A 72,089-nucleotide genomic window follows, 5' to 3' on the forward strand; every position below is an offset into this window, starting at 1 on the left:
ATGCGTCACATAGTTCAGATATTGGAGCTTTGCACCAGCTCAAGAACATGCCACACTTTAACCCCCTGCTTACACTAGAAAGTCCTTGTGCAATTTGCAGTGCTGGAAGCTTTGAGACATAGTGAGTACAGCTGGTTGTGGCTTGATTGTTATGGAACCACATGGACACCTTTGGTTTGGTGTTAGACAGCTCAGGCAAAAGCTTCTGTCATCCAAGTGGAAGTGAAAAGGTCTGCTGAGTTGGCCCGTGGTGTAACAAAATTCAACCTTCTTGAAATGCCATTTTCTGAAGTTACAATGATGTAATGCTGTGAATGCTGGCATGTCTGGAACCTCTGAACTTTGTGATTTAACAATGAAGATGAATGAATGTGAGAAAACAAATCTATTCAGGGAAATTACCAAATAATATTTTGGAGGAACCTTCTCACTTTGTTCTGTTTGCAATTACCGTCAAATTAAGTGCATAAAAAGTACCTTTAATACTTCTTTTGTCATCTAGAAGGCGAGCTGTGTCTCATACACCAGTGTGATGAACATGTCAGTATGAAATGCAGAGAGAGGTATTTTAAGAAATTACTGTACTTAACCAGGACGATGGTTAATATTGTTTTATTTGAAAACCGGACAATCCCCAAAAATGCTTTGAGCCAAGACTTAGCATGTATTTTCAGCAAAATCAGGGAGTGTAAATTTGTCAAGCACAGCTTTAGCCTTCTTATGTCATAAACCCAAAACCATTGATTTGGCTCGAGTCATGAAAGATCAGATCCTTTCTTTAGATGCACTTTTAATTTGGCCCTTCTTGACCAGTTTCCTCATTATAATCCAAAAGTATCTGTATAAACATTGTTTGATGTTTAAATCACACTTGATGAAATAAATATCTTGGTTGTGGCAATCTCAATGATTACTTTTCATAAACAAAAAATACAAATTGTGTGGTGCTTTTCTGGCTGACTGGTTAAGTGATGCGCCCCATGTACAGAGACACTCGTCAAGAAGACGGTTCCAGCCCAAGCGGCAACCTCCGGTCTAAAAATATGAGTCCAATGCGGAAGTCCTAAAAACTGCAGTTCATTGAGGATCCTCTTGAGGCTGGCTCCGGAAGTACCGGAAGTCACATACACATGAATGGGAAAAAGAAGATCTTTACAGAAGAAATAAACATGTTTATAGCCTGGTACAAAAGATGAGTGTAGTCTGGATAGCTCAGGGGGGTGAATTTTTTTCTTACGCGGCAATTTCCAAGATATTGAGATTCCAATGAGAGGCACAGCTGACTGTGGGAACACTGTAGCTGTTTGCTAGGAGGCTCAAACTCCGCCTCATTACGTCACACTGGCTCGACAGAAGCAATATGGCTGCCGCAGACGATTGGCCTCAAACAGCTCTTCAGAAACAGATGGGTGACGTCACGGATCCTACGTCCATATTTCATACAGTCTATGCTCCAGCCTCACTCCCTACTCTCTCTCCAGGCTTCCTGCTGTATCCACAGTCATATCCTCTGAATAAAAGCATAAATGCCCATAAACATTACTTTAAAACGTAACTGTTAGCTTCTGATTGGGACTGTTGTTGCTGCACACCAACCGGTTGAACATGAGAGAAGATTGTTCCCTTCAGCTCCTGAATTCCTGCTCTGTTACGTAACATATTAAGTGTTAATCCTGCAATTCGAACAATTCCAACATGAAAACAAACAAGCAAAGCAGACTTGACAAAAGCCTACAGACCAGCCCTCCCTCTGATCTCTCCATAAGCTGGTTTCCATAACCCTGTTGGCACTTTTTTTCTCTGCGTTGATAGAAATGTCTCTTCACTCGAGTTAATTGGTTTTAACCTGTTCGCTGTGGTTGGGGAAGGCCTCTACGTGGAAGATGGCCATGGTGATAAGTGACTGCACCCACCACAGCTTTAGAAGGTCACAACAGAGGTTCAATTGTAAAGCACTTCTGGGAAGAGTGGAGGATTAACTCAAAAAGAGCTCTTTTTGAGTGGTCTTTTCTGGTAATTTGCATTGTAAAAGCTGTGAAACCATTTCACCATTGTGGGCTGAGGCCAGGGCCACAGGTCAGTGGGTAAAGGGTTATCAGTGCAGCAACCTGTCAAAAGTAATTAGACACAATTGATCACAAAGTTGAGTGGATGAAAGAAGCTAAATGATGCAATCAAGTTGCTTATTTTAGCATTTCCTTGCAGTGGTCGGTTGTTGTGTCCAAGATGAACTTTTATGAAAAAAGACTTGACAATCATAACGTGCTTCAATAAAACCAGAATTAAAAAAGGAGGGGTCAGAGTTTCATTCATGTTACCCCTGAATGTTCATTCATTATTTCCATTGTAAGCTATGCTAACACAGCATGGCTCCAGGCATATCTGAGAAACCATACAATGGATTAAATTTGGTACAGATGGTTCATGAGCCACAAAGGATAAAGCCTCTGACTTACTTTATTGTCTCGTTTCACAATCATCATCCTTACCTGACCCTGACCCACAACGTTCACAGTTCTCCAGGAACTTAGTTGCTTCCCAGTCACCCCTTTGGTTAGCGGAAGGAGTGCAACGTCAGTATGCTGCACCAGCCAGCCAGCTCGCTTCTGAACATGCGTTGCACCTGAGCACCAGACCACAAGTCAACACCCTATTCCTCAAGACCACACAATAGGAGAAGCACAGTTAGGGTTGCAAACTTTCTCACTACTAAATAGGGGACAGGTGAATGGTGCCATGGTGGTATGAGAATGATGTGTGAATTCAGCGTATATTCATATTCTGATTGCAGAATCAGAATGCAGAAAGTGTTTATATTCCCTTTAATCATTACTGTATCATCATGTAACCTCATATGAATGAACCTCAAAGAAACCACAATTTGGCTCTTTAACATAAAAAAAACAGGCAAAATAAAAATTGTATGCAAAAGAGGAGTATGGGGGCGCTGGTGGCCTAATGGTCCAAGCGCCCCACATACAGAGGTTACAGTCCTCGTCGCAGGGGTTGCCGGCTCGATTCCCGGCCAGTCAATCATTTCCTGCATGTCTTCCCCTGCTCCTTGCTCCCCACATCTCCTGTCTCTCTTTAGCTGTGCTATCTAATAAAGCTAAAAAGGCCAAAAACATAACTTTAAAAAAAAAAAAAAAAGGAGTATGTCTCACCAAATATACTTTTCCCTTGGATACTTTTTGCTACTCTTGACTGACTCAAGCAGTCTTTTATCCTTTTGCACAGACAGAGAGAAGTCCTGACATGACAAGTCACAGTTTACAGATATTTGAAGTTCATTTTTGATCAGCTCTGTGCTGCATCTGTTCATTGAGTCTGACCATTTAATGGCCATCAGAGAGAAAATCCTCTCAGCACTTTTTTGTGGGACATGGCGCATTTGCGCTGAATATAACTGATGCGTGTGAGGTGGCCTGTGATTGGATGACAGGTGGTGTGATTGGCACATAATCTGCCACTGCTGTTTTATCTGATCTAGGATCTGTAGAGTGCAGTCTGCTGTATTTACAAGAGTTATTAGTCAATATACGGGACAATTGACGTCCTGTATGAAACAAACCAATTTCGTCCCGGCTAATACGGGACAGTTGGCAACCCTAAGCACAGTGTCCATATTAGTATACAGTCAATTGCAGGGAACAAGGGCGTATTTCCTTTTAATATATCAAAGTCCCATTAGCTACAACTAGCATTTGACTGATCCCAAGTGAACTAGCTAAATCAACAGTTAGTTAGAAATTATGCATTTCCTATTACTTCGATTAACACAGTGAATTGATAATGTCAGCAAAGAGGTGGTTTACTCCATGTTAACCTTGTCACTATAAGTATGTTAGCCTGCTGATGGTAGCATTTAGCACAGATGTGCTGCAGACAGTAAGTCAGTACATTCATTGTCCTGCATCAGAGACTGTGGTGAAATATGCTGCAAATCTAGCAGGACATTATTGTTCATACCCTGTTGACTGTAGATACAGCTTATCCTGTTGCTTAAGAGGTTTGTGACAACACAGTGGAAAGGGTGGCAGATATTGCACGTTTCAATGGTAAAAAGTAAGAGTCTGTGCATAACACGGCAGGTTATTGTTCCCTGCTGATAGATTTGTGACAAAAGAGTTTATTCCAATAGATGTCCCAATTTCAGACATGTTGGCATTGTACAGCAGCTGCTAGAGTTTCACTGTGGGCCAGCCAACGTCATGCTGCCCAGAGCTATGCTACTACGTTGCTTTACATAGTTGTCTAAATTACTGAAGTCCTCTTTGTTTTACCTCTTTTCTTTGGATTTGCTGTATCCATGGTTTTAAAAGAAATGTTCCCGAGAGAACTCGTAACCCAGCCCGACACTATGCAGAGCATGGGCATTTCTCACTTAGTAACAGCCAACAGTAGCAGACCTGCCATGAGTTTGTACAACCCAAATGCCTTGATAGATGAATGACAGGTCAGCCTATGGCCATGGCCTTACAGATATGTTGGTGATGAGCCAAGGGAAACCTTTAAACCAAGAGTCCAAGTCCATAACTCTCGACCTGTGACAGAAAACAAGGTCCACAGGAAGGTCACCGCTCCTGCACAAGGCTCCTGAGTCTGCTGCAGGAAGCTGTGACAAAGGCCCGAAATGAAATCATAGTTACCCCCTGGTGATATGTTGTTGATGCAGGATTAGAAGTTTCTAAAATCAAAATCTTTAAAAAAAAAAACTTTTATGTGAAAGGGGTCACTCTTTGAGATTAGCCTTCGTATAATATCAATGCGGCTTCACTTTTGCTATTGTGCCTTATTTAAGCATCTCTAAATTCATTGTTTTGCTTCAATGCATCATATAAGACTTGCTTACTGCTGTGATTGACTCATAGTGCTGTCATTAGCGTCAGTTTCAGTTTTAGTACAAGCTAATGGACTTTGCTTAAAAGGACATAGTTAGCCACTAGCCAGCTAACAATGCTGGATTTAACTTTTTGAAAGGTAGATCTTTGTAACTCGAATCTGTGAGCAAAACAAAACCAAAGAAGAATATGTTTTGGACTTGGCATGGCTTCACATTCATGTTAAAATTGTTCTGAGTATGCTATATATGTAAACAGTGAACTGTTAGCTAAAAGGTTTCATGTCTGACTACTTGAAAGTAATTTGCCTGTGTTGTGTGAAGCTTGTTCTGCAGTATTAGACTATTTCGCTATAATTCTTATCAATTAAGCAAGAAAATGTCATAACTTATATTGAAGTTTGTATTATTATGTGTGAAATTGCGGATTTAAGTATCACAGGTCACAAAAAATATACAGACTTCTTGGGTTGAGATTTTGGTAAACAGCAGCCTCAGGAACAAGAGGAACCTCTTAAGCACTGTTTTGACCCCATGATAAAAAAAAAAGGCCTTTGATGCGTTTGTGTTTTGCAGGAGCACAGCCCAGGCTTTACAGAACAGGAAACAAATCTGTTTTTTGATAGACCCAAGCCCAGGCCCTTGGGAATGAGCGTACTCTGTCTAGATTTTTGGTTTACAGAAAGGCTCCAGCAAAGAAGCAAAGTGGGGACAACAGGTGGATGACGTAACACGCGTCCTGTTGTCGCATTTCTGTTCATAGACTGAAATCCTTATCTTTGAATATGATCATTACTAGGTTTGAATGGTTTGATCTAATGAGGTCAGCCGAAGGATCAAGGGAGGCAGGAATAGGCTTGAACTTTATTGACGTAGGTATCAAAAAACAATATAAGCGACTGTACGAGGACGTGGCATGGAGTGATTTTTTTCTGTTAATTGGTCTAAAAGCGTATTGAAGCCCTCTGCAAAGATGTCTGTTGTCTTTACCGCTATATACTAAGCTGTTTCTTTAGGATGAATAGATGTTCCTTTGCATGCCTATGCTGTAAATCATCCAACACTTCGTCCCAACCCACAACAGTGTTCCGCCTGTTCAGATACCAACAGGATGACATGAAAATGTAGGTTCTCTGAGGACACGTGATAATGTCACACAATGTTTGACTTATCTTCTGTGACCTGGTTCCACGTCAGTTTAGTAAATAAGAAAGATAAACTGGGGTTTTGGGCCGTCATTCCTGATACAATGCGGACTGTTTGTTTTTTACATTTAAAAATAATTCTAAACAGAAGCACGTGTGAACAATTCCTCTAGCACTCATTACCTGATGTGTCATTATGTTGCTCACCAGGTGAGTCGCTTAATGATGTTTATGTCACAAAGACACTCATTGGAGCATACGCCCCAAATTAAAACCTGTATCAGGACTGATTATGTAATGTTCATTCAAAGTTTGAAATTGTGAGATGAAGATTCTCACAGATTATCTGTTTTAAAAGTCAGAGAATGGGTGTGGATAACTGGTCTTACAGGAGGTACATGCACAGGATTCATTTTATAAAGGGACTGAGATAGAACTGAGCTTCAATGGCATGGCCAACTTGTTCTGAGAAGAGTATTAACGACACAAAGGTTGTTGACGGACACCGGCTTGTGGGAATAACATAGCAGGGGAGTCTACGTGCATGAGGGAACAGACCATGGCCTGGGCTCTCATTGTTATCAGGAGAATTTGAGCTGCCAGTTGATTCAAGTGAAATTTAGCACATGGTTTTAGGAGAGGTGCTGTCAGGTGCATGCGAGGTCACATCAGCCTGCAGGAGGCTTTCAGCAAATTATTTCCAAGGACTAAATGACCAACAACATAAATCCAAACATATATTACATTCAAAGCAGCTCCAGTCAAAAAAAAATGTAACAGTGGATTGTTTAACAACTGCTATTTATTGACTGTTCAGCTCTGGAATAAATGTTGCTTCATATCCAACAATACACAAAATGTAGTTACTAAAGCTAGTTTAATGCCAAATGCTACTCCAGTATTTGGCAAACAAGCATCTGATGAGCCAAATAGTTCCCTCTAATTTAATTTCAGACTAAATATAGCCCAGATTTCCATGACACAGCTTGGCATAGAGGTGACATTTGGCAGAAGAAATAAAATATCTATAATGTTTCAATGGCAAAAGCTTGAAGAAAAACTTCAAATAAATGCCACAAATATACAGTAAAATCACTCATACTCTTTGTCTCGAAGTCTTATTCCAGCAAATTAACCCCTGAGCTGTGAACCGTCTTCCCTGCACAGAATAATTTCCATTTTCATCGACCCGAACCACACAAACTGTCCAAAGGTTCAGACTTTATTTCAGCTCTATATCAGCTGGATTAGTCAAGAGGCTGACTTGTTTGCTAACCAGTTAACAACTGAGGTTTGCTAAAGGCTTGACCTGAGATAACCTTTGTAAGGTTATAATTACATCTACACTGCCAAGGATCAGCACAATAAGGCCCTTGCCTTAGCCTGCCACACGGTTTGTAGTGGACCAGACCAAAAAGGTGGTCGCTCCATAGAAATTTTTTGTGCCCAAAGGATGCCAGCCTCCCCACCAGACACTTACCCATAGGCAATCCCCCAGGTCTGGCTCATGAGGGTAACCATGATCTCCCTATTCTGGGTATGGTAACTTAATTGTTATAAATTTTGATTCATTGTTCTTTTGGAAGTTTTATGGGGGTTATCCAACTAGGAAAAGACTTTGGGGTCCAGAAGAGCTTGAAGGATAATATATACCATATGGTATGGGAACACCTTTTGGGAATCCCCCAGTAGGGGATGGAAAGTGTTAATGGGGAGAAGGATGATTGGGGGAACTTGCTTAGCCCACTGAGTGTGGCACCATATAAGAAGAAAAAAATGGATGGAATAGTGAGAGGATGGATGGATGGATGGATGGATGGATGGATGGATGGATGGATGGATGGATGGATGGATGGATGGATGGATGGATGGATGGAGGATCTAATTTTTATAATCCATGCACTGATTTTGAAAATCTGGACCAACACTAATAACATTGTTTGAAATAACAATTTGACCAATAATCAATAGCCTGTACCAATGTTTTATTTTTTAACCTCTTCATAAATCTTTTGAAATTGCTAATAATTGTCCCTTGTCCTTAGATGTCACTGGAACATGTCTTACAAACTGCATATCTCTGATGTCTCTCGGAGGCTGTGTAACACTCCCAAAATGCCAACATTTTCTTCAACCTTTGATTATGGGGGGCAGTATCATATCTAACGTAGGCTGTGCTAAACTACCGTACAGGTGGCTGGCAGCTTCATATCTGCATAGAAACTGCACGTTGCTGAGGGCAATGTAAGTCTTCACAAAGGAACACATTAACACCTTTTTCTCTCTTGGTTCCCCCCCAGATTAGGAGGTGAGGAGTTGATTTCCTCTCCCAATATGACAGAACCAGGCTGTAGCCCATGTTATTCAGACTTTATGCTAAACTAAGAGGTTCAACTGTGGTCTTTGGCTTCGTATTCACCATGCAGACATGACAAAACTATTCATCTTATTTTCGACCTCCCAACATTAAAGGGAATAAGCACATTTCCCAGGATACAAATGATGCAAACCATGTCCCTTTACAGTTAATTTTGGCTCAAGTCCTGGAAATGTGTGAATCAAAAAAAGGATTCCTCTGTTGACAAGGAAAACAGTTTTCCAAGCAACAAGACAGGATGTATTGGAAAGTGCATAAAGTTTCCTAGAGTTGATTAGTTCTGAGTTCTTTGTGCATTGGCTTTGTCCAAACAGGACAAAAACTTTGACTTTTTTCGACTGGCATCCTGAGCGTTTGATTTAGTGCACAATACCATCCTTCAGAACCTTCGCCCAAGTCTTTGTTCCTCCAAAAATGTCTGTTATTGTTATCGTTGAGCTTTCAAAGGTTTTTCGTGTTAAAAGCAAACAAAAACAAACTGTCCCATAATGTGTCATTTTCCCCCTCGATGTCCCCTCTCTGCTGCCGTCGGATGAATGCTGCCTTTCTTCCTCCTCTACTATTATGATTATTTTCTTCCCATTTCAATATCCTTCAACCGGATACCACCCAAACACCTGTAACAAAAGACATGTGCATCATCTGTAACGTCATGACGTAAATGGTAAGTGGACTGAACTTATATAACGCCTTTCTAGTCTTCTGTCTACTCAAGGCCCTTTTAAATAGCATAGTGACTGTACTCCTCCCAATCTGCTCTGAAGAAGATCGTGGCCACACCGATTTAAAACCATGAATATTAAAACCTCTGTAATCTCTACGACCACAACTCTTGTTGTGTGGGGGGAGCCTAGAGGACAGCCAAGCCTGCACTCTTGATTGTCACGTGGAAGAAAACGATAGCCAATCATGCCATGGTGAGGATAGTAAATGCAAAGCATGAAGTTAGATGGATTTTAGAAGTGGAGGATGGCAACAATAGAAGTGTTTACACACAGTGTCCTGTAAAACATTCCACAACCAGTAAAAAGGAGAGAAGTTGAATTGAAATTGCTACCGCAATGGTTGCACAAGTTAGCTATGCAGCTAGCAACATTTACCCCCATTGTCTGCTACGTTTGTTTGCTCTCAAGTCACGTTTGATCTCATGAGATTTTGCAAGAATTTACAGTTTTGAGAATCAAGACTCTGGTTGTTGGTAAATTAAATCTGTTAGTGTGTGGCTTTATCATTGTTCTCCACACACTATAAGAATAAAACTGTTAAATTTTGTATTATTAGATGTCATGTGTGTGGTCTCTCAAATAAGCCCAATTTGCATGTGATTAGTATTACCTGCTGATCTCTGTTAATTTGTAAAATTTCCAGAGAACGCCTGTGTTTTTATTTGCCAAATTCCAAGGCGAACCGACGTCCATATTTCAGGATATACAGAAGTCCTCTCATAATATTAAGTTTGAATGGGAATCTTAGAAATTTGAAGGGATACATTTTTAAAGATCTCTGCAGCTTCCTCCACCTTTTTTTCTTATCAGAAATGATGGAGGCTTCGTTGGACATTGTATATGAAGGTTTTTATATCATTTTGGGTGCAGTTTGTAGCTCTGTCACTTCGCTACAAAGTATCAAGATTTGTTTGCAGATAAAATCCACAAAAAGATCCACATATGGAAGACTGATGTGACAGATGAAAGGCTTTGCAGTATACGGTAAGTAACATTTTCAATCATTTACATTTAAACGGGTTAATTGTATTTGTAGAGCTAACAGTACAGCACTTTATTTAATGTTGGCAAATGTGCAGCTAATTGTTTGTTTATTCACGTTCTGAATTCACTTTATGGAAGTTTTAGAAGTTTATATGAATTTCCGGAAGGCCGTACACTGTAGAGTGTGATGCTTCAACAAGAAACTAGGTAGATGTTGAACAGAGCCCCGGCATTTTCAATCGGAAACCTCAGTATATTTGAGGAAATTCACCCAGGTGATACTAATCGTGTTCGAATAGTGCTTAAGTCTGCTTTTATGTAACTGTTTCTTATGAATGTCTGTCAAAATATTCTGGATTGGCCTTTTAATTTCTTATTCTGAAGCACTTTGTGACGTCTGTTCTTGAAATGTGCTATTTTAATCAACTTTACTTACTACTTACTCTTCTTGTGTGTTTGATTTAGGTCTTTGGTGGTCCTGGACTGGAAGACGATTGGACAGAAGTGCATAATTCAGTCTTAGTGAACCATCACATCAGCTTTGGCACATGTATTTGAATTAATTTTGCATCTTGGTGCTTTACTAAGAAATATGCAAACGTTTGATTGTCATGAAGAGAACAGCTGATACTGTTGACTGTGTGAACATCTATGTTTTAGAACAAACAGAAACTTGTTGCTATGGGGTTTTTTTGTTTTGAGTTTATCAAAATAAAAACAAGGCAGTTCATTTCGGATCACGCTAGACTTTTCCGAAATGTTTCCCTGTAATTGTTTTCCGAAACTTTCAAAGGCAGAAGGTAAAATATGAAGGGAACAAATTTGACTAATTCTACCCGTCACCCTCCCTCCCTCCTCTCTGAGCTTTCAGCACTGTGCAAACACATGCATTTCCCTTTGGTTGCTCCTAATTATTTTCTTTATGTTTTTGCATGCAGTAAGACCGGACACCTCCCCTCAATCCCACACAAAAGGTAGTGCGCAGTTTCATTTGGTGGATTTATTTTTTCAAGCCTTTGCTAACAAACATCCCAGATCACAGCGACGGGGTTGAGCAGAGGGCAGACGTCGCATCACCGTCATGGTGAAAGATCACTAGATCACACGTGTGGATGGATTCAATAACTCATTGTTAGCGGGCTTATGACTGAAGCCAGACAGACATGCAATCAAACCAACTGGAGGGAAACAAATACAGAGATCAATATAAAATATGATTTAATATTCCTTTAATTACTTATTTTATTTTTTCAAACTGTTATTTCAAAAGGGACCCTTCCATTGAGATATCAAATCTCTTTTTCAAGAGAGTCCCGACAAGACAGCAGCACAAAAAAGCGTCACATACAAGAAATAACACAATCAAAAACCTGAACATTGCAGAAGTCATGACAGAACTTTGAGAAGTCGGCAGCTGTTCTTTGTTTACAGGACAAACCATTTATTTCATTCTAGCTGCAATTGGGTGCAGGGCAACACAAACCAGAGACAAACCCCAGTGCAGCATGGTTCCCTGAGAAGCTACAATAAATATAACCACAGTGTTTACTTGGAAAAACTTGACTTGAATGTTTTTTTTTTTTTCCATGCACCACAAAGAAATCTGCACTTTTTTTTCAATATGGGAAACCGAAATCCATTCTATGCTCCTCTAAGAAGATATTCAATAAATTAGAAAAATAAAAAAACATGAAGGTAAAAAAGCAGGTATTCAGAGGTAGAGACACATTTAACCACTTGTAGTATTAAGTAACAATCCAATGAACATGTTTAACTGACTCTCATAATAAACTGAGACAAATTTATTATGAGTCTCAGTTTGTAAAGATTTCTCCAAACAACACTAAAAGCATTTTTGGATTTGTGTGTGCTATAGTTAGCGATGTTACTGAAAAATACAATAAGGTGTCATCTGCATACAACCCCAATCTTGTATCAGAATTATTGCAATTTCTGAACCCAATAGTCATGATCTTACAAGAATCTAGCCTCTGGGATTATGACTTTTCCAACACTGCTGGTGTAATCTGCAGTTAGCAATTATTGATTTCTGCCCTGACATCCTTTTATTGGTCCAACTAGCAACAGCCTGGCGACAAAGCATTTTAAATGGCATTGGACAAAAGCTAGCTTACGCTGTATGTTGATTAGTATAAAACAAACAGACAAAAAGAAAGCAAAGAAGCTTTACTTATACCTACACATTATGGGTGACCGTACTACTTTAAGTTTTAACAGGGTTATCTTTTGTTAATAAATCAATTACTTACTTTTTAAAAATCAGGAATAAACAAGTGGTTTGTGGCTAGGCTGCAAGAAATCCCCATAGCTTAGCATTTAGAGTAGGTTGAATTCAAGTGTAATCCTTTATAAGTTAATAATGCATTTCAGAATTGCAGTTCTCAAAAATAATTTCATAATAAGGATTTAATCAATCGATTTCTGGGGGAAACTTGTGAAATAATGGTTGATGAAACAGAATCTGTTTTAAATTTGAATGACAAAAGTTTGACTGTTTGAACACATAAGCTGATTTTTTTTAACACTTAAATACAAAAATAAAACAGATACAGGACTTTCTCTTAAGTCTGCAGTGGTGGGTTGTAACTATAAGTAAACTGACTCTAGCAGGCCTTTGTGTTTATTTTGAACTGTAATAGTGTTGTTATAAAAAAATAAAAAACATATCCACTTGTTCTATCATCCCATGTGTCAACTGGGTTCTAATATTGTCATGTAAGTAAACTATGTTTTAAGTTTAGACCATTGCTGTAATTTGACTGTTATAATTGAGATACCTTATTAATCCTGCTTAAATGTTTAATAGATGAATGTAAAATATATCAAGAATATTGACAGATAATTTTATCAACAGGATAAAGATAGAACTACAAGAATGTCTTTACCACATACATTTTAAAATCATCAATCTTTTTCAAATTGAATGCTGCTAACAACTTAAGAAATAACCTGTACTTAAACTAAATGCATAAAATGCGTCTTTTTATTTGATTTACTCTGTTTTCTTTGATAACAACTCAAGTTCAGTTGTTCTGCCAAGACTCGACTTAACATCCGATGATCATAACCATTGACTGCACATTAATATGGACATTGCATCTTCATCATTCTCCTCTTACAAGATAATGTTGCCTCAATGGATGCTACCATTTTGAGCTAGTGCAGCCAAGACATGTGCAGACGAGATCTGGCTGGTAGAGCTGTAGGACTGAGAGCACATCTGTTCAGCTCACCGAAACGCGCATTTAACTTACCAACAAAACGTCAAAGATCCCTCAGGTCATTTAACAGATTCTTGTGTTGAAGCAGACAATGGAGAGTTGAATGACTCTTGTATTGGTATTTGTTAAATTTCATCTCGACATTCTTTCTCTACTCTGCTAATCCAGTAAAGAACGCTGCGGGAGCGTTTGTGAACAGAGCTGTCAATCAGTCATCTTTTTAAAATCAAGTAACTAATTAAAACTGAACTTCTCAGAAAAATTAGCACTAATACACAAATGTGCACTATAAGAACTAACTAATGACAGATATGTCTTTAAAAAATGTTTTGATGTGTAATTTAATTTTACTATTTGGCAGATGTTCCATCTGTTTACATGAAGAAGGTGGGGTTTATGACATATAATGCACTTAGTTAGTAGGGGGAGCACCAAATGTTTTGCCTTCACAGTCTATGAACAATTGTGAAGTTTTATTTTATTATACAGCTTATGATCATAACCCATAAACAAGATATAGAATAAACAACAAGAATAAACCTTTGACAGACAGAGAGGAGTGTAGGAATTCTAACAATGCAAAAACCAAATATAATGCATAATATTTAAAAGAATAAACGCAAATTAAACGGAATAAAGTGGTGAGACAGTAGAACAATTAATCATTGTTGTAGAGGGTTTTTTTCCCTAATAAATACAAATAGATAAATAAATAACTTACCTGGTTAATATGGACAATCACAGCCTGGCATGGCATGGCATGATCTAGTCTGTCACAGTAACCAGCCAATTGTTTTGTTTTGTAGATCACCAGAGTTAGAGACAACAGGCTTATATTTTTATCGAAAGGAAATTGAGTAAATATCTTGTATGGATATTTTGGGCTTTCATATAAAACACAGACAGGTGTTACAGTGCTTGATAATAGGGTATTTCAGCAGTCTCACATTAATTATTTACACTTTAATAGGTCCATATCAGCATTAAAAGGGTATACAAAACTAGAAATAAATAACAAAAAATACATTAAAGTGTCAGCAATAACTTCATTTTACATGTTCATTATGATTAAAACATAAAAATACTTTTTTGAGAAGAAAATTACCTTGTGTCACTTAATGTGGTCTGAACGAGATCCCTTAAAATCATATAGATGACAAAAAAATGTATACATAACATTTCTTTGCACAGCATGACATGTAGGGGCATTACTGGAAACAATCATAAAGCTTGCACTCGTCCATCTTGAATTTCAGGATAACTTTTTGTGTTTTAATATATTTTGAAAGTCCAACTTGAAGATCAGACTCCTTTTTTTATTTATTTATTTATTTATTTTTATTTATTAAAAAAAAAAACCTCTATAACAATGATTCATTGTTGAACTGTCTCATCACTTTAATCTGTTTGATTTGTGTTTATTCTTTTAAATCTTTTGCTTTTTACTAGTTTTTTGCATTGTTAATAATACAATGACAAACACTACGGACATGAGCTCAAATAAATCCAAATATTCTAATAAATAAAACAAAAACATGGATGGGACGTGGCTCATGTTAATATATTTAAATGAAAATATATGCAAAATTTCAGATGCTAAGATGAAAATCCTCTTTAAGAAACTCATTAGAGAGGTCTGCTGTTTTATTACTTTAAAAAAAAAAAAAAAAAAGTCTTTCTTGAAGATGAGACTCCTCCACAGTCTGCATCATCACAATGACAGCCTCCCTGCTTCATGTGAAAGACTGCGCTTTGTCATTGGCTCTCCTCGGAGGTTGGGCCTTCAGCGCGGGTACAACCCATATATTGCGTCAGCTCTAATATATGAACCGTAACACTCCGGTTGAAGTCCCGAAGAAGCTTTTCCTGAAAGCTGTAAAGGAGGCATTACGAACCCAGCAGCTAAACACCCACATCCGGAAAGACTTTACGCATCCAAGACGCTGGGACGCAAAACTGCTGGAGCTGTGACATAAAGCGACTCAGGAGAAAGAGAGAGACAGTACCAGACCTCCAACCTCCAAGTCAAGCTCTTAAAGAGAGAAAGCCACTCTATCTTCAACAAAACATTGAAAGTTGACGTTCTTTTGACCGATCAAGACCCTCAAAATGACTGACTTTTAAGCGAAGGCACCGGGAGACCTCGAGGAAGTTCGTCACCGCTTTCAACTTTGACAAAAAGAAGCGCACAGAGACAAAGAATCTGAATATTTCCCTGACCTCGCAGCCATGGACTCGGGAAAGGTATTTACATATCTTTGACTCATTTCGCCAAAAGCTTTGTAGTCCTGTCAGACCTGTTAGGGCAGTCTGTGCTGGTCTCCTTGTCGTAGCTCGGTGCTGTCAGTGGGTCTTGGAGCTAAAGAGTTCAGCGGGTTCACAATACATTTAACCATGAGGCACTGACACGTGCGTTGACGGAGACTCAGCAGAGAGGATGCAGTCAGTTTTTAAGTTACCTACATCATTGTTACCCTCCTGTCTTTGTAACACATGGTGCTTTAGACCTCAATGGTTCTTTATCAGTATATAAATTAAAGCATTAGTCGGGTTTCTTTGTAGAATTTACTTCTGCAGCTTCTTTGACGTCATATGAGGACGCGGTCTGTCACGTATCGCGCCTTGTTGGTGCTGTGTCAACGCAGTTAAGGAGGTATGTCTGCAAACAGGCTACGTGACTGAAGTTTGACAGGGTTAATAATAGTTTTTAAGAGCTGCTTAAAAGAGGCCTGGTGATACCAATACAACAACAGTCCCCACAACAAATAATGGTTCTGCATTACATTAAAAAAATTCCTTTTATTTCATAATTTTCAAGAAATAAAGGAGAGAATAAACTAAACAAGACCCAAAAAAAAGTTGTTACAGGGTCCGTGTACCTTCATTCTATTTCCAATTCTGAAACGCAAATCGGAAAACAAAAGAACAGGCATTTTTCTTTTTTCAATATATGCAGGGTGCGATTTGTGAAAAAAATAGAGGGGGGGATTTCTCCCAAAAAAAAATCATGAATTCTGGTAAGCTTGCGAATAATAATGATAATGAATATTCCTTTTTCTGAAACAACCTACACATCTCTCCAACACATTAATATTTAGCCATTATGTATTTTAATTAGTTAATGTATTCACATCAGGTAATCAGTTATCACAAAATTACAATAGATGTCAGAACACCCAGGGTAAAATGTACTATTTTTAGATAAAAAAAACCCAAAACATTCTAGAAGACATCTCACAACCCCCCTGGGGGTCCTGACCCACACTTTTGGAACCCCGGATTTAGTTTATTCGCAGTTTATGTTCTTCACCATCTGTTTCTAGCTCAAATCCTCAGCTCACATCTACATGTAACTCATCTTTCTTCATGTTACATCAATGTTAGTTATCCTTTTCCATCGTGTCTCAAAAGCATAGCTTACATTCCTTATCCTAAGTGTTATTCTTTCCATGTTATAGTTGTCATTAATAGTTGGTTCTGCATTTAATGTTCGATAAGTTAGTGTATCAGAAGCCTGAGAGAGGCAGCATCAACTGAATGGTCTTTAATTATTGCCAGTGCTATTATCAATTTCAAAAGTTTAATCATTTCAGGAAAATTGTCATCACAATTTCTGCCGTTTTAGTCTGAGTGAAATAAGATTCAAGATTCTTTATTGTCATTGTAGAAAACATGCAACGGAGTTACTGTGCACTCAAGACCGGGCTCAATTGTAAATATAAAAATAGATAATAAACAGGTAATGAATAAAGACACATTCACACACACACACACACACACACACACACACACACACACACACACACACACACACACACACACACACAACATGCCATCATTAAATCATACACTCATTGCCAAAATATGCAGTTAAAAAAAGCATATTAAGATAAGAGAGTCCATATTGCACATGGTTATTCACATAGTTATTGAACATTGTTGCTGTATTTTATTTAGAGGGTGTGTTTTCAGTTCAGAGGTCAGTGTGATGACGCTTTTGGATAGAAACTGTTCATAAATCTTTGATCCATGTTTGGATGGACCTGTAGTGTTCTTTGGAGTGCAGAAACACAAAATAAGACAGTTTATTCAAGTATTTTATTGCAATTTAAGCAGCAAAGTCTGACAGACATATCCTATTTTAATATATAAGAAACACAATTGCACTTAAAAAGCATTTTGGAGGAGTAGTTTTTGGAGTTGTAGGACATTTTAACCACATTAAATTCCACATTCAGACATCATAAACTCATCACATGTGAAGTACAAAGTATTTACAGCTGTTAGGTTTACATTTAGCTGGAAACCCTAGAAAATACTCATGTAGTCTTCAAATACAGCTGGGTTTGACCCAATTTAGTTTGTTTAATTATATTCCCCTAATAGAGAAGACCCTGATGATACTAAATATTGTTTTTTAGGTTATAAATGATTCTCCATCAATTTAAATTACGATCTGGGTCAGAAAAACCCACTTAAAATCATTGTCTTAGTGCTCCTGAACCTGTAATGAGTACATTCTCAAGGCTTTCAGTGAACACGTTTTTGTGTCCCCAGAGATTGATCCGTCAATCTGCGTAAGCATTCACACCAGTCTTCTGCTATCTAATCAATAACTGATCGTTTGTACACAAGACATCATCAGACTTTACATTGTGTCTCAGTTTCAGACTGTGATGCTTCTTGCTCTGTAAGTAAACATGACTTATCTGGTGTCTGATACTGCTGTCTCCATGCTGCGGCTTGTGACCACATTTACATCTGCAGATGTGCAGCGAAGTGAAGCACGTACGCCACTCGCCTGCTCCCTCCTTTTCTTTTATTGATGTCCCCCAGTTAAACCCAGCGGGGGAGAACGGAGGCTCGATCTGGCATAGTGATGAAATAATGTTTCCCTACAGTTGTTTTTGTTATTGTTTCCTCTCCCTACATTATCTTGGACCATCCTCGCTGCACTGTGGTGGACCTTCAGCTGGATGGGTTCGCTGTGGACGTGATGGGAATGGGTTCCTCTGTTCCCAGTGACACAGACACAGCAGATTTCCAGAGAGAGTGAAACCCTACCAAGGGAATACAGAGTCGCCAACACAGGGGTGTTAAAGCCTCTCTTCCCAGGCTGCTTGCTTGCTCCCTGCAGTGTTCAGCTAGTTTTTTGGGTGTTTGTGGTTAAACGGTTGTTTGGGATAAGCTAATTAACTTGTGGTCTGGATTCTTACATGAAAAGTGCATTAAACATGTATTCTAGGAAGTGGTTGCACTGTTGTTAGATTTCCAGTGAAGTGACAGATTCAGAGAAGTGTGTCATCTCCTCAGATGACTTTTGTTTCAGTAGAGATTGTCTGTGTTGAAGTCATGCAGCAGTCTCTGTGGAGAGTTCTTGATCAAATATTCAGATATTACATTTTTAGTTGTTGCGATGGGTATTTGTTTCACATTTCAAGGAGTTAGGTAAAACTTTTACTTGTTTCTGTTTCGTAAATCTAAGATTTTGCTGCTTTTCTTTGTCATTCATTGTCTCATTTATGACATGAAATGAAGATCCCTTCGTTTTTTTCCAAAATAAGATATTACTTTATTGATCGGGGGGGTTCTGTTGTTGCAGCGACCCAGACATAAGTACAATCAAAAATACCTTTAAATAAGTAGAAAAAAATATATAAATAGAATGAAGAGAATACAAATTTAAGATATATACAAATGTTACATATAATATGAATGTAAGTTTCAGTAAACAATAACAATGTAGTATGACATAATATAATAAAATATAAAAAAGTGGCAACCTCCGGCTGCGAGAATTGAATCCAATGGGAAGGGTTAAAAACTGCAGTTCATTGAGTGTCCACTAGAGGCTGGCTCCGGAAGTACCAGATACCACATACACACAAATTCAAAAAAGACAATCTTTACAGCAGAAATAAACACGTTACAGCCTGGTACAAAAAACGAGTGTAGTCTAGATAGCTCATTTCTCGATCGGCACACACTGGACAGGGTGAATTTTTTCATAACGTTGCAATTTTGAAGACATTAAGATTACAAGTTTTTCCATTACAAAGGCACAGGAGACTTGATTGACAGGGAGGAACACTGTAGCTGTTGGCTCGGAGGCTCAAAGCCTGCCTCTTTACATCACACATGTTGAGTTCAACATTTCCAATATGGCTGCCGCCGCCGATTGGCCTCAAAACAGCGCTTCAGACACAGATGGGTGGCGTCACGGATACTACATCCATTATTTATACAGGCTATGGTTTTTTCAGACTGTAAGTAGAAAAATTGAAGCATTATGATGTGGTTCTTTCACTTTTTGGCATTTTAAAGACTAGAACATTGATTGTTAATTCTGAAAATAAGCGTCAGATTATTAGTTGATGCCCTTCGGCTCTTTACAAATTTGTTGGAGAAAGAAACACCCCTCTAAAACCTCAAGCATTTGCCTTCCCCTCCATTTTACTCCTTTGTTGCAGCTATAATCTAATTATGATGCAGTTATCCCCCCCCAATCTCAAAGCTCCTCCATCAAAATATGCGACGCTAATGCCGTCAAACTTCACATTGTTAGCCTTCTAAAGAGCTTTACTCCCAACAACAAGAAGCTTTGTTTGGGTCTGAAAACTCGACTCATTCTCCTTAATTTCTTCAACACAAATAGATTAGGTAATTGGGGTCAAGCATACAGTTGAACTGCTCTGTTTTGAACACAACAGCCCTAAACATTCTCCTCCTGACACTCCTGACAGCACAGGTATTTTGATTGGGACTCCAGCACCCAACAACCTTAGCAACATTGTACAGACATTTAATTGCAGGAGCTTAATTCCTCTCCATGCACTGCCTTTCAGTCCTCCGCCAACTTCTGCTTTCCTTAAGACAGTCCACTAGGTTTCCTTTCATGTGCATGACTAGCTCCCTTCATAATGTCTCATAATGTAAGTGTCAGCCATGTCTTAATGAGGATTAATGAGGCTTTTGCAGTAAAAGTTGGGATTAAGAGATCTGGAGGGATTTTAATTAAGATGAAGCAAGAGTGTACGTTTAATTCACATTCTTGAGAAACCTGATGGCTTTGTGCATAAAATGGCTCATGCCGGGCTGAGCTGGGTTTCTCTGGGTTTGAAATTAGCTCGGTTTAATAAATCAGCAGTGACGCTTTAAGGGTATTAACCTATGTCGTCACCTTTAAACCTTTGGTCTGACCTCTGGTCTTTTTATGTCAGTTTCTTGTGATTGAACATGCTACAGAAACAGAAGTTCCTCGTCTGTTCCTCGTCTGTTCCTCGTCTGTTCCTCGTCTGTTCCTCGTCTGTTCCTTTGTGATTTTCATCTGAGTGAAATATTTACAGCTTCTAAAATAGCATTTATCTATTATTTACGCTGCCTTCATACAAGATTCGTGAGATTTACTACACGAGAATGTACTTTCTGTCATCCCTAAAGTTCATCACTCCCCAGATCTCTGTTATTATCTTTACTTGCACCATGGCTCTATCTGAACCCTCCCTGTATTACAAACTTCTGATATAAGCCGTCATAATGATTGTCATGGGGGATTTAGAGTCTCATTGGTTTTGGCCGTAAACAACCTTTCAAGGAAATTGGCAACTGATTCTCAGCTTTTGGTTTCCATCAGTAACTATCGCATTTTAACCATAGACTGTATAAATAATGGATGTAGTATCAGTGACGTCACCCATCTGTTCCTGAGCGCTGTTTTGAAGCCAATCTTCGGCGGGAGCCATATTGGAAATGTTGAACTAAACCAAACTTAGTGTGAGGTAAAGAGGTTTGAGCCTCCTGGCCATAACATTTTTATAACATGTGTTCTGGTTGTCCCTAGCGTAGCTTTTGCCTTTGAGAACTGTAGTAATGGAGTTTGGACCAATCAGAATCAAGTAGGAGGAAAACAACAGCTACACAAGTGGTGAGGTGAAATTTAACATTTTAACTTAAAGCACACAAGAATGACAAAAACAAACAACAACGACAAATCTAAAGCTAAGGTATGGCTGAAGCACTTCATTCCATTATGCATTACAAATGGCTGCCATTTTTCCTCTACAGCAGCAGAAAGTTGATACTTCATTCCCGGTCTGGCAGCCATTTCTTAAAGTTTGCTTTGAGTCCAGCATTTTTATCTCATCTCTCTGTGCCGGCTTGAGTCTTCTGGCCCTCATAGATAACTATTAGAAACCCTTTCAGCTTGAGTTTACTAACAGTATGTGTAGCACACACAGATAGATAAGCAGCTCTAGAACATGAATCATTTTAAAGGTGAAGTGTCTCGTGGACGTCTTATGTATCTACCATGTGTAAATAAAGGTTAATAATAACCAGGTAGCATTTAGGCCCATCCCTGTTACATAATGACGTTATTCAAATGGGTTTCTTCCCAACCTTCTTCCTCACGCAAGCTCTTATTTAAAAAGAAGCTCATGCTGCACGTGTATCTGAGTTTGTTAATACTCAGTGTTCATTACTCATAAAGACTTTAGGGACCTCAAATGTAGCTTTAATGTACAAGAGGATCAACCACATTAGAAAAGGAGGAACTACTAAGCAATTTTGTGGAGACTTCTGCATTAATAACAAAGAAACCACAAGGACAGAAACGTCTAAAGTGACTTAAATATAAAGACTGTTTTAAGATATTGAAAGAAGTTTTAAAATATTCCACTTAAGCACACATAAGCCATTTTAGGCCTTGAAGAAATTACATGTAAATAGTATTCAGTGTGTTGTGTTAAAGCATAGAGTATCATCCACCTTTTAGATGTCAGAATATCACATAATAAAGATGTCTGTGTATCTAAAGTCGTCCTGCAGAGTGTGGAGGTTTTAAGAGAGGGCAGAGCTGAGAGGAGTTGAGATGAGGACGGGAGACATATTGGATTCCCCACAGCTGTGTAAGCTGACACTGTCGGTTGTGGCATGAGGAGGGACGTGACAGTAGCAGCGTAGGCCATCACCATGAATCTGGCACAGTCTGGCACTTTCCTGTTTGGTATTTAAATGTCTGACCTGATTCAGAGGAACTTCTCTTTAGTCCAATGTCCTGATTCCGAGGAACTTCTCCGTAAGTCCAGCTGTGATGAGTCAAACTGAGCAGCAGCCAGAAATACACTTGAGATGACAGTGGCTACTCCCAGTGAGAGATCCATAAACTTGTGTAATGTTAAGAAATATACTCAAAAGCAAAACAAAACCTTTCTCTGTAACTAAGAGAAGAAAGGTTCGAATGACCTTCAGGATATTTGTGAATATTTCCCTTTTGTCGGCTGCTCTGTTGACTTTACTTTAAACTAAAGAGACACAGCTGGAGAGGAGAAGACATGAGGCTAAACATGTGAAGTTACACATACATCTACTCGAGAATGCACTTATATAATCTATGAAGTGAATCAATCAATCTTTATCTATATAGCACCAAATCACAACAAACGTTATCTAAAGACTCTTTTACAAACATAGCAGGTCTAGACCGTTCTCTATGTTAGAGATGAGATAGGATCCCACTGTGTCAGTTCACCAGTTCCCCCTGCAGTCTAAGCCTATAGCAGCATAACTAAGAGCTGGTCCAAGCCTGAGCCAGCTCTAACCATAAGTTTTATCAAAATTTTTAAGCCTACTCTTAAAGTAGAGAGGGTGTCTGCCTCCCGGACCCTGACTGGTATATGATTCCAAAGGAGAGGGGCCTGGCAGGTCATAGAACAAGAAACTAACAAGATCCTACATATTGATACAGAAGGTGGACCATTGTCATTACTTCTAGGTATACCTAATGTTATTGTTACTGATAAATATAAGAGGAAACTTTATAAGATGTTAACTTTCTGTGCCAGAAAATGTATTCTTTTAAACTGGATCACAGATAGGGTCCCTTCTAAAGTACAATGGCACAGAGTTATACTTGAATATGTCCAGCTGGACTACCTAACATGTGAATTACATTCCAGAGACGATTTTTTCCGTAGAACATCCCTTCCTGATATATATTTGGCTAAATGTTTCCACTATTCTTACAAGAGGCTTTGTGCTATAGACAAAACTTTTTAATATCATCACTATTATTATTATTATTTTTATTCTATTTATTCCCTTATTATTATTATATTTCTTTTTCCTCTATCTTTGCACTTCTGCAATGTACATTGTGAACCCTGTTTCTGATGCCTGTATTAACTTAACCTGAATGCTAACCATGATATATATATGTGAGCCAAATGTATATGTTTTGTTTGTTTAAAAAAATCTAATAAATATATTTATTAAAAAAAAGGAGAGGGGCCTGATAACTAGGGATTGGTATTTCAAGCCAAAATGCTATTTGATAATCATTGGCATGTATTTGACGATTAACCGAAATAATCCCCCCCCCCCCAAAAAACAAATTTAAAAACAACACATTCACACCCACCTGTCCCGTTAACGGCCCATTTTATAGTGGCAGTCACGCTAACCAGCAGCAGGACGAGGTGCTGCTAGTAGCGGGCACTGAGCGATTCAGAAACGGAGAAGATCGCTGTGAGTGTTGCTAATGTTTTCTTCTTCTTTTGCTATGTAATGCAGTTAGCATTCTTCTTGTTCTGTTACTTAATGGGGTTAGCAAAAATATTTAAGACACTCTATAGCCACCGTCTGGTGGGAATACCGTATTACAACCAGCTACCAGTAAAAACAATGAATTATTTTACTCTAAAAGTGACTCTTCTCTTCTATTCGAAAAAATCCTTGCCCATCCCTACTGATAACTGAAGGTTCTACCTCCCATACTACTTTTAGAGAAAAGTACATGTACCTGACTCGAGTATTTATATTCAATGAGATGACTCTCTTATATTTCAGAGGGATAATATTGTACTTTTTACCTTACAACTCTTATATTATCATCAAAGTTACTTTTTGATTTATTTAACAGAACAATCTCAATTTTTCACGCTCAGTTGTATCAAAAAGCATCAAAAGCTAATGGAAAACTACATTGACGTCCATGTTTTTAGTATAAAGCTGCCGGCAGCTATGGAGATCAACATAGAAAGAAGGAATTAGAGAGAGAGAGTCTGTGTCAAAATAGACGCCATTGTCTATTTGAAGGTACATAAAAAGATCAGCTGGCTCAACTTGGCAAACTGATTTATTACAGTTGGTGAGCTGACAAAAGGTGACAAGATGTACTGGTTTAACGTTACCTGTCACAGCCCTGATGGCACGATGTGAGCTCTGGTGTCCCAATTAATGTCAGTGTTATGTAAATATAAACACAGTTTAACTCTTTAGGACTCCTATCCATTGCATTCATAGCCATTTTGCACATTGCTGAACTTCCCTAATGGAGACCTAGACAAAGACACTTCCAGGTGAGTGCTGAATATATCGACTTGGCTTTATTCATAGAAAATCCAGACATCAAAGTCATTTAACCAAAACCTCCTCACTGCGCCTTTAAAGGTGACATATCATGCAAAATCGACTTTTTAATGGTTCTCTACCTGAAATATGTTTCCCTAGCATGTCTACAAACCCCTCGAAAATGAAAAAAATCCATTCTGCCCCTGTTCTGATTTCTCCACTTTTCTGTAAATGTGTGAAACGAGCCGTTTCAGACTTCCGTGTTTTTGTTACGTCGCAACAATATGTGGTCTGTCACGGAGTCAGAGCTCGGAGCTTGTTCAGCCCATAGACTGTATAAAATACAACTCAACTCCTCCTCCGTTTTTCATTACCTGCACACATGTGTGCTAACAAGAAGCTTAGGAGGGAGGCATGCTAGTTGCAGGCTGTCTTAATAAACACAAAAGTCGTTTTTACTCTCCATGTCTGCAGATTTGAAGATCTCGTGGATGATTTTTATTTGTCATGGAAAAGTGCTAGCGCTAGTTAGCATAGCCACATAGCTATATGTTAGTAGCTGTGTACCAAGACACACGTCTACATACTGATAAATTAAACAACAAGAAACACTATATCTGTGACCAATCCTTCAGAAAGGTCCTGCTGCAGGCGCCTCTCCGTCAGGATCAGATTCTGGATCAGATTTAGAGGGTTGAAGTAACGCGATCTGTGAGCAGCCGTGTATATTCAGCCAACATGTAAACATTAGATCAACGTGCTGGAGAGCCGAGGCCACATCCACTTCCTGAGGGGGCGTGGTCAGAGAGAAAACAGACTGTTCTGAGGAGGGCTGAAGAAGAGGGCTTTTCAGGCATGCCAAAATCTGATTTTAAAGTGTTTTTTTGAACATAAACTTTAAAGACATGTTTTGGGGGCCTCTTAGACCAATATATATTGATGAAAAAAGCGTGATATGTCACCTTTTAAAGTCACATTCACATTAAGGATACCAACTTTACACTTCCTCCATTACCAGATATGATAACCCACATTTTACAGATTTACATAACATCATCCTCTCTGATCTCAGCTGTGAACAACCACATGTCAATATTTGTACCTGGTGCATATCCGGCTGACATATAAATGTAGGTAATCTGTCTCGCTGCACTTTGAAGAGCATACAGTAGATTGAATTTCTTGTTGTCATTCTTGGTTGTGTTTAACCCTTTAATGGTCTCAGAGGAAAAGCTTAACCATGACATCCTCATGTCTTACAAAATGTGTCACCAGGCCCTGTCAGCTGACTTTGCTTATCAGAGTTTGACTTACTGTTTCCTGGTTTGGCTCCCTGTGTATTAAACATTAGTTGATGTATTACACTGTTAAATAAATTAGCACTATAATATCAAAGAGTGTGCTTTTAGGGCTTGTAAAAGAAGAATTCATGGGTATGTTGGAAGAGGTTTTAGATGAAGGATGAGGCTTGGCTCAAGAATCAGGGTTTATGTTGGCTGTTGAAGCTCTTACACATCCTTTTTTGGATAAAACATTTCCTCATTAATATAATCAAACTGTCTGATATATGATTGGTCTACGTGACTAAGAAAAGGGGGACAGAAAAATGGAGTGTGATGTGTTTAGTAAATGTTGGCACATATCTTCATGTCCTCTCTAATAACATACCTGCACAATGTGCTTTAATAATACACAACAGGGGTTGTTGTGTTTACTGATAAAGAGCAGAACGTTGTAATTGTATCCTGCAGCACAGATCAGACTGAACAGATGACTTTTTATTTGTCACATGCAAAAGAGAAGGACACATTTGCATGGATGTTATTTGGCTGTGAGGTGCATACAGTGAAGGCACAGGCGTCCTCTATCTCAATATACCAGTGCTGGTCTGGTGTTTAGATAAAAAGGTACTGAAATTACGAATGCCCATTCAACCATCGGCACTATTCTGGTGATATTGTTTTCCTTTTTACGAGTTAAACTCCCTTTAGAGAACTACTGTATGGTCATCTTATGGCAAAGTCAAATCATGTTTTCTTCCTGTGAAATAAGAAGCATCAAATCCATTTAATAATATCATGAAATCCACCCAACAGTCGGTCTTTAAATTCTAGAAACACTTGTAAGATTTATTCGTTCATAATAGATCGCACTTTCAGCGTTATCGTAATATGAACACTCCGTCAACACATCAGAGAAGTCTCACTTTATCGTAATGGAAAGCCAAATTATTTTATGTAAACAAGTAATGCTTTAACTTTCAACATGTTTATATTTTACCCTGATGCAGTCAGATTAAGCTATTTTTTATTCATTTCGGGTTCTGGAGGGACATGTCAAACACAGGTATCCTGTAAAACATAGAGAATAGCAGATGGACATATAGACTGTGAGTTAGAGCTAATATATATACTCTTAGACCTTTGTTTATTTAACACAGGAGCACTATATTTCCGACTGACTTAAACCTGACTCTCACAATTGATTGTGTTTGGTTTGGAAAATGCAGAAAAATAACCGCTGTGCATTGATTCAACCTTGGAAAAAACCTAAATTGTCTGTTTCACGTTGTTAAATTGGAAATGAACACCAACCATGACATCATGTTGGGTTTGTATTGCATTGAGAAAAGCCTTTCGGTTGTTCCAGTCGGTGTTTGAAGCGACTGATTACGTCGTCATTTAAACAGAAATGTAATATAGACAAACCAAAATCTAAAGGTTAGAATAGACAACAGTCAGAATTAAGCACAGTTTATTCAAAAACACAGCCAAACATGGAATCACAAAGTCAGATTTGTTCACTAAGCGTGTCTAACATTAGCACCACTAGCCTTCAGTCCTCCTTGCCTGTGCTGGTTACACATTGCTCTGGTCGAGTGGTTATATCCCAGTTTAACTAGTCATGGTCTACATACAACTTTATCTCCAAAATACGGACCAACCACGGCATGTTATGAGATACCATCTGTTATCTGTGTATGTTTACATCTGATTAGTGGAGCATAGAGCTCAGCTACAGTCCCAGCTAGTGGCAGGTGTTCAGGCCTGCAATTACATCAACTTAACTTATCGCTGACAGTCTTCATACATTTTTCCAAACTCTTGTGAAGTACAGACATATTCTGCCAATACTTTGTGTTTATTACAAATACAATAAACAAGCCTTGTTACCAATTCTACTTTTTGTTCTGTAGAACACAACCTGTGTTTTGGAAATGTCCCTTTGTTGAGAACCCTTTAAGGAAACTGGTAACCGTTGTTTTGACTCTTTAGGGTGTTAATCATGGTCTAAAATACTATTCCTCCAGCAGAGTGTTTTTTCCTGTAATGGGATTTGAGGCTGTGCTGCATGAATAGCAAGCTTAGTCATCATGTGTAAGCAAACAAGCACCAGACTCTGTTTAGAAACACAACCCAAAGTGTGAGTGAAATGTGCCCACAGGTAGAGAGCGACGGCCGGAGAGGAGGGCCGGTCATCAGAGGTGGCTTCAAGGCTATCATCAGAACATATTTTGAATGGGTGTGTCTTTTATTGTTTCATTGTTTCCCTTGAGGAAGTTATGCATTGTGCCGCTGCGTCTGGTTCCTGCTATCAAACTCACCTCGTTCCTCAGTATGACAGGTGAAGAGAGGAGCAGGGGCTGATACTTGTGTTGTGATTTCCTTTTTAAAGAGACGGTGTGGAAGAAAGTCACAAGAAGTTACGTAACCAAACTGTATTGACTTTTGTAAACAGTACGAGTACACTCGGGGCTGAGAGAGGTCTTGTGTATTTAGGTTAAAGGTAAAGATGTAATGGAGGAGTGTTTCATTTCACTTGAACACACAGCCATCCTCACATTCGACAACAATTTGCAGCTGGTTTCAAACATCCACATGTTTGCTTGTCTCTCCAAATAATTCCAGCTAATCCAAAGAGGGGGTCCGGATTTAAACAGTCCCCTGGATTGACTTTTCCCAGATGACACAGACAAGATTGTTCTGTGTGTGTTTCACTCACTGTTTCTAATCAACAGAGGAGATTTGGCTGTACACACAGAGCTCTGGTTGGTGTCCACTTTGGTGGCGTGGCTCCTTTAAGAGCCCGTCCCATTACATCGAGAAGTGAGTGCATACATTCTGTACCTAAACACTCCTGTCATGGACTTGACAACCCTTGCAACAAGTACAACCATTGGCTCAAAAGTGCAGGCGTGTCCAAATTTGTCTGAAGACACACTGAACACTCAGAAACACAGTTTTCTTTTCCCCCGCAGCTCTTGTCGCTCTTCATCATGCAGGGGAGGTATTCAAGACCCCACAATCAGAAAACTGTTGACTTGTGTTACCCAGACTACCTCTGTCACCAGGCGGACTGCAATTTCAAAGTAGCCTTCAGCACTTTGTTGATATTACAGGGAACAGCCAGAAATCCTTTCATGAAACCCTGTGGGGCCGGTTTTGTTGTTCTCTTGCCTCTGATCCAGTTTGCACTCACAGGAGCCTCTTTTAATTTTGTTGAAATGAAGTATTAAATCAGATATTAGTATTTTTTTATTAAAAGATCTTCAACTGAAAACAAAAAACAACTCTTTAACTCCTGTCAGCTTTATTTGGCAGTTTAGAGTCTGTCAGCGCCGTGTTTTGGTTTTACAGCCTGCAATTTAACTGCTCTGTTTAACTCTCACTGCTCTCATTGCATCAACATGTGAGAACAATCCCATAATCTCCTCATAGACTAACAGCAGACAGGGAAAGTAAGCGACTATTTGGTAAATATATTTGAGGATTTAGCCGGCACAAATTTCCCTCAGGGGTCAGAGAGGGCTAAAAACCAGAGCTAAAGGAGCGCAAATATCAGGCTATATCTACACACATGGCCAGAGGCACACATTTGAGGAATTATAATGTTGCTTTTGTTTCTTCTTCTTTGGCAAAAGGTTAACTTTCCCACATCAATTATAAAGATCTTAATCTTAAACTGTATGAAACATGGACGTAGTCTTGGTGACATCACTCATCAGCCGTGTAGAAGAAGCAAGAGGATGGAGGCCACAATGTTGGAAGTGGCGACTCCAACAAACTTTGGAGGAAGCTGAGCTCATGGAGATATTTTTTTTGAATGTAGTTTAAAAGTTTATTCTGTGTTTTAGACTCACGTCAGTGCCTTCAAAGGTGTTTTTATTCTGCAGCGGAAGAAAGTTCCTGGAAATGCTGATGTCATTACCTGAACCTGCACATGGCAATTGTTGTTTCTGTGTATTGTGCATGTGCCAAGATGGCAGGCTACTGGTTTACGTCAGTTCAGTGCTGTTCAGTGTAATTGTATGTTTACAAAGAAACCTAACAGGGGGCAGAGATATGTTCAAAACAAGCGTCAACCTCCAGTCGAGAGAAACGAAGCCAATACGGAATTGTTAAAAACTGCAGTTCATCGAGGATCTGCTTGAGGCTGGCTCCGGAAATACCAGAAACCACATACAGACAAATTCAAGAAAGCCGATCTTTACAGCAGAAATAAACATGTTTACAGCCTGGTACAAAAGACGAGTGTAGTCTGGATAGCTAATTTCTCGATCGGCAATTTAGAAGATATTAAGATTACGAGTTATCCATTACGAGAGGCACAGCTGACTTTATTGACAGGCAGGAACACTGTAGCTGTTGGCGAGGAGGCTCAAAACCCGCCTCTTTATCTCACACTCTCTCGACAGCAGTTATGTTGAGTTCAACATTTCCTATATGGCTGCCGCCAACGATTTGCCTCAAAGCAGCGCTTCAGAAACGGGTGGGTGACGTCACACGTACTATGTCCATTATTTATACAGTCTATGGTTCAAAGCACCTCAAGTGTGGAAAGGACAAGTAAAGAATCAGCTTCTTAAAATATCTGTAAACGTGGGGTAACCTTAGTCTTTAATATAATAAAACGCTGTACAGTTTGCAAATTCAGACATGAGCTAAATAGAACAGAAGTATGTAACAGGCTGTAAATGCATGGCCACTGGAGACAACCTCAAGTGGACACTCAAGGAACTGCAGTTTATCCCACTACTGCATTGGCCTCATTTTTCAACAGGTTGCTGTTGGTCTTAATATGTCAGTTTCGTGTTCACGATTAGTTTCTGCTGCCCCAAACTGACCAGAAATATAAAACATATAGTTCACATCAGCCTCCAGTGGGATCACAAGTGTCCCTTCTCTCTCTGGTTTTGTGGCTTGAATAAAAAATGTCCTTTTCGAATCTGTGTTTAATTCGTGTGACCAAAAACACACCGTACTGTCAGTGTTTGAGATGAACATGTTTAATTTCTACTTGTTCTGTTCGCATATGATAAAAGCGGGAGATTCTGAGGCGTTATCTACCCTTGTTAAGGTCAAGTCTTCTGTTGCCATAATAACAGAAGGAACTTATCTGGCTGTGAATCACTCTGTCAAAGGATTGGTGTGAATCACAGGCCTAAAGTCTAAACATGAATCATGCAGTCATGGTGGCGGACGGAGAGATGTAAAAGATGGAAACAGTAAGCAGCTCCTCTGATGTTTGTGTTCTAAATTTAAGCTGAAATACGTGCAGCAACTTTTCTCTGTTCTGTTTCTGGATGTTTCTCATGAAGTTCTCTTTAAACTCTGTACAGTAAATGTGGTCGTATTGTAGCTTAAGGCTGTTTTTTCTCTTCTCAGATGAGGAAATAGACAGCGACGTGACTCTGCTCTGCTTTATTAACTTTATGGTATGAGGAAAATCTCTGCTGATCTGCGGGGCTCTGCTGAGATCAAGCAACAAGAGGAGTCTGTAATAACAGCAACAGGAACACAGACAATGACATTTAGTAGACCTGGGTCAGACCTGGGCCTCTTCCAGGAAGCAGATTTATTAAATTACCTGGATAAAACCTGGAGGCTCCTCAGACGTGACCCCAAAGGACAAAAGTTAACCACAGAACCCAGTTTGAAAACACATTTCTCCATCTCTTCCCTGTTTGTCACTTAAATCATCCTGTAGCATCTTTTCTCGGCAGGCCTCGGTTGCTAAATCTGGCGTCTTACCAAGCACCGTCATGATGTTTACGATATTCAGACACTGCTATCATTATACCTGTTGTGAACCGCCGGGAGGATGAAATTAGAAACTGACCAGCTTGGACATTTTGTTTATGTCAGATTATTTTAAGGATCCTGAATCAAACCGCAGAGATACAGCAAGGCAGTAATGCTTCATCTGAAAAACAGGCAACATTTTCTTTCTGTAAACTGATTCGTCCGGGACTCTGTGAGTAAATGCAGCTTATTGTCCGGCGGGGAAGATGATATATGTGCTAATCGTACTTCTTTCACTCGTCCCAGGTTGTCATAATGAATAACTGGTCAGACTGGTCTTTTTGCTGACAGCCCTTCCTCTTCTTCTTCTCTGTTGTCTTGCAGAAAATAACGTTCCCGCTGATGATGAGCGTCGGAACAGCCGTGATTGGTTCGCTGCAGTTCGGCTACAACACCGGTGTCATCAACGCCCCTCAGAATGTGAGTACTGTGTCCAAAAACATCTACAGGACCGAGCTACAACTTCTTTTAACCTGACAAGACACATAAGTACAGAGTTTATTTGTGTTACACCTTTGTAAGCATACTCAACTCATTTTATTTATATAGCATTTTTCATGCATTCAGGCATGCCGCCCAAAGTGCTTCACAATGTCAAACCAAGAGAGACAGAAAACAACAGCAGTAGGTCAAATGATACAAGGCTAAAAGAAAGATAGAGAAAAGTTATATGAAATACCAAAAAATCAAATAAAATCATTACAACAGAATACATAGATATCAGAAAAATCAAATAAAAGCATTACAATAAATCAATAAAATCTAATCAGATAAATACCAGAAAGATAAAATACAATCATAACAATAAAAACAATAGAATAAAAAATGATAAATAACAGAAAAAATAAAATCAATAAAATAAAATTAATTAAATCCGAGAAAAATAAAATAAAATATTACAGTCAATCAATAGAATAAAATAAAATCATAACAATAAAATCAAAAGAATAAAATCAAAAGAATAAAATCAGATACATATCAGAAAATAATAAAATCATTACGGTAAAATAAATAAAATGAAATTATATGAATATCAGATAAATCAAATCAAATTATTACAATAAAATCAATAGAATACAATCAGATAATTACCAGTAAAATAAATAAAATACAGTAAGATAAGATATAATATAAATGAATAAGATACAACTTAAACAGTGGTAAGGATTTAAACATTCTTAACAGAAGAATATTGGAAGAATAGAATAAATTCAAGTTCATGATTTGATTAGAAAATGATCATTCGTGCACTTTTAATCAAATATTGTAATTTGAGAGAGAGAGAGAGAGAGAGAGAGAGAGAGAGAGAGAGAGAGAGAGAGAGAGAGAGAGAGAGAGAGAGAGAGAGAGAGAGAGAGAGAGAGAGAGAGAGAGAGAGAGAGAGAGAGAGAGAGAGAGAGAGAGAGAGAGAGAGTCATGAGAAAGCTAGAGTAACTAATGAACACAGTGCAGTGAATCAAAGGAATAAGACTTGTGTTTGGGTTTTGGGTTCTCTTTTTGCAGTGGATGGGCTCTGAAGAACAAATAAGCAAACTACATCAAAGTCTGTTAAACACAAAAAATAGAGTAAAAAGAAGAGAAAGGGACACGTGTTTATCTATTCTCCCTGATAACTGAGAATGTGTGCTTGTTGATCTCTCACTTTGTGCATTAAAGAACAGGACTGAGCGTGCAGGGCGGCTGGGTTAAGGGTTGAGATAATAATAGCTGCATTCAGGCCTATCATGTCCAAGGACATCTGTATGAACACACTCTGAGTGATCCCTGTGTAAAAGACTGTGTCTATGCCCAAAAATGGGCCTCTTCTGACTGGTAAGGGACTGGGAGAAACCAGACGGAGGAAATGAAAGAAAAAGGTAGACGGTCACCTCTTCCTGGAACTGTGAGATCTAATAGAAAATATGCTGTCGTGACCCCCTGTGGACCAAATCCTCGGCAGGTTTCATGAGCAGACAGGTACACCAAAGACACTCATTTCCTGCAGTTTGTCTACACGGTAATACGACGTGTAAATAACCTGTGTGTGCTCAGTATTGTTTCGCTCTGAAAACACCCTGTGGCCACACAGCTGTCTGTGCCCAGGTCACAGGTGTGGAGACTCAGCTCCGCCTGCTCCTTTTGTTCACCTGCAGAGACCTGGGAGAGGTGGAAACTGACAGTCGGGGGGATCTGAAGTCACAGCTGTTATTGCTGCTCTCTCTCTCACAAACACTTTCAAAGCTCTCCTGCACTCTGATGGGAAAGAGAGTTTGCATTCCTCTCTTTCATTTATGTGTAATAAAAGAATAAACCCTTGTTTCTAATTGAGTCACGAAGGAAACACAAAGCAGGCAGCAGTATTAAAGAAGGAATTTCAGGCTTTTAGAGATTCATGCACTTATTACGCAACCGTCAGATTATGCAATGAAACCAACTGAAACTAAATGTGTTATTTTGTGGACTTGTCACGGGTATAAGAGACAAAACAGATCTCAGTTCTGGTGAAATACTTGCAGCGGTTTGGAAGGGTTTCTGATACAGCCACGAATTAAGAGTCAGGTGTCCTAGTTTGACAGTAAGTGTTCAGATCAGGTACCAAATTTACAAGCTTTTGAAAACTCGACTTGTTTCCTCTTCCGTGAAACCCTTTACGGCAATAAGATATTTAATGACTGCCACGAGCAAATCTGATTTCAGAGCTAAGAGGAAGAGCTGATTTCAGGTAGATAACAACCAAACAATCAAATAAAAAAGTTCAGTGCTGTAGAAGGGTGTGATGTCAGTCAAAGCAATCACAACTTTACCTTTATATCTTAATGTTGCATAAAGTATGAGATAAATCACAAATTGAAGCACCAGCCTGTAAACTCAGGGTTACCCTACAGCTGTAGGAGCTGTTCTGCTTCTAAAAGTGTAGTGAGCCAGGTTTTAGATGACTTCTTTAAAGCTCCAGTGAGGACTTTTAGATTTGAATTTACGTTTACGCTAAAATCATTAATGGATCTTCAAAATAGTCACTGATAGACTTGGATAATCATTTTTGCATTCCGAAAAGTGCTAAAAACTTCCAGCTCCTTTATAATATTCAAACCTGTGTAACACCTCAGCTGTCCATGCAGCACAGACCTGCCTCGAACCTGAACACATCACGTGTTTGTCTCCATGAAGCTTGTGAGTGGCTCAGGGAAGGTCTGCAGATTTAGAGGGGGGTGGTGAATATGTGGTCTGCTGCACACAGGGCTAGTGTCAACCTGCCCCCTTGGCTTGTTATCCCCCTCCCAATACTCAGCACAGGTCTCACACACACTCCAACACTCTCACACACACACGGAGGTCCGAGGAGCGTCACGTGCAAACAGTTGAACAGCGAGTGTGCTGAAGTTCTTAATCCTCGATTAGTTAATGACCTTTCAAGAGACTACAATTTCACAAATGCAAGTTTTATATAGCAGCAGCAGTGCAGATAATCAGCAGGACGTCTCCGCTCTGCATGTGATAAGGCTGCAGTGATGCTAGCGCTGCCTGTGACGTTGGCCTTGCACTGTTACAGCGTCTATGATTAGATACGCTCTTTCAAGGGCCAAGCTGCACTCGCTTTTTTTCCTGGCCTGCCTCCTCCTCGGCTGCAGCATGTGTGACCGCTCCACGTAGAAAACAACATCCTTATTTGGAAGTTTAATCGAGAGGTCATCTGGGATTTGTTTATGTTAGTTCAGTTTTGAGGAAGATCTCGGGTGCTGAAGATCGGGGATCTACACTTTTCTGAGCTCAGGATCAAAATCTGTTTTTAAAGTTTTGTTCTTCTTGAATTTAAAAAAAAAGTGATCCTACTTTTTTAAACACTTTCTCCTGATGAAGTTTAAAATGTCACACTGCACATCACTTTCTTCTAGATGAATTATCTCAACCCACTCAAATTCAAGGGCCTTCTTAACAAATAAAGGAGTGAAACACAAAACAATCCTCTCTATTCTGCCCTACTTCTTCAAACACAAAGCAAAGTGTTGAGGACAGATAACTTTGAATCATTTCATTTTCTCCCCTCCGTATCTCCTGAACACAGAGCGCACCTTGATGACCCAGCTCTCAGCAACATACACTGACAGCCCGGCAGCATGAATGGACAGTCTGTTTCATTGTGTGGTGAGAGCCAGCTGGTGGTTTGGGCTGTGCAGCCTATTGACTGTGAAGAGACGGGGGAAAGAACATGAAATCATTATGTAATGTTTTATGATTAGTGTCCATTCAAGACATCTTCATCTGAAAAATACTGCCAGAGTGCAAAAGTACAACATTTCAGTTAGAAATTAAGTGAAGTTTAAATACTGGTACCAGAAAATCAAGAGATGCAACAAGTAATGTTGGCTGGTACTCCGCTTGTTTACAGATATCAACGCAATGGAAAATAATGAGGCCTCACCATTATTTATTGCCAATGAATGTGACTTATACAACATAACAGTTGATTGATGACAAGCTCTTTAGCCCTTTTTTTGCTTTTGGACACAAATGTGAAAAAAACACAGCAGCTGAATGATAGCATTATTTATGTTTGTACTTATTCTCCATTCATTTTGTAGGTTTGGAATTTGAGCTTTCTCAATGATAGTGTAACGAAAGCCTCAGTGATGCTATCATTCTGAAACTAATGTTTCATAATGAAGATTAAACTTGGGCCCTTGGCTACGACGAGGGAATTTATGATGACATAACTGAAGATTGAAGAAGGTTTGTCGTCATCTTAGAGCGTGTGTGCACGAAGAGGAATGAAATGAAGTACTCGGGTCCGGGAAAAAGTAGTAGTAATAATAAAAAATTAAAAAATAATAATCTTTATTTTTATAGCACTTTACAACAAAGTTACAAAGTGCTTCACAGAAAAACACAAAAATAAACAAAGAAAAGAAAAAAAAAATATATATAAAATTATAATTATAATAATAATAATAATAATAATAATAATAATACAAAATAATAATAATAATAATAATACAAAATAATACTAAAAAAATTATAATAATAAAAAACAATTAATAAAATAAAGGAAGTAGGCAAACATAAAAATACTGTGATTGAAATTTAGAAAAACTATGAAAAAAGTATAGCTATCAACAAAAATAGAGTAAGTAGAAACACAATAAACAACAGCAATAAGCAACAACAGTTTATTATTTTAATATTCCTAGTTTATCCTTTTCACTCTTTCTATTTTCTTCAATGTGATGTCATCCTCTTATTCTGAAAACCTAATTTATTGTCCTTTAATGCCTTTATTTACGTATCCATTTTTATTTATTTATTTTTATTTATTTATTTCTGAAAAACCTCTTAAACAATGATTTATTGGACTATTTTCACACCACTGCATTCTGTTTGATTTGTGTTTATTCTTTTTAACCCTTTGCGTTATCTGTTTTGCATTGTTAAAATTTCTGCCCTCCTCTCTGTCTGTCAAAAGGTTTACTTTGTTATTGAAACACACTTGTAAACATTAGTTTTTAAAGGTGCAATATAAATAAAGTTATTATTATCATTTATTAAAGAATAAAAATGTTCAGTGTTGCGGTCGAGCCACTAAACCTCGAGTCCAGGCTAGGTCCAATTCCAGCCGTTTTCATCCGTGTAAGGATTATTAGTATTAATCAGCGCAGTTTCACTACAAAAGTTTACTGTATGAACCTGGACTGACTGTAATGTGTAGAAAACATTTCATTTCCACACATCAGATTCAGACTGATCTTTATCTTGAGATTTGACTTGTCGTTGTGCGTCTTGTGGAAATGCAAACCGTGCCTCTCTTATTGCTGTGCTGGACTCATCGTCACTGCTCTGGCAGGATCACCACAGCTGTTTAGTGAACTCAGAAATACCCGCGACCCAACCAAATGTCTTGGACTGAGACGTCGAGTCACTTTAGTTTAGCTAACATTACAATTAGCATGCCAGCAGTTACGCAAGCGACAGTTCAAGGAGGCTAACTTTAGCATCGCACTTCCTTTTCTGGCTGCATCCTGGACCCGTGTCTGTTGAAGTTTGAGCTTGTCACCATCTACTCCTCGACATAAGAAACATGTTGTACTGCTCCTGCATGCATGTGCTGTAAAATTTTGGAAAGCAACGTCGGAAGATTCGTGACGCCTCTTTGGGCATGCTGGCAGGAGCTGTGGCTGAACGAGAACATGTGTGCATGTGACCGCATGAACCAACCCCTGCTCCAAACTGAATTATTGGGGCCTTATTTCAAACAATAAATAAATAGATAATTAAATTAAGTCAATATAAATAATAAGTCTGGGTCCTCCTCTCCATCATCCAAGTGCTAATATATGCAGGAGTCCAGGTCTGAGTCACACATCCCCATGTCAGACTTGGATCCTGGACTGAAGAGTTGCAACACAAGCCTTAATTGTTTTTCCACAATCAGTCCATCATGAACAAATAGTCTTAACATCACATTCAGTGAAGCATATGAACTCATATCCCCTCCCTGCTTGCATACGTACACTGACCCAGAGCCAGGCTGGAGCTCCTCTGCATACACAGCGTACATTTGAAAAGGCTAAATGTTATGGGATGAAGGTCACGGGTACAGTATAGTATGTGATGACACACTCGTGACCGCCTGCTGGGTCTTGTGAGTGAAAGCTGATAGCAGATATGACCCGATCTGTAAGTGTCACTCTATATGCACCCCTCTTGCAGAGCGGCAACCTTGCATAATGACAGCCTGGTGTACGCACACACTGCTGAGTCTTTTTTTCCACTCCACTATGGTGGGGCTTCATGTTTCAAAATAAATAAAAGTGATGTTATCCTATCTCGGAGGCACATGACTGAGCTGGAGAGGCACACTGGTGGGCTCAGAAAGTTATGGGATTTGCAGACGAGGTGCTGACCTCTGAATCATATGAGAGGTGTTGCATAAACACACACACGCAGGCTAATCTACCCCGTCACTGGCTCGCTGGACGTGTTTGTCAACATAGTGAGGAGGATGGATGGGGAGGAGAAGGAACTGAAACCTGACACTTGTCTGGTAAACTTCCTGGTTGTCAGATTGGTGGTGATTGTACAGTGCTGCCATCAGGTGGTCACACAGAAACAACTCAACAGTTTCTGTGTACTGGAGTAGGGGAGAGGGAGACATACAGCTCCTTCTTTCTGTTGTTTCCTTCATCGGACAGGAACAGAAGTTTTATACGTTTACAGTCACTCAGGATGAAAATAATAATAGTACAATAAAATAATTATTATTATTAGCATTATTATAAAAGTAATAGTAATAATGACATTATTATTATTATTAATAATAATAATAATAATAATTTAGTATATATATATATAGTAATAATAAAAATAACATGTATTGTTAATATTATTCATGTTAATAACAATACGATTAATACAAATAACGATAGTTATAATATTAATAACATTACTGTTAAAAATAATAATAATAATTATAATTATTATAATAGTAAAAATAACATTACTGAAAAATATATAATCTTTGTTTATATAGCACTTTTCAAAACAGTGTTACACAGTGCTTTATAAATAAGAAATAAAATAAAATGTTGAGGAAGACAAATAAAATGAATTGAAAACAATGTTGGAAGAATAAAAACAACAAAAGATTAAAACAATCAAAAAATCTGAAATATAAAAATATAAAATTAAAAAACTGAACATGTACTAACTCAGTACATGTATCAAAATCTACTTCCATATCTCCATCCTTGTACACATACTGTCACAACTATACACCTTTAAAATAAGGTTAAAAGCAGCAGTAGATGAACATGTGAATACCTTGAAACAAACATATACTGACATGTACACAGATGTATTGATGATGTTCCATGTTATACAGTGTGAAGAAGATGTTCTATGTATGTGATACTTTTTTTTTTCTGTTGAAAAGTCTGTTTACCAAGCTATACAATTTATTGTTTCTAAAGATGGATGACTTCCCCTCATACACAAAGTGAAGCCAAAATGTCCCCTGCAAATGTTGCTTTCACCTTCACTCAAACTTTTTTCTTGTTGTTGTGTTTACCAGGTTATTGAGAAATTCATCAATGAGACGTGGTTTGATCGCTACCAGGAGCAGATCACCAAAAGCTCCCTCACTGCCATCTGGTCGATCGCTGTCTCCATTTTCTCTGTCGGCGGCATCTTTGGCTCCTTCTCTGTTGGACTCTTTGTCAACCGCTTTGGAAGGTACAGGAATAAAAATAAGTCGACACAACTTTAGGCCTTAACATGACTTCAACACTTAGATTTAAACGTTTTAACATTGAGATCGATGGGGATTGCCTCGACTTTAGACCCGGCCTCTAGTGGCCAATCAAGGAACTACAGTGTTTACGGCTCTGGAGTTTGCAGCTTGATGAAACCATATAACTATTTCAAGTATCCAAATATGATCATTTTATTCTCAGCTGTCCTGACTGCATCTCGGTCTCTGTTCCCTACAGGAGGAACTCCATGCTCATGGCCAACGTCCTGGCCTTCATCGCTTCTGCTCTGATGGGCTTTGCAAAGATGGCGAGCTCCTGGGAAATGCTGATCGCTGGTCGTTTTGTGGTTGGCCTATTCTCCGGCCTCTCCACAGGCTTTGTGCCCATGTATGTGGGTGAGGTTTCACCGACATCCCTCAGAGGAGCTCTGGGCACTCTCCACCAGCTGGGCATCGTGGTCGGCATCCTCATCGCACAGGCAAGTGGAGAGGAAGTATTAAAGTGAATTTATGTGAACTTACTGGATACTACGACTCCGTGGGGCAGGTTGTACTTGCATGTGCTGAATGTCTTTTGTGATTCTAGGTGTTTGGAATGGAGGCAATCATGGGCAACGATGATCTGTGGGGACTTCTCCTGGGATTCATCTTCATCCCTACAGTGGCGCAGTGCATCCTGTTACCTCTCTGCCCGGAGAGCCCGCGCTACCTGCTCATCAACAAGAACGAAGAGAACAAGGCCAAGAATGGTGAGAGCACACACACACACATACTCAAGAGCTCACAGTGACCGTATCAAGATGCACCTTGTGAACAATCCTTCTTCATGTTCCAGTGCTGAAGAAGCTCAGAGGCACCACAGATGTGAGCGCCGACATGCAGGAGATGAAGGAGGAGAGCCGGCAGATGATGAGGGAGAAGAAGGTGACCATCCCGGAGCTTTTCCGCTCGCCTCTCTACCGCCAGCCGCTCTTGGTTGCCGTCATCCTTCAGCTGTCTCAGCAGCTGTCTGGCATCAACGCTGTGAGTGTCCAGACCAACATGATATCAAATCACACACTCTCAGGATCTCCTGATGACCTTGTTTGACCTTTGCTTCTTGTACTTTTTAGATCTTCTACTACTCCACACGTATCTTTGAGAAAGCTGGAGTCGCGCAGCCTGTTTATGCAACTATTGGAGCCGGTGTAGTAAACACAGCTTTCACTGTGGTGTCGGTAAGTAAAAGAAAGAGCTTTAAATCAGAATCAAGCATAAAGCACAAGGAACTTACCTTTAATATTGATTCATAACAATAACAATAAAACAATCAGAGTTGGAGTGTGTGAATATTCAGTAAAAGCTTTGTTGTTGTTTTTTTTCTTGCAGCTGTTTGTTGTAGAGCGAGCTGGTCGTAGGTCTCTGCACCTGCTGGGGCTGCTGGGAATGGCTGGATCTGCCATCTTAATGACTATCGCCTTGGCTCTATTGGTAAGCTAGTTTAATTATTCTGCCATTGTACATTTGTACAAGTGCTGGCCGGAGAGCTTTCTGTCTTTATGCCCCTAAACTGTGAAAGTCTCTGCCTCAGGACATTAAAACGGCGAGCTATCAGTGTGTTTTTAAAAGACTTACCTTTAAAATCTAGCTTTTAATGTGGAGGAATTTCTTTTTAGACTTGGGCTGCATTATTGCCATTATTACCAGTATTAGCATTGTATTAGCATCATTTTTATTTTTATTCTATTATATTTAATTTTGTTTTGTTTTGTTTAATTTAATTTAATTTAATTTAATTTAATTTAATTTTTTCTGTTTTATTTCATTTTATTTTATTTTTGCTTTCTGTCTATGTTCTTTTGTGAAGCACTCTGGGCTGCATACTTGAATGTATGAAAGTTCTATATAAATAAAAATGAGTTGTTATAATTTGCTGAAGGTTGATGTGAATACTCCAACTGATTGAAAACCAGAACCAACCTCTCCCTCGTCGTCTCTTCTTGCAGGACCAGCTGAAATGGATGTCATATTTGAGCATCGTGGCCATCTTCTCCTTTGTCGCCTTCTTCGAGATCGGGCCGGGTCCCATCCCCTGGTTCATCGTGGCTGAGCTGTTCTCACAGGGACCCAGACCTTCGGCCATCGCTGTCGCTGGTTTCTCTAACTGGACTGCCAACTTTATAGTGGGAATGGGATTCCCGTACATTGAGGTGAGGAGGGAGAAAATGATAAAGAAATAACATGCGGGTCTCGCACGGGTGACTTTTGGAGTAACACAACATCATAGATTTGTTATTTATTTTTTATGTTTATTGTATTATCTTTTTTTTTCTGTATTATTGTTGAGCTTTTAATTTTTATATTATATTTAATGTATAACTTATATTTTTCATGTCTGTATCTATTGTTGTGTATTTTTTGTTGATTTTTTAAGTATTGTATTATTATTATTATTATTATTATTATTATTATTATTTAAGAATTAGAATTATTACTTTTATTATTATCATTATTATTATTATTATTACTATTCTAACATCATTATTATTATTACTATTATTATCATTATTATTATTATTGGTATTATTATTATTTTTATTTTTTTCATTCCACATTCTTCCTTTAACTTATTAACAATACATAGGATAAATTATGCAAAACATCTTAGTGATAAAGGCATTATCAAATGTTTATATCAGTAAAATTGATCATGATTAATAATGATTTAATCATTATGTTCTGATTGGAAAGCATGCAGGTAAATAAGCCAGTTTTCCTAAAGCTTCAAAGTCCAATTTCAGCTCACATCCAGTTTTCAATTTTCCAGAATTGAAATCATCTACTTCACCTCCTCTCTCTCTGATAACTGAACCTTATTAGGACTACTCTCTATAACTAACTTCTCTCTTCACAGGAGCTCTGCGGCGCCTACGTGTTCATCATCTTCACAGTGCTGCTGCTCACTTTCTTCATCTTCACCTACTTCAAAGTGCCGGAGACGAAGGGCCGGACGTTTGACGACATCGCTGCGGGCTTCCGTCAGTCGGCTGGCGGAGGAGAGAAGCACTCGCCGGAGGAGCTGAACAGCCTGGGGGCCGATTCCCAGCTCTGAGAGACTCTTTTTTTTTTTTTTCTACACTTCTAACAAACTCTTTCTCAGACAGAGGAAGGATTGAGAAGGGTCTACTAACTCAGAAGTAGACAGATTCATTGGTAGAATAATTTTCACACTTGTCTCCACATTTCGGGCGTCGTTACCAAAACACAGAGCGGCCCTGTGTGATTCTCCAACATGATGTCTTCTGCTGCCCCTAACAAACACACACACACACCTACATAAACACACACACCTACACACACACACTCCATGGGCACTATGTTGCCTGGCGGATGTGGGCGGGGGAGTTGATGAGGATAGATGTGGAGAGTTTTTAATATTTTAAAGGTTTTTTTAAAGAAGGAAAAGGAGTGTCTGCATCAATCAAACAACCTTCTTTCACTCATTCATCCCTGACATGCGCTCCTGCTCTGTTCTCTATCACCTGTTACAGGACAGTCCGCTTTTATTACCTGCTTTTTTAGCTTTTAGAGATCTCTTCACTGTGCTCTATATGTTATCAATCATACTGTAAAAGCTGTTACACTGTAGACTCTAGCACTGAAGATGCTGCACAGACGGTCACCAGCAGGTGGTGCACTGCCCTTAAGAAAGTCCTGATGCTTCCTTATTTATAGCTTTTAAAGTACACAAACTGTGATATGTTGTTTTAATGCTGTAAGGATTTTAAATTTCTTATTGAACATTTTAACACAGAAAGTAACACTCCACATATTTGGCATTATTGTTACATATTTACTCTTGCTGGACAACATTTTACTCTTTATTGTTTGGTATGAGACTCTTCTCATTGAAAATGTCATGACTAAAACACAAAACTGCGTTCGCTGCGTCCAGATAACATGCAAATTAATGAATAATTAACCATTTATATATTTTATCATCATTCCTTTGTAGCAGTACATTTGTTGAAATAAATATTGGATTTTTTGAACAAGAGGAGCAGTAACTGCAGGGATAATTCAAACATCTTTTACCATGACATAAGAGAAATACTCCTTTACAATCAACAGCCCCGAAACCAAAAAAATCGATCTCACAAAACTAGGATGTTTGTGATTACAAGTGCCTGTTAAACAACAATCCAGCCTCCTTTGCCTTCAGCGTTTCAGCCTTATCATTTTTGTGAGGAGTTTGAGGTCAGATCGGCCTGATCCAGACTGAAATCATTTCTCAGTGGAAGAATCTCCACTTACAGTATTTATTTTTTGAGTTGAGACCATAAGTGGAGCTTTCAAAGTCTGCTCAGAGCTGTCTGGGTCTTTTCACACAATGGGACGCTGCGGTGCTGCACGCTGTTCCTCTGTGACAACTTCACAGCATCTTCAGAAAATTAAAAGACAGACAGAAAAAAAGTCAATAATGGGGACCAAACTGCCTGAATGTGCTTTTTATCCAGGTCAAATCCAGCGTGTTCCTTCAGCTCCGTTACGTGTTCAGAGAGCTGGACGGGGACTGTTTTGTACCCTGTGCATTGAAATCTGCAGTATTGTTAGCTCCCTCCTACCTTCCTTCTTTTAGCTGTGTACTGTAGCTTTGTAGCTTGACCCACTTCGTTTCGCTGTACAGGTCTTTGACTGCTGTATCACTTTGTTGAACCTTTCTGCTCTTTAATTACGTTGTTTAAGGAAAATTATCTTTTTAGCAGCACTTTATTATTCGTAGTTCTTTGTTACTGTTTTTTTTTTGTACTCAGTGTGGAAATGTTACTGAGGAGAGACTGAAGTACTGCTGATGGATTACTTGATGTTTTTGAAATGGAAATGTGTGCATATGTGTCATTTGTTCTTATCTATTACAGCCTTTGTATGGAGCACATTTCGCTTGACCGGTTGAGAGTAAATGTGGTGATGTTCCTGGTCAAACAAGGACCTCAAATGAAATCTGCCACAGCAGTCAAAATCCTTTCTACCATTCCATATCTGGTTGTTTTTTTGTATATAGTCGATCTTTTCTCATTTGAGGTGTCACGTGACTCATCCTGGAAAGCACTGTAACGTCCACTCTGTGCCTTTTTATGGCCTTCACATATCTACACCAGCAAAATCATGTAATGGCACAAAAAAAAAACACTTCCACGCACACACTGATGTCTATTGCAAAACTGTATTTTTTAAATGTACATATCCACCGGTCTGCTGGGGCATTCAGTTCTAATGTTGTCTGTAGCCTTTGAAATCTTTGTAAGGCACAGGTTTGTGGTTTAAACACACAACATGATGTAAATATATAAAACTCACTGTGGCCTCACTCACTCTAAATTTATAAAATATTTAAAAACTTTTTTAATAGGTGAGTTCATGATTAGGGTGCGTTCAGCTTCCACACTTCTGTTTCCTTATGATTTTATATCTAAAGACATGTTGTGGCCTAATATTACTATCCTCATTTTAATTCTTTTCATGTAAGGATTGTGTTAATGAGAAACACTCAGTAGTGTTTTCATGTTAGTGCACAGAGTGTATTTTAATATTTGTAATAATAAAAAGATCTGTGTGTGCGGTGTTGGAATGTGAACCCCTGTCGGAGAGAAAAGAAATGTGATGGCTGTTGTCCTGAATGGTTCCACAAACTTGTGTAAGAGGTTGAATTGCTGAATAAAAGAAATCCTGCATACAGAGAAAGATGTTACAGGGTGTTTGTCACTTTTTCTGCAATAGCTGATTTATTCCAACCACTTGGGGGCAGTGCAGCAAGAAACACAGTGGTGTTTATACGATGAACATTATTGCAAACGCATTCCTCTTAACGAGAAACTCATGGAAGTGTCTTCAACCTGTATTATTTTCTGTTCCCAGAAAGAGGCTGATTTTGACGGTTGCATATAACATGCAACTGTGGATGCAAGAAGTTTTCAAATTTAGAGTGAAATAGATGAAATAGAACAGTCAGTGAGATATACTTTCAACTACTATTTGGAATATTGGGAAGCCTACTTAGAGCTGCAAGGGTTAAATCATCTCAGAGTTAAGGGTTCAACCATAGACTGTATAAATAATGGATGTAGTATCCATGACATCACCCATCTGTCTCTGAAGTGCTGTTTTGAAGCCAATCGTTGGCAGGTGCCATATTGGAAATGTTGAACTCAACATAACTGCTGTCGAGCGAGTGTGAGGTAAAGAGGTGGGCTTTGAGCCTCCTCGCCAACAACTACAGTCTTCCCACCTGTCAGTTAAATCAGCTGTGCCTCTCATAAAGGAAAACTTGTAATCTTAATATCTTAGAAATTGCTTCGTTATAAAAAAATTCACCTCCTGTACAGTGTGTGCCGATTGAGAAGTGAGACATCCAGACTACACTAATTTTTTGAACCAGGCTGTAAACATGTTTATTTCTGCTGTAAAAAATCAGCTTTTTTGAATTTGTGTGTATGTGGTTTCTGGTACTTCCGGAGCCAGTCTCAACCTACAGTACACTCGATGAACTTCAGTTTTTAACACTTCCGCATTGGCTTCAATTCTAGCGGCCGGAGCTTGCGCATGCTTTATCTGCAATAGCTGATTTATTCCAGTCACGTTGGGGCCCTGCAGCAAGCTACAAACACAGTAGTGTTGATACGTTGAACATAATTGCAAACCCATTCCTCCTTACCAGAAACTCATGGTTCAAAAGCTGCACCGATGTGGAAGTGTCTTCAACCTGCAGTATTTTCTGCTCTCAGGAAGGCTGATTTTGCTGGTTGCATATAACATGCAACTGTGGATGGAAGAATTTGTCAAATTTAAAGTAAAATAGACAATCCCAGGATACTTTCAACTAGTATTTGGCATAGTGCCTGGAGAGACTATGCCTACTTCAAGCTGCAAGGTTTAAATCATCTCAGAGTACAGGGTTAGACTCACTTTGGTGAGACGGGCCACTGCATAAATTGTTTGAATGAGAGTGATGTAAAATGTGGCCTGGGAAAACAAAACAAAGATAGATAGATCTTTATTTGTCCTTAATAAGGAGACTTGTTGCCACCGTTTGTACAGGAATACATGTATGAACACAATAACCATAAACATCCACCCAGCCTCACAGCAATGGTGCACCACATCCCACATATATACACACCAGACACATATGAACACACTGGACACATATAAAACACATGAACACATTGGACACATACTGTATATGCAAACCGGACACATATAAACACACCAGACACATTACAGTGGCATTCTGTTTAGCAGTGCTATGGCCGATGGGACGAAGCTTCTGCCAAACCGGGCTCGCCTACAGTAAGGGGATCTGTATCTGCGACCGGAGGGGAGTAGTGTGAAGACCGAGTAGAAGGGGTGTTGGGGGTCCAGTGTTATAGTGCGTGCTCTGCGTATGATGGCTCTGTTGTTGAGGTCAGACAGGTTGGGTGTGGGGAGGCGGATGATTTTGGTGGCAGTGTTTGTGGTGCGTATGTGTTTGTTTTTGTTGGAGACAGTTAGCATGTTGTAGTAGCTGGGGGAACAGCAGAGGAGAATGGGTTGGATGATGCTTTGGTATAGTAACAGTAGAAGGTGGGGGGCGACAGAAAGTGCTTTGAGTTTGCGGATGGCAGAGAGTCTTTGCTGGCAGCGTTTGTGAATGTCAGTGGTGTGTTGATCGAAGTTGAGTTTATTGTCCAGGGTGAGTCCGAGATATTTGAAGTGATCCACTATTTCGACTGCTTGATTGTTGATGTGGATGGGGTTGTGAGCCGGGCTGTGAGTGCTGGAGGAGTGAATGACCAGTTCTTTTGTTTTTGAAATGTTCAGCTGAAGGTGATTGTCTGTGCACCATAGTGTGAAGTGGGAGATGGAATCCTGGTAACTTAGAACAGAGTTATTGTCATTAAGGAGGGCAAGTATGGCAGTGTCATCAGAGTATTTGAAATATGTTGTGGTTGTTGAGGGGCTGATGCAGTCATTGGTATAAAGGGTGTACAGGAAGGGACTCAGGACACAGCCTTGAGGGGCACCGGTGTTGGTGATGGTGGTTGATGATGTTATTGTGCCTACTCTGACTGCTTGTGGTCTGTTGCTGAGGAAACTGTGTATCCAGTGGATGAGACATTGAGATGGTGGAGTTTACTGATCATCTGGTGACGTTGGATGGTGTTAAAGGCAGAACTGAAGTCGATGAAGAGGAGACTGGCAAAGTTATGGGGTGATTCGAGGTGTTGCAGGAGGGAGTGAAGGAGGCATGCCACAGCATCCTCAGTCCCCCTTTTGGCCTTATAGGCAAACTGATGCTGGTCCAATTGCGGTCCGACAATTGGGAGGATGGTGTTAAGGATCAGTTTCTCCAGGCACTTCATGATTAATGAAGTGAGTGCAACAGGTTGGAATTGGTTGAGTTCAGAAGGGCAAGGTTTTTTGGGTACTGGTATGATGGTGGAGATTTTCCATGATGTTGGTACCAAGGCGGTCCTGTAGGATTCCCAGAAGATGGAGTGGAGGATTGGGGATAGTTCAGTGGCACAGTTCTTAAGAACTCGGGCCTGGATACCATCAGGTCCTGCAGCCTTGCCTGGTTTGCATCTGCACAGCTGCCGGCGCACGTCCTCCGCTGTGAATGGGGCAGAGTGAGGTGGTTCCAGGATGGGGATGGATTGTAGTAGGGTATTGCATTCTTGTGTGTAGTTGATGGTGTCAAATCTAGAGTAAAAGGTGTTCAGATCTTCAGCAAATGAAATGGGGTCAGTTATTGCAGACAGCTTGGGTTTGGAGGCATAACCAGTAAGTGACCTGACTTTGTCGAAGGCTTGTTTAGTGTTCATGGTGCTGAATTCCAGTTCGAGTTTCTCTTTGTATTTGAGTTTGGCTTTGATGATGTCGTTTTTTATTTGACGGTTAATGGCTTTTAGTGCATCCAAATCCTGCTTGTGAAAGGCTGTCTGCTTTTACTTTAAACTGTGCTTAGTGTGTTGAGTGATCCAGGGTTTTGAGTTTGGGTATATCTTAAATGTTCTTACCGGAAAGGTTGTGGCTATGCAGAAGTTAATGTAATCCGTGATGATGGAGACTCTGTCAGACAGACTGCCTTCAAAAATGTCCCAGTCTGTGCAGGCAAATGAGCCCTGCAGTTGCGAAATGGTGTCCTCCGACCACTGTGTGACACTGCAGGTCTGTGGCTTGTGACACTTCAGCACCGGCTTGTAATGCGGAAGCAGAAGGACAATGTTATGATCTGCGAAGCCAAGCGGTGGATGAGCGCGAGCGATATAAGCGTCAGTAATATTCCCATAACATAAGTCCAGGGTGTTCCCCCCTCTGGTCGTGATGTCCACATACTGCAGGAAAGATGGCAGAACACCATCAAGTCTGCAGCTGTTAAAATCCCCCACGATAAACACCGGAGCCTCCGGGTATTTACCCTGCATGCTATTAGCACAGCTAGCCACTAGCTCTGCTGCAGTGTTTACATTAGCGCTCGGTGGGATATACACACAGCTGACAACCACAGTGGGGAACACCCTGGGAAGGTGAAAGGGGCGAAGGGATAGGGTCAGCATCTCCAGGTTGGGGGTGCAGACCTGGCTGTGGACTTTGATGTTATTACACCACCTGTTGTTGACGTAAATGCAGACCCCACCACCTCGCTCCCTACCCGAATCCCTCGTCCGGTCTCCCCTGAGGATAGTGAACCCGTCGAGATGTACCTGGTCATCTGGTCAAAGAGCTGGAAGGTGATTAAAAACATGCCTGCAAATGTATTTAACCAAATTACCTCCCGTTTATTTACAACTGGCAAGTCTTTCCATGCTGAATGAGGTTCCTCAATGGTCCATTTATCAGATCTTTAAAGCATTCAAGGATATCAGGAGACCTTTACTGAAATGGCTCAGGGCACATCATGTATAGAATTTCAATCCCACATTAAGTCGTCACGGCCTGGGACACCTTCATTAGCAGAGCAGAGCTGTGAGATATGGTTGAAAGCTTCAAGCTTCAGAAACCGATGATTAGACCAGTACATACAGGCAGATGTTGCTCAGGTGCTCAGGGCAGACATTAGAATAATCCTTCAATTTATTTTCTTATAGATAAGAGACGAACACATAATTTAATTAATTCCTTCGATGCATAAACATGCCTTGCCAATAAAGCTGATTCTGATAATGCATTTCACTCATTTAGCATGGTACAGCACCCTCTGCTGATGTAACTTGGTAGGTAGTTAGTGTGTAGCTAAATGGTCTCTCCTCACTCAGGCACACAGTGATTGGGCCAATTATGTAGCAAGTAAAACACCCTTAAATAAAGTGAAGGAACAGTAAATACATTTTTAGATCAACAAAAGAAGAAGTAGTAAGAAATAATCACAGACCACACTGTTGTTTTTGAAGATACAGGTAAAAGAGTCAAAATGCAACACCAGCGGGTTTCGCTGAATCAGCGGCATTTTGTTGATTTACCTGGTGAGATCGTAGCTAACTCGCAAAGACTACAATTTAGCTCTGATTATTCAAAAAAACAGTTGAGGAAAGTTAAAAACATGATTTAGCTTGAAGTTATTAACTGGGGTAGGGTAAGAAAAAAAAAGATCCACATCTGAAGTCTTAATTCTTACGATGTTGAATCAGCTTGAAAAGTCCAAAAACAGATTTTGAACTGTTCCTTTTTTTTGTTTTACCAGCAGCCATCATACACACAGTAAGTCCACTACTGACATTGTTTGCCATCCACCAGAAAGTACCCCTTGGGGAGAAACTCCCCAAACCCAGGTGTGCCAAGCTTGTTGCATCATACCTGAGAAGACTAGAGGCTCTAACCCCTTCCAATGGTTCTTCAACAAAGTATTTAGTAAAGGGTGTGAATACTTATGTAAATGCAATATTTGAGTGTTTTATTTTTTATTAATTTGCAAAAATTTCTACGAAACATTTTTCACTTTGTCATTGTGGGATTTTGTGTGTAGAATGCTGGGAGAAAAAAAATATGTAATCTGTTTTGGAATAAGGCTGTAACATAACAAAATGTAGCATAAGTAAAGGGCTCTGAATACTTTCCGTACCCACTGTATGTGTGTCAGCTCTGCCTAGCTAGTTGTGCTGCTAACTTAGCAAGCTAGCTCTTAGTGTCGCTGATTTATGTTTACAGTGCAGCAAGAAATCCAGTCAGTCCCATCTTCATTGACAGAGCAGACATAGAAGTGTTACAAATAATTTTGTTATGAGTTGCTTTTGATAGGTTTCTTTCCCCCTTGTTTTGTATCTTGGTTTTTATTTCCTGTGTTATTTTGTAGTCTTTTAGCTGGTGTGTCATGCCCTGTGTTCTTGTATTCCTTTCTTACTTCAGTCTGTTTCCTGTTTTATTTTGTAGTTCTTGCTCCCTGTGTGTCTGGTTTAGTTTCACTTCCTACTCTTGTGTGTTTCCCTCCCTTGATTGCAACTCATTAGTTTCACCTGTGTGTTGTCTCACACCTGTGGCTGATTACCTTGTGTCTATTAAGTCTCTGTGTGTTTCCTCCCTTCTGTTTAGTTTGTTAATTCTTACCTGCACCTCCTTCTGTGTGTTTTCCCCAGTGTTGTTGTACATCCAGTGTGTTTATTTTTTGTACCTTTTGTGTTGTTGATGTTTTTTTAAGTTACACAATTTGGGCTTTACACCTTTATTTGGAGAGGAGAGGACAGTGAACAGAGCAGGAAACTGGGAGAGCGGGGGAATGGGGCTGCTGGCTGGAATCGAGCCTGGAACGCTTGCTAACCACCAGGCTTTGTCAGTGCCCATTGTGGATGGATTTTCACTTGAGCAATTTCTGATCCTGGACTGCAGAAAGTAAGTAATTTTGTGTTTATTATGCTACTTTTTTTAAGTCTGCAGTTTGTGTCTTTGCTTTTGCATTGTTGTTTTCTTCGAACATGACAATGGATAGCTTAACAACACAAACTGATTTGTCTAGAAAACACTCAGGAGGAATGTACAGTTACCAGCTCAACCTTGGGACCAATTGGTTTTTATTCCACAAAGATTCAGCCTCTGGGAGCAATAGCAGCTTTTCAAGCTTTCAAGGCTTCTAGCGTAGCCAGCTGTTAGGGATGAAAGACTCCCTACAAGGACCTTCCTTTCTGTTTGTTACCTTTATCTACAGTCCAACAAGCAACTTGAGGAAGAAGAATGGAGGTGGAGTTGAAAGACGAGGTTAAGAGCGTATCGTTAGCTGGTCTTATGGAGATAATGTATAGTGATCAGGTGGTTAAGTGAATTACAATACCAACAGCAAGACCCTGATGCAAAGTTCCAACATTTCAGTTCTCCTTTTCGAGGCTTTGCAGTTGACACACTTTTAAACATGGAGGCAAACATCACAACCATTTGTTGTTGTTATTATCACAGCTCTAAGTTAAGTTAGGGATGCTCTCACTATCTCATGCTAGGGTTGTCCGGATTACAGGACACCATGCTGCTCCACTGCTGGTTCATACAGGGAGATGTGCTGGGAGTGATGGCCCATTGCCTCTTTCCATCCTTAGTGCCATTTTGTCCAGGTTCTACTGTCCCTTTTCTTTTTATTCTCGTGATTTTTCACATTTGGGGGTTTTGTGTGGTGTACCTTTTTATAGGTTACAGTCTCCACTTTTCCAGTTGTAGTTTTTGCTGCTGAGGAGACTGGAAAAAATAGTGTTTAACAAGCTAAAATTGATGTCAGATTAAAACTGGTGGGTTCCTGGATTGCATTATGGCCAATCTTTTCCACTTCTTCTCAACACACGAACCGTTTTCCAGTGTACAATCAGAGCCTGCTGAAACGCGAGTGTACCGTTACATTCCGACGACTAAAGGAAACCAGAACACTTCTGATACACCAAATTGTGTGACCAGTTTCTACATCTTTGAGCAGAATTGGCAAACAGAGATCAAAGACCAAATGGATGTCACAGTCCTGTTCCTTCTCTTCAGGTTCCCAGTCCTCTTCAATACATTTCTCCGCCCCTATCTATCTTCTGATTTCTCTCCTTTCTTCTTGCAGCCCCTTTAATCTCCTCACCTGTTCCCACTTCTCTTATCAACCCTGAAGTTACCTTCCTCCTCTGCCCACCTCCTCATCTCTCCCTACTTCAGTACCTACACAGACCACTTTTGTTCCCTCTCTAGATAATATTTCACATCATAACCTGATGACTTGCGCCGGTAGCTCCAGGATGGCTTTGCTCTTAAATGCATTTCTTAAGTTCTGTTGATTGTGGGCTGCATTTGAGTCCTACCTCCTGCAACTCTAATAGCAGAATATGCATGATACACCAGCTTACACAACTTCAAATATAAAAACCTGTGACAGAGCTGAAGATACACCTGCATAAGAAAAAAAAGGAAAGTCAATACTGGGTAGAAATGGTTCCACCAATGGGTTTATCTAGACAAGAAACCTCTGCTTTGTATTCATGTCAGTACCTGAGTGACCAGGTGTGATTCTGTCTTCAGAGAACTCTTTGGTCATGACTCCTGCAGCAACGTAATCTGATCTCAGAACCACTGAATCCATATTTTCTCTCATTATTATTTATGCCACAAATAACAGACCTCACATTTTCCTTTAAGCCGTTCTGACACTGAACGCCCGCTGTTTTGAGCCATGTTAGGTCTTTGGAGGATGAAATGTTCAGATTTAAGGTTTATTTAACCACACAGGGCTGCAGGTGTCGGACTCTTCTTGGTAGGGTCAGTGACAGAAAATGAGATCATGTAAACCTCCATGACTGACCTCCAGATGAATGAGATAAGGTGTGCCACTGATGGAGACACGCTTCACTTCACCCCCGTCCTTCAGCTGTCTTTAAAAGAAGGAGTCTCTCCTCAGCTTTGTTGGCTTTATACGGATACCTGTCAAATATAAGAATCTCTTTATTATAAATATTTTATGAGGTTTTTTTTATTTTATGTTTCCTTTTATTTCAGTCTAACAGCAGAGCTCCAAATAATGAAAAGGCAAGTGAACTTACATTAATCAAGATCTCAAGAAGACAAGACCCTGATGTTGCATGATAAAGAAAAAAAAATGCAGGACTTCTATCTTTTTTTTTATTCAATTTGCTCCACCCTGCCCCGTCCCCACCACAATCCTTGGTTTCAGCGCTCATTGTCAACATCCATTCATCCGTCCACCCATTATCTACCCCATCTGTCCCGTTCAAGGTCGCAGGGCTGGAGCCAATCCACGCTAACACTGGGGGAGTCCTTACCGATGTTTACTTTCAGAGAAGCTTCCTCTCATGAAACTTTTTCCATAGCAGCAATAAAGGTGGGCGTGTTGTTGCTGTATGCCAGGATGATAAAGACTGTGGCCTAAAGGCTGACTTATACTTCTGCGTCCCCCCTACACAGCAGGGGCTGACTTGGACATGATGGCCGCATACTTGTGCGTCGATGTGTCCCTGTCACGCAGCAATTCTCCGCCGAAACGCTTGAGGGCAGTGTCAATCAATCAATCAATCAAGCTTTATTTATATAGCACCTTTCATATAAGACAAATGTAATCCAAAGTGCTTTACAGTGATTGAAAACAAGAAAAAAATGATTGCAAGACATATTAAAAAATTGTTTTAATTGATTTTCAAATAGAGACTAATGCACACCAACAACAAAAAAATATGTGTAATTAAAATAAGTTAAAGCGTCAAATTAATATTAAGAAGTGTGGTCTCTCTGATAGCCGGTCACCTGCTTCTGGCACCGCTATATTCTCCGTTTCCGTTTTCACAACAATTCAGAGCGTGTTATGTTAATCTACAGCTGATACATGTTGCTGTTTATCATGCAGACATGATTATAGGGAAGAATAGAGAGGAGGAGATGAAATACATGGCCGATGTGTGGCCGATAAACGGGGATCCCAGAAGTGCTGTAAATGCGGGAAATGCAATGCCGCCAAGCAGACCAATCACAGGGCTTGTGGTCCGCATTGAAGCCATGGGTAGTTGCATTTTGGAGGAGGTGCACGTCAGCTATGTGTGTAGGCCTCTGCGTAGGTACAGGAGCTACGCGGACGTCTGGCTTAGGCTAGTATAAATCAGGCTTAAGCTCCACCTCTTTGCTGGTTTCTTGATTAGCTCTAAGTTAGCTGAAGTCAGAATTTCAAACATTACACCCATTCACACCACTGAGACTTTGCCTACTTTGCCCAAATAGATCAGGTCTGCTGAGAAAGTGATCTTTTAAATCCCTTCTTTAAACGTACTTTTATCGCAGAGCATTTCCTGATTTTACCTGAACTTCAATTTATTTAACTTAAGTTTAACCATTTTAAAAATGTATTTTAAAATTATTGTTTTCCTTTTGAGTTCTTTTAAATGAATTCTGTCTTTTTTATAATGTTTTATTTCTTGATCTTGCCTTGGGTGATTTTATGACCTGCTTGTTATATTTTGCTGCCCATGTAAAGCACTTTGTAACATGTTTTTAGAAAAGTGCTTTATAAAAAATACATTTTATTTTTTTATTATACAGTTTAAGTGAAACATACCCAGAATGCATAATCCATCACTGAGTCCTCAGTTTATTTAGCTGCTCATATAAAAAACAAACCTCTCAAAGTAAACTTTTGACCACTGTTTATTCCCATTTATCTGTAAAAAAAATAAAAGAAAGTGTCCTTTTAGTGAGAATCTCTGATGTTACCCTGATCTGATGTTCACTTCAGTCTGGAGCATTGAAAACAAGTGCAAACGTTAGAGTATACTAATTATCCAATATTTGTGACCTTTAAACTGTTTGCTAAAAGCACTCTTACAGCAGAGTGAAAACAAACCAAACACAATTTGAAGTCCCAATCCATCCCTGTGAATATTAAACGACTTTCAAGGTCGCCGAGAGCAACATAACAGCTAATGAGATACAGGAGAGGCCCAGGCAATTGCCTGCATTTGAATATGTTTGATCATGTCCTGGCACATGAGTGTTTGTAGCCTGAACAGATAGCAAGACAGCCTCAACCTCCGGGGTGGAACAAAGACGAGCTGCTGTCCACAGCGGGACCTGGGGAACAGGTTCCATATCTCCCCTTCCTCCTGTTATTGCAAATCTAAACCCTTCCCCCCTCTGTGATGAATAGGAGCGACCAGTTCAAAGGCATGTTTGCTGTTAATTGTAACTGTGACATTGCCTTGCTTCATGTCCTGACATTATTGATTTCAGCGTGGGGATGACAATCCCCAGAGGAGAAAGCACATGTTGTACACAAGGTTAGACGACCCCTATTAAAAAGCACATTTCCTCCATTTCCACACATTACTTCTTTATTCATGCATGTGTACCCGAGCCTGCGTTTGATTACTTTCTCTGCTCTCTAATCATTTGCTTTTATGGAACCCATCCTCACTGAGTTCAGTGGTGGAAGTGGATGTCGAGGATTATATACAGACTCGTAACTCCACAAATTAATGAACGTAGACCTTGTATTTTTCTGACAGTCAGTTTTTCCACTCTTTTTTAAAGAAACATTTTTATCATCCTGTTTCATGTGTTTGGTAAGGAGAAGAAAAATTCCACCCTGGTAAATTCAGTTCAATTCCAGTCTGTTCAGTTCCATTTGAAAATATTTTTTTACCATTACACTAAGCAATGTGCAGTTTCTGTGCAACTGTGTCGCTCTGTCTATCTGTTTACACCATAACGCAAGCTACTGGAACACTAGTCAAGCTCAGCCTCTGTCGTGGCTTTGACAGCTGTGTGAGGTATTGACTTGACTTGACCATAAACTGTATATATAATGGACAGCATCGCTCCGCCTTTTCCCATTGTACGGTTTTGAAGCCAAAATATCCCGTTCCAGAACGCAGACATCTTTTAAAATTTCTGCAGCCAGCGTCTGCGCAGTAGGGAATTTGTGTTTCCACAGTAACGAGCTCCGCTCTACAGCGCAGCGTCCCAAGGTCCTACAGAGTTTCTCTCTACGGCAGCTCTCCATCAAAGCAAACCCGGATGTAAAACACCGTTTTTTAACCTCTGATAACTAAACTAAACTAAACTTTAAAGAAACTAAAGAAACATTTCAGAAAAAAGAGGCCTTGAACATAAAACAGTCAAATAATAACTACATATCACCACAGCAAACGGATGTGAGAAACATTCGTACAACCTGTATTTATTTTTTAAAGTTTGACCGCAGCCACATTCAAATGAATGGGGGAGACAGAGTTTTTGACCTATACTGCAGCCAGCCACTAGGGGGGCTAGTTTTTGTGGCAGCCTCACTTGTGATGTCCATTTTATATACAGTCTATGGACTTCACTGCCTGAAACAGATTTGCTGAGACTTCGGCCCCTCCTCCCTCTGCTGGTCATTTGTTGTCTTACACTCCTAAAAGTTTTGTTACTCAGTAGTGGACCCCCGTTTTTTAAAATGCATGATTGTAACTTTTTAACACTGTTGAAAAATGGCGTCACTAGACTGGTCCGCCTTGCTTGTATCGGGATGTTTTGTGCAGCAAGGCAGCCACTTGCTTCTTTAAGCACCATCTTCTGAGATATATTCTGTAACACAATAACAAACCTCTCTCTGCCATTTTTACTGTTGCATTTCTGTATTAGTTATCCTTTTGTTGTGTTTGTGATTTTAGTGATTCATGTCTCGTGTCGTATTTTCTTGTGTTTCTTAGTCTGGTCTATTAGGTTTCCTGTTTTATTTTGTAGTTCTTGATCCCTGTGTTTCCAGTCTAGTCTTACTTCCTGCCCTTGTGTATTTCCCTCTGTTTTGATTAACCCGATTAGTTTCACCTGTGTCCTGTGTTCCACACCTGTGTTAATTACTCTATGTATTTGGTTTCTCCGTTTCCCCTGTCCTGTGTTGAATCATTGTACGTCTTCCTCGTGTTTCCATTGTTTTCTTTTGGATTTAGATTCTTGAACATTTTAGTCAGTTTTGTTTTTTTATTATAAAAATCTTTATTTTTTCTCCACATGGGTCCTCCTCCATTTCCCCCCCATCATTACAATTACTCATTTTAATGAACTTTTAACATGGACGTTCATTTGAAACAGCACTGTGGCAGCAGATGGCGCCTGCTCTGAGGTATGGAGCATTTAGAGAACGACTAAGCTTTAAGAGCCAGCTTTTGTGAATGTTAACTTTCATTAATTTTAAACCAAAGTAACAGATTTATTTTTATCAAAGTTAATGTCTTTGTTAACAGATAAACAATTAACAGAGTTACATTGTCAATTAACTGTGCCCCCCTTTAATGGCTTTTAGGGTAATTCTTTTACACTTAAATCCAATTCCAGCGTTCCGTTCAATTCTACCTCATTCGGTTTCAATTCATTGCTACCCAGTCAATCAATCATCAATCTATTCCAGCTACTGTTATTCAGTCTCACTAACTTCCAAGCCACTCTATCCAAGTTCATTTGATTCCACTCCCTTTCAACATAGTCGGTTCAACAGTTCAATCCCATCCTTTAATTTGATTTAAGACGAGCCAAACCAAACCAACGATTGAGAGGTCCCTTCAGGTAAACGCCAATAGAAAGAAGAAACTAGGACTCAAACTTTGAAACAATTGAGATATACTTTATGTAACAAGGTTTCAAATCGATATCAAACTGCAGCAGCTGATTTGTTATATATTCAGTTTCTGCTCTGTTTATAATCCCACAATGTCCACAAACCACAAACTCTCAGCTGTGAGATAACTGTGGCTGAGGAAGATTTAACTGATGGTGCAAATGAGACCGAGATGAAATCAATACATGAATATTAATGAGCTTAGATGTATGTGAGGCAGTATCGGTGTTGACAAAAAGTCAATCAAGCAGGAGTAACACAGGCGTTCAATGAAGAGATATACTGAAAGCTGTGTCCAGCCTTGATCCCTCTCTGGATAACGCAGGCAAATTTAAATCTGGATGGTGTTGATTTAAGTTGTGCAGGAACTTGACCACAACCAAAACGGGATCATTGTCAAACCTAGACGCTGAACAAAGACCGCTTCCTCTTGATTTGGCTTTGAGCAGGACTGTCGACCCCTATTCTCTCTGAAGAGTCGGCACAGCAGCCACTACTAATAGACGGCTGGTTTCAGGTGAATGAACATCAAACAGGTTGATTCTGACAAGTGGATGTGTACCAGGCGGACCCTCCCTGGAGAAATAGATGTCAGGGTGAGACACGCTCAAGAGAGGGAAAGATGGATGAAGCATGGCAAAGGAAGGCAGTGTAACAGAGCTATCCAGACTTCATCACACCATCGGTGACAGCAGGAGGACCGATAAAGAAAGAATGGGAGTGTAACAGTTTTGGGGTTAGTTTCCAGAAAGGAATTGGGTGTTGACTTTTGCAAAAACAGCTAAATACATGCTAGTATTTTACATTTATGATGTAAAGTTCTTCAAAATAATACACAAAGAAAACAACTTACAGGGCCTGTGTCCACTTGTAGGGTTGTATAGAATAGAATAGAATAGAATAGAATAGAATAGAATAGAGTAGAATGACTTTATTGTCATTGCGTGACTTGCATACATGAAATTAGGAATGTATGTGCTGATGTGGACAGAGGCCCTCAGTAGTGTTGTAGTACTCGAGACCGGTCTTGGTCTTTAAGGTCTCGGTCTCGTCTCGGAATTGAAAGCATTTTTACTCGGTCTTGTCTCGGTCTCGGACTGGGCGGACCGTATTTTATATCGAGACCAGTCGAGACCACCACTGATGCACCCTGTCATTACTGGCCACGACTTTCGCAGCGCTACAGTGAGTACCACGACCCCTCCACTCATGCATTTATGAATGGAGACAGACGGCGGGAGGAGAGACTGTGTACCTGTAACCAGAGATGTCTGCTTAGTTATTTAATTAAGCAATAAATAGACATTCAATAATGAACTCTGGAGACACACTGAGAGAAGGGCACAGCTAAATACCTGCCACAGGATTACCACAGTCAACACCTATAACCAAACCAATAAACACTACAAATATTAGGAAATAGAAAATGCACACAACTTATGAGAAAAAAGGCTTGACAAAATAATCTTGCTCAGCTACCGCTTTATCTCCTACCTTTCCTGAGATCACAGGCAACAGAAAACACAGTTTTAAGTTAACTGTAATCTAAAGAGAAAGTTAAACTAACGAGGACCAAAACAAAACTTAAGGAGTGAAAAGGCTCTCAAAGTGCGTGAAAAGAAACGCAACAAAGACAAAACCAACCCTTGTTTGTTGCTGTCAATTGTATTCAAAGCAAACTTAAATAAAATAAACAGAAGTATTTTTTTAGTTTACTCTCATAATGATTTTTCATTGATGTATATGGTCTTGGTCTTGTCTCGGTCTTGCCCTACCTTGGTCTTGACTCGGTCTCAATCCCTTAATGTCTTGGTCTTATCTTGGTCTCTGTGCACTCTGGCCTCGGACATGTCTTGGTCTCAGTTAATGTGGTCTTGACTACAACACGAGCCCTTAGTGTGTTGAACCAAATACACAGGTTTGCTCTGATTAGCTGAACTGAGAAAAACCTTGCATGTGCTCAACTACAAAACTTTGGAGTTGGACTAATTTGCAAAGTGTCCTCTTTGGCACCTGAGAGAGAGCTCGCCAGAGTTTGAAAAATGATTCCACAGAGTGTCAGCAGACTTCTTGTCTTGAATCCAACTTTCAGTCTCCATGTCTGTAATTGAAGCTTTTGCCAGAGATAATAAGTTTGATGAATGTGGGTATTTAGCAGGTCGGGTCTGATGGAATATGCAGTGGGTTTACAATATGGGTGTTGGGTTCAAGCGTTTTGGTCTTTCTTCAGCTTTTTTTTTTTTTGTCTGGCATGTTTGCCCTCATTAGACGGGACTGCTGAAGAGAGGACGTGGTGAGTATAGCCAGCTTAAGTTGTGCAGGTTTTATTTATTCTTTAGAGGATGCACAGTGGTGCAGTGGGTAGCGCTGGTTCCTGGTCGGGCAGGTACCTTTCTGTGTGAGTTTTCATGTTCTCCCCATGCATGCATGGGTTCTCCCCTGGGACTCAGGCTTCCTCCCACAGTCCAAAAACATGATCACCATGCTAATTGGTCACTTTAAATTGCCCGTAGGTGTGACTGTATGCGTGAATGGTTGTCTCTTACCATGTTAGCCCTGTGATAGGTTGGCAACCTGTCCAGAGTGTACCCTGCCTTGCACCCAATGTCACCTGGGATAGGCTCTAGCCCCTCGCAATCCTGAATGGGATAAGCGGTCAAGACAATGGACAGTTTTAGGTACATGTTCAAATGTGTTTGGCTTAGTAGACTAAAAAGCGTGGTTGACAGACCAATCAACTTTCTCTCCTTCCTGTCAGCATCAAAGCTGTGTCACTTAACACCGCAAAAATCTCGATTTTAACTTTTCACTCTATGCTGATTTTTTTTACTGGTTTTGTGTGCAAGTTTTGCTTTGTATCTTTTGTGTATTTATTTTTTGCATTTGCTGTTAATACAGTTGTTTGGGCTTTTTGCAGCATGTTTTTCATTTGCACTGCGTTTGCACTGTTGTGTTTGCTTTAACTTTTTGCATGTGTTTTTAAAGTTGCATCATTTCTTCACTTGCAGCAGTTTTACCCTGAGGGAGAGCATTCTGGTTGTTGCAGATTGTCTGCTTTTTTTGTACAGCAGCAGTGGCCCCTTTTATTTTTTTGTGATCAATTTTTTATTATCATTTATGTAGTTACATACAGACACAGATTACCAAGGGTCATAGAGAATAAAGAAAAACAAACAGAAAGCAAATAAAAAGAAACTACTAAAAAACAGGTCCAGAAGAAGAAGGGAGAAAGTTAAAGGTTGTTGAGTATGTTGTGGTAATGTGGTGTTGTGGATGTAGGTGTGTATGTAAGAGAGAATGGGTGAGGGGGGTTGCTCAATTCAGCAAGTTCTTAAGATCGTCCAATGTCACAGACCATAGCTGAGTAATGTCCTCTTTTGCTCCATGGATGCGAGCTGTGGGAAGTTGTTTACGAGTGAGCAGTACTTGGTGTTTCCATCTAGTGGCAACCATCTCCTTAGCAGCCGTCAAGCCAGCTAAAAACACAGCCCTTTTTAAAAGACTATGGTCTCCTTAAATGGGACACACTGCACGCACACAAACTGCTTGGCCAACCAGCACCCTGTTGTTGTCACTGTTATAAGCAAAACATTTTCAAGAAATGTAGCAACTTGTCTTGGATTTTTAGTGATATTTATCACAGAAGCACAAATACATACACGTTTTACTGAAAGATTTTGTTGATCAAGGACAGAAAGACAGATGCTGTGCAGCTTCACCCTCTCCCCCTGTTCATTGAGCTGAGCCCTCCTGTTGGTATTGTTGTCCTTGCTCCTGTGGAGTGCTCATTACCTCAGTGCCCCTGGTAATTATGCCAACTCTGAGTCCTCCTGCAACTACCCTCCTCTCCTCCGCCACAGGGGCTGCCTCCACCTGGCACTCTGCCACCAACACTGTGACCTGGGGACGACTCCAGGACTATTTCAGGTGCGTGGGCTGTGCCAGTTTGAGGTGTCAAAGACGGAGAATTTACAGACAACACACTTTGATTCTGTAAATAATAGAGGTGATATCAAGGTGAAGCACAAATGAGGGTGAAAGAAATGTCAGTGTTGAGTTTAACACTGAACAGTGATGGTAATTTGTTTTCAATCCAGCAGGGAGTATCGGGTCAAAATGAGGACATCCTTTGCATTCTCACAGCTGTGCATAATTCCTCATCATTAAATTCTTGTAATGGAGCTAGCATGTTTTTTAAGGGAATGTCATTGTAAGTCAAAATGGTGATTATGTACGAGCACAAGAGTGTGTGTAATTCTTTATAATCCCTGAGATTACTCTGCTTAAGTCGGTGCTTTACCTCATAAAGAAAGGAAGTAGATTGTGATGAAGAAGATTACCTTACATTTGAGAAATTTTAACTTCTTTTTGAAAATATAGAGATGAGTTTGTTATAGCTGAATTTGTTGCTTTAACTGAATGTGTCAATCAGAGGAGATCTGGGAAGATGCAATAGTTAATTTTACAGAGGGGATAAGATGCTATCCCATAATTTAATATATAGATTCTGAGTGTTGGGTATTTATACTTAACTTGTATAAAAGGTATCGAATTAGTGAGTAATCGTTTATCTAAGTGACTCTAGTCTTCAAAGCTCACCCCGATAGACTCTATAAATGATGGACTAAGTCTCAGTGACGTCACCTACTGGTTCATGAGTTTTTTGAAGCTTAATGATGGCTGTCACCCAGTTGGAAATGCTGACTCAACCTAACTTTTAGTTAACTTGCTTCTATAGTTGTTTGGATGGGAGTTGTGCATGCTGGGACTTGACTGACCTTTAGACAGACTCTCTTGGGTGGGTTTAGTTAAAAAATTTAGGGCACTGGAAACCTTCCTGGGACTAGTTGTATAAAAAGTTTAATAGTGCAACCTTTCTGTTTGTGCCTTCGCTGATAGTCTTGATATCCAAGATTTTGATGTGCAGCTTTAGTTTAGTTATAATCGCAGTATACACTCTTTAAAAATGATGGTATGAGATGGAAGGAAGGTCTCCGTTCTTTTCTCTGATAATTACAATTTTTTTTGTAATTCACTTTTTATTGTTTTCTAGACAGGTAACAAACAAATGCCAAAATCAAAAGAGAGCAACATTTTGAAATGAATAAAACAATATTACAGAATCCAAATATGTTTCACAAATTAAAGTAGTAATAAGGCCAACGACAAATGAAAAACAAAACGATACAAAACAAAAAGTAATAAAAACAATAATTTTTCACAGGGAAAGCACTGGGATCAAAGCATTACTCACACACTCCTATTACATTCATAGACATGGCAAAGTTGACTATTCAATATTGTATTGTATCCATGAAGGGGCCCTATATGCCCCAAAACAATGTTGATGTACATTTTAAAGAGATTTGTTGCGCAGCTGTTTGATTTGTGACTGTATTGAAAAGATGTCTCCTCTCTTTTCTTCTTTGGAATAGTTACAGTATGATCAACTGCTTTTCAACATTATCAGCTGCAACTCTAACATAGTATGCTCAGATTCAGTGGCCTTGGTCTCCAGTACACAACAAGGAGAGGATGTAGCAGAACCAGGAAATGGAAATATTACATGCATAGACATCACACTGCCAACTAGTGTTTAGGCAGAGTATTGCAGGGCGACGTTGACACTCCAACAAACAAGTATGCAGTGCTCATAATGGCCTATGCCATTTGTAGTTACGTCGTAGTCATTGCAGAAGTACGAACCAGACACTTTTACAGACACTAGATTGAGATACATGAGATGTGAATCATGCAGAGCTTTAACAAGATTCAGAGAGGGACATACACATTTGAAATGGGCCTAATGTGTGAGCTTTTACAAGAAAAACAAAAAGAGGAGTGTAGAATGGAGGAGAGGGGGTCATGATGAAGATGCTGCACTGGCGGAAGTGAATGAGGCTCAGCAGGTTGAACAGGACACCCAGTAATTGCAGGATTGACAGTTTGATCTCCAGCTCCCCTGTTGATGCATTGAAGTGCTCTTTGAACCCAGAACTGCTCTTGATGGTCAGACCAGAGCCTTGGATTGTAGCTTGCAGTCATTACTGCAGGTTGATCTGTGACAAAGATGTAAATTAAGGAATCTCTGTGAAATGATGTGTACATCCCTCTTATTTGTTTTCCTGGGGTAGATTTTGTTGGATGTACGGCTTTGTGGCAGGAACACAAAAGGCACATTTTCCTCTTAAGACACTCAAATAATCAGTGAATCATTGATGGTTAAAGAGAGATGTTTATTTTTGTAGCTTAAGCGTCGCCTCTTCTTTAAACCTGATTTATTTCCATCAACATCATCACCCAAACTTCAACCGTGAGGTCAAAGTTCTATTAAAGCCAGAAAAACCTCAAAAAACAGATTAAAAGTAATAATTAATGAATAAGTAACTTAACATAGCAGAGGGCATGACTTCACACAAACAGACAGCTCTGGGTGCAAATGTCAGCCGTGCTTAATGTCCTGCAGTTTTATAATTGGAAAATCTGCAAGTTCACTTTTGAGTCATCATTTTTAGCAAGCTGTGCGCAGTCAGAGCTCACAAACACGCACACACACACAGACACACAGCTGATCTTTGTCAGCATTGATAACAGCAAAGATGATGCACTGTTTGTTTTAGCAGCAGTCGAGGAAGGATGGAGGGCAGCAGTGAGGGCGCGTCGTTCTTTCAGCTGAGTTTGGATTTTCATATACACTCGCATATTTATCATCTGCAAAAATCCCCCTACTGATAGCAATTCCAATCACTGTGTGTGTTTAAGACTTTGTTATGCAAATCTAGTCGAGATTCCCGAGCCCTCAGGGTCACACAGCTCATGCTTCAGTGGTTTTAGTCATGATGCGGCGATGCCTGGATTTCAGCCTCCCTCTCTTGACAAGAATCTACAGATGCCAGACTGCTGTAACCACGAGCCAACAAACAAAAGTGACTGATTATGAAAGATACTAAGATAAAAAAAGGAAATGTGCATGTGATTTAGAACTAATCCCAGTGGGCTTGTGAGGGAAATTTCCCCAGAGACAGAGGATAATTTAAGTGAAACTGCAAAATACATAATGAAGAGGAAAGACTAATTTAGCCTGGTTGTGGACAGCATACTTTATGTGTTGAAAGAAATCATGATAAATGAAATTCTTTGACATTTCTGAAGATCTTTATCAAGTCCTGCAGAGAAGACTAAGCGGAGTGATACCTCTCTGCTCTGAGAGACGGTGTATGTGGATCAGCGTAATGCACTTACCCCTCGTCTCTGACATCACCTGTCACTTCTCACTCTAACATGCCTAATATTGAATACATGTTTGTGATTGGCCCAACCTAATCCAGGGCAGGTATGAATCTCTCTGAACCAGAGCTGAAAGTAAACGACACATTAGCTGACTTATTTGCCGTTTTCAAAGCCGCCTACTATACTAGAAGTATGTACTGAATCGGCCAAAATTCAGTATGTAGTAAGTAGTATGTGAACAAGAGCAAAATCTGCAGTATACCAAAACACCCCTGATGTCTATACTGATTTGGGAAAATGTCACAGTATGCATCTGACTAGTCTGCCTCACGTACTGTTTCCCATAATGCCCAGCGCTCGTTCCACTTTTTCTTTTCTCTTCTTTTTTTGGCGGGGGAAATTCATTTTTTAGGTGCTGTGAAAATTATGAAATTAAATATAAACCACTTCCTAACTTTATAAATAATAAGTGATGCTAAAGAAGCAGTTTTGCAATCAGCTGGGCAGTTGATTACTTCCGCTTTCCAAAACCGGAAATCCAGTGTCGTCTGGCTCAGCATACTGCAACACATATCGAACAGAACAGTCATACTACATACTAAATCCAAACGCAGTATATTGTAGACAGAACCTACTGCCTACTAGATTGGTAGGCAGTATGTAGCAGGCCGCTCCGAAAACAGCCATCGTCTTCAACCTTGAACTTAAAGGCACAGTGAAGAGTTTTCATGTTGCGTTGATTCTGGTGACTCCTTTGGATGAAATCCGTAGTGTTTCTTCTGGGATGGAGACTAAATCACCCACTGTGGTAAAGATGTGGCTCATAAAGTGTACATTTGTTGTTGAAGCACATGAATGAATACAGATCTTTCTACTTTTCATACTCTGTTGTCCCTATACATTTCAGAATACAGATAATGTGCACACATTTGAACTCTATAGTCATTTAAGGAGCAGTGAAGCATTAACACACTGGCTTAAACATTATACATCCTGCTCTTTTAGCTAGCAAATTAATTTCAATTCAAAATACTTTATTTATCCCCAGGGGGAAATTAAAAGCCAGAGAGCAATGGTATAAAAACAAAATGAAGGTCAATAACTGCACAGGAGCAATATATACATCTCACATTCACACAAACATCCATATATTCGTAAATAGATTAAAATTAAAAATAAGAAGTGTAGGGATGTGCCATGGTTGTGGTTGGATAACGAATAAATTGACTAGCGAAAGCCTGGTTGTAGAGTTTCTATATCCAAAACAATACAGAAAACTTAGGTCTGTTTGCCAGTCCTGCTCCTATATCAGCCATGAGGACAAAATATTACATAAAAAGAAAATGGTTGAGAGAAAAAAAGAAACTCCTTTCTCCAGGTGGAGAGATTAATTTACTGACTGTCATATCGGAAGCATCAAACGCTGAAGCAATAATCATCAGCATCAACAAAGCCAAGAAACTTGATTCCTAATATGTTATCAGTATTACAAACAAGTCTATACTGTAAAAAGGGTAAAGACATGAGTGTTTGGCGTTTTTAAAACTTCAAACTTCAGTATAGAAAACCAAATAAATGAATGTCTCCAGATTCGGCACTCAGCACACCCTGCTAACCTCTGCACTGCAGACGAGAGACAAAAACAGAGAGAGGGAGACAGTAAGACATGGCCCGGGAACATGCTGCTATTCATTCTGTGACTTGGATAATTATTCTGACACTGCACATCAAGCGTGACAAACTGTGACAGCTTGAGACATTCAGGACCGACAGTGTGAGCAACATGACAGAGAAATGAACCTTGAGATAAAGACAGAGGCAGAGGCAGAGACAGAGGGAGTGGGACGGCGGAGCGTCGGGAGCAGAGAGCCAAACAGCAGCAGGGCATCGGTGGGCGAACTGCGAGGAGGTGAAGTGGACATAAAAAGGATGAGGAGGCTGCTGCTGATGGGGGAGGGAACAACAGGACATGATGTGCTCTAGTAAAGGCTATGTGGGGGAAATTATGATTCATTGAAAACACAGCAGGAGGCCCAGCCCACCTCCACTGCTTTATACTTTATCTCATGTCAGAGGCTGCAGAAACAAACACGGAGGAACATGTGGTGATGGTGTCTGACTTTAGTTTGAAATCTTTCTGCTGGAATTCTTCATGTCATGCCTTCATGTATACAGATCGCCCTATCATTGTATGATTTTCAGTGTTGTAGATTGGTTGAATTCAGTTTTAAGTCAAAAGACAAAATATGCTGTCTTGATCTGACCATTACAACTCCAATCCATGCTATGATGTAACAAAAGTATGAACTACGTTTAGCAAAAGTCACAACAACAATAAAACAGACTACAACCGAAGTTACCCATGATTTGTGAAACCCAGAGGTGACCAGGTTTGATCAGTTTATCTTGTTTGGTAGATGCATTTTAAGTCTTTATCCTGGTAGACAGATTTCTGTGGTTGCAATTTGTCAATCACAGGTTGCAACTCCCACACCATTCCCTGTTCAATCATACACTTTAACTTTAAACGGTGCCATCATTACCAAGACGAGCATCATGCTGTCTGGAATTCTTAAAGAATGCAGCTTCCAGGCGCTCTGCATTGGTTTCTCTTTTAAAGCTGGGGTTGGTGGTGAGATTTAGATACACTTTTTGTTATACTGGTTAAAATGATCTTTATGTCCTAATGGCAATCAATACATAATGTGTTCTTAAGAAAGAGCGAAAAATAGCCTCTATCTACAGCCAGAGTAAACCTGGGAAAACACCAACCAATCCCTGCCATCAGGAGCCAATTTATTAAACCAATCAAATCCCGTCCTGCCGTTCTGCCCGCCTCCTGCGCATACATTTCATGATTGTTTGTGTTTTTAACTTTCACTGTGATAATGTTTTGGTGTTACCGCTGAGTGAGACATGAGTTGACGTGGTGCAAAACACAAACGATGTGCTAAGGACCGTTGCTGAATCAGTCATGAACATATGGTCGCGAATCAGCGTCGCTCGTGCATGTCAGCCGGGGCGTAGTTTTGGAGGAGCGCCGGGGGGAGGGGGGTTTCTGTGACTACCAACCCTAGCTTTAAAACCAAGCAGCAGAATTGTCAATTTATTTTGTGCTGTCTATAGAAAAATGATAGTTTGTGGTCAAACAAGAGTCTCATTAGAGATAATATTCATGTGTTTTTTATATTCATCAGTGTTGATGTTAATGTAGTCAGTTGTAGCATAAAATTCCTCACTTTGTGCCGATCTGGCTTAATTTGTTTTCAGATGTACACAGTAAGTGTCCTCAAATATTCAGGATGTACTGCACGACAATGCAAAAAGCCTAGTCATCACCTGGACTTCATTTGGAAATTTTCCTGACAGACTGAGTAAAATTCCCGCAAGAAGTCAGGGCGAGCAGCGTGAGAAAACAGCAAAGTTAGAAGATTCACTGCAAGCAAGTGGCGGAATAGTGACGTTATATCATTTAACTGTTGCACGACTCCTGCACTCAGTGAAGCTGTTTTCATACTCGTAACATTTGCTGACATGTGATCTCTTTTTTCCATTTAGCATTAATAAAAAAAAAAAAAAGAAAAATACTTTCATCAGAGCTTCAGTGTCTGCTTTGACCACCATCTAGGGTATCTTGCAGACACTGCATGGGGAGTCCTGCAGCATGCTTTTCACATGATGTCCTGCCTCCTGAGACACCCCCACTAGCCTACCCACCTTTCTGTCTGACAGGGAAACTTCACACTGTGGAGGGCATGTGTGAAAAGGCAACTCCGAAATATTTCAGGGGCATGCTGTCCTGAGATTTTCCAGACATATTCAGGAGTGCTTGTGAAAAGGGATTCAGGGAGGTGAGTTTTCTGCACATATAGTCGATCTGGGAGTGCCTACATGTACGAGGATGCATCGAATGTGAGCAGCTGCAGCCTGAACTTTGCTCTGCTGAAAGGAATACGTATGTCTCACTCTGCATTGAGCCAAACACTGTAAATGTTGATCATCCAAATTATCTTCTACTTCCATGTATCTTTTTTCAGCTGCTCTTGGCATATCATGTTCGTTTGCTTTAGAAATCCGTCCCTGGTTAGAAACTCCTTACTTACACTCTGAGTGACCGCACTCACAGCAGAAAAACAACATATTTGTCAGCTGTCATCCACGATAGCTACAGGCAATTTCATACAATCTACCTTACTGGTACTGAGAGAGACCAGGGTTGAAAAATCTGAGAACTATCCCTGATGTCATTCGATCTTTGTCTCCATCAATCACATGGGGAAAACTGAGCATGAGAAACAGCGGCTGTGGTGAGTGTTACTAATAAGGTAGCTTTCCTCCCTGGGACTCTGGTGAATACTAATGAGGAACAAAACTAATTCTCATTAGACGGGCTAACACGAGCTGCTGGAGATGTACAGTTGAAGCTTTGTGTCTGCGAGCTGAAAAGTAAATTTGACATTTGAAGGAGGCTGATAGGAAGGAACAAGTACAAGCGTTCCCTCCAGCAGATCCACTTTCTCTGAAGGATCTAAGGTCAGACAAATTTAGAGCCTTCTGTTTATACACAGACTGCTCGGCCGCTGTTTAACACCTCTCAGCTAAGTTGTGTAGGCCTTTAGCACGAGTGTGTGTATGTGTTCATGTATGCTTGTTTGTCTGCTGTGTGTGTAAGTAATATACTTGCATTTTTTGTCTGCTTGCAGTGAGTGTTCTTGGAAGAAGTATTGATTCAAGCTGTTGTTCCTTTTTATTCCTTTCCTTCAAAAGATCAAATGAACAAACAAATCAATATGCTGCCTTCACAACAGGAAGGTAAAACAGCCTCTTGGCTATTTTTAGCTCAGGTTTTTAGTGCAATTTTAGTGCACCTTTCATAAAATGGGGAATCATGATGGCTGTATTTTGAAGCTGCTTCTATAAAAACAGCTGTAAAACCAACCAAGAGGAGTCCATTTAAGGTTCAGTGAAGGGGAGAGATGTTTCATTCACGCTGTTATTGAGGTCTCAGTCGATGCACTGCAGAGAGGGATAGAGGCAGCCAGGGTGGGGGGACATTAATAATTCAGCAGCTTCTCCACAGTTAGTCCTGGATTCCCATCCTCCACCCGACCAGCCTCCAGCCCAGAGGACCCACAGTGGGCTGCGCATGCACCCGAGCAGCTCTCCACCTAGGAAAAAGACCACATGGGAAGTCTTGGGTCTTGAGGCAGCTTTCGGGGAATTCAGCTGCATTCAGGGACTGCCGCCATGACTAAGAGGGGAGAGCTGCCCAAACTCGACCCCTGAACATGTGCAAAGCGTAGTTAACACAAAAATTAATGTGAGGAGAGTAAGAGCTGTTTTAAAGTCCAGGAAGTGCACATAACCAGCTCCTAATATGTAATCTGCTCTGAGGAAAAACATCAGCTGAATGCTAACAAGGCTACTTTGACGCAAAATGAAACTGCAGCCTAAGCAAAATGAAAGAAAACTCCCCAAGAGAGAACAATTTAAAGACGGTGATGCATAAAGGTTGTATAGAAGGAGACAGAGATGAAAAACCCTTCCTTGTGTCCTTTTTTGTGTTTTTTTTTTTCTTCAGATTAACACATGCACTAAGCGAGGAAATGAAAAGCTGCACAATCTCTTGGCTCCATACTAAACCCACAAATCACAGTCACACTCACACACTCATACACACACACACACACCAGTGTTAGTTGCATCTCTTTTGAACATCAGGAACTCAGACTGAAGATTGTAATTAACTGAAGACTCTTTGCAAAATAAATGCCAATATCCGCTAAATCAGCTGCAGGGCAGAGCACTATCCTGAATCCTTTTAAACCGTGTGCAAAGTGTCTCATACTCACACAGATACAGAAACTCAAATACATCAACAAGCATGTGCTGCAGTTGACATATGTCACGCAAATGTGAGGGAGGATGAGGAGACACACTTGGATACATCATGTAAATCATCCAGTGTGTCTGTGTGGCTCCTTAAATCTGTCATTATTCCATTAGTTCTTTTCATCAAACATCAGGCAAAGTCAACAAGGATCTGAGATTTACACCTTCCATTGACTCTTATTTTCACTCTCAGTGACATGTTTCTTGATGCTATCCCAGCATGCTTTGGGTGAAATACCGTGGGAGGCCGTTAAGAAATTAAAGAAACCAAAGAGCACACGATTGTGTATGCTGGCGCTCAAGGTTGCCTGGCCTGGCCTGACATAAAGGTGCTTTCAACTGCAGGAAAGGAAACACAAACTCTGAGAAGAGAGATGTGAAGAAATGTTTCAGCAGATATTGTATAATTAATAATTGTCATTAAAAGTATTAGAATTTCT

At 39.8% G+C, this 72,089-nt stretch overlaps 1 protein-coding gene across 1 annotated transcript; it reads left to right on the forward strand.

Annotated features, from left to right (window-relative positions):
- The first annotated feature begins 15,117 nt into the window (after nucleotides 1-15,117).
- slc2a1b (solute carrier family 2 member 1b) lies at nucleotides 15,118-45,691 on the forward strand. The gene is made up of 10 exons (XM_034684305.1): nucleotides 15,118-15,557; nucleotides 32,069-32,164; nucleotides 39,786-39,946; nucleotides 40,204-40,444; nucleotides 40,552-40,714; nucleotides 40,801-40,988; nucleotides 41,078-41,182; nucleotides 41,334-41,435; nucleotides 41,951-42,154; nucleotides 42,859-45,691. Exons 1-10 carry the CDS (start codon nucleotides 15,543-15,545, stop codon nucleotides 43,054-43,056), a joined length of 1,473 nt encoding a protein of 490 aa, XP_034540196.1. The 5' UTR covers nucleotides 15,118-15,542; the 3' UTR covers nucleotides 43,057-45,691.
- Nucleotides 45,692-72,089: the final 26,398 nt, after the last annotated feature.

This window comes from Notolabrus celidotus, chromosome 1 (genome assembly GCF_009762535.1).
Source record: "Notolabrus celidotus isolate fNotCel1 chromosome 1, fNotCel1.pri, whole genome shotgun sequence".
In the NCBI taxonomy this organism is placed as follows: domain Eukaryota; kingdom Metazoa; phylum Chordata; class Actinopteri; order Labriformes; family Labridae; genus Notolabrus; species Notolabrus celidotus.

Excerpts from the sequence above, each read along its gene's own strand:
- slc2a1b (XM_034684305.1), top strand. Across the intron at positions 39,947-40,203 it reads TTTGTCAACCGCTTTGGAAG|GAGGAACTCCATGCTCATGG; the intron begins GTACAGGAATAA and ends TGTTCCCTACAG. Across the intron at positions 42,155-42,858 it reads TGGGATTCCCGTACATTGAG|GAGCTCTGCGGCGCCTACGT; the intron begins GTGAGGAGGGAG and ends CTCTCTTCACAG.